Source organism: Cupressus sempervirens, chromosome 8 (assembly GCF_028749045.1).
Source record: "Cupressus sempervirens isolate cs-2001-9-10 chromosome 8, ASM2874904v1, whole genome shotgun sequence".
NCBI classification, from domain to species: Eukaryota; Viridiplantae; Streptophyta; class Pinopsida; order Cupressales; family Cupressaceae; genus Cupressus; species Cupressus sempervirens.
Window position 1 is genome coordinate 256,451,519 of NC_143125.1, and position 72,089 is coordinate 256,523,607.

The window sequence follows — 72,089 nt, forward strand, 5'->3', positions numbered from 1 at the left end:
GTGTTAACTAGTTGAACAAAAAAGGAAACTTTGAACTATCATGTGTATCTACTTCAAATTGGAACCTGAAACTAGGTGAGTTGAAATAGGACTTAAACTATCACTTGCATATTTTTCATACTTGAACACTTAGGTTTCAAACCTGAAATTATACTAAAACTTAAACATGGGCAAAACTAAAAATTGAAACATATTCTAGTCGCAAAACATGTATCTTTCATCTATGCTTTAAGGTAGTATGCCTTAGATCATCTTTGGGAGCATTATGTTGATCCTTTGTTTGGAGTGTTTAGGGAATCCATTTTAGTAATTGTTAAAAGAACGAATGTTGGATTAATGTGGTTTTTAGTTTATTATTAAACCAGAATCATATTGCTCTAAGTGTGTTGTAGTGTCCCCAGTGGAATCATATCCTCCTACAGGGGGGAAGGGTTCAATGGGACCTGCACAGTGAGTTCTTCAATATTATCATTCATGCAGGCTTCCAAGAGTAAGCCTAATTCTAGGGGGGTGGATGTAGTGCCTGCCCTAGTTTGCATTTTGCTATTGTTGTCGAACTCCTTCTTGGTGTATTTTTTATTAATTAAGTCTAATTAAAAGATTTAATTAATGATGTAATTAAATGGTAAATTAATATGATATTTTAATATTTATTTTTACTTAATTAATTGGGAAATTAATTAAATAAAAATAATTAAATTTGAAGATAAAAGTTATAAGTTTAAATTTGGAACGTGATAATATTTATTCAATTTAATAATAATATATTTAGATTTCATTTTTAAATAAATGCTAAATAATATTATTATTTAAGTTAGTAAATATTTTATCAATTAAGTTTCAAAAATAAATTTAAAAGTGGAAAAGATATTAAAATTATTAAAAGATTTTAGATCGCATGATGCATGCATGTGATTAAAATATATTAAGATAAAACAAGTGGATTTAATAAAGTGAGTGCATGAGATTTGAAATTAATAAATTAATTTAAAAAATAGTCAAGTGAATATTAAATAAAGAAATTTAATTAAATAAATTAATGTGCATTATTTTAATATTTATTCACATAGGAGTATGTGAGCTCTCGTGAGTTGTCATGTTGACAATACAAGAGTTTGCACTCTAATCATGCACATGTTGTCTACACTTAGGAGTTAACACATTATTTGAGCACATGGTGTCTACAAAATTCTAGACACCTCATCATGTTTATCTTCTTATTGTGAAAGATATGTGCTTAGTTGTCATGCTTATCTCCTAGTTCTTTCTAGAAATATTCTAGATGCATCTTAGAGGCCTTTATATAGAGGCTCTCCTAGTATGGGTCTACATCCTCATATGCTTCTACAAGAACTCCTACTCACTTGGGGGGAGGTTTTTGTTCTAGGAGGAATTGTGAATGTTGGAGAAGAAAGGAATTTTTAGAAAGGAGAAAGTTCTAAGAGGAGGAGCTTCTCTACAATTTTCTGAGACATAGCGAATTAGCATCAGTGTCTAGGTAGGCACTCATGATTATTTCGTGTATTTTACTATGCTCTTTCTCTTCCTTTCTTTATTGTGTCTGTTATGTGTGTTTGAATAATTCTCTATGAATGAATCTTTAATTTTGAAATTTTTAATTTGGGCATGCATATTGTTTCATCCAGTTATAGGTATTAAAAATGTTATTGCAATCTCCCCTAATAGAATCAAGATTTCGAAATTGATTAGAGTTTGGGTTTGAATTAAAATAGAATCTTATTATTATGCATTAGTTTTATATGATTTATTAACTAATCTAATTTAATTTAATTAAGATTAGTTAATAGTAGAAGAAGTGTTATTAATTATTAGTCAATTTAAATAAATGAATTTTTAAAAGAGGGAAAAGTAATAGAAAAGAGATATTAATAAGTGTTTAGTGGAATTAAATAATTGAATTATTAATGAGATTGATTTTACTTAAAATTAATGAAGATTATTTTAAATAAATGATTGCCTTGGAGTGTTTTAAGGAATTTTCAAATTAATTATTTAAAAGAAGATAAGTATTATTGTAGAGATTTGAATAATGGGAGATGCTCTTGGAATTAAGGGAGTTTCATTTAATTATTAGTAACATTGATTTTAGTAAAATAATGCAATGATTTTATTAAAAGTCAATGGAAATTAGTTTAATGATTGAAATAAGTCAATAATTATCTTTTGACTATTTTAGACAATTGTTTAAAATAATGGAGGGATAATTCTATGTTTTATTTGAAAAGATAAATGGGTTGACTTGGAGATTAAACAGAGAATCTTATACACTTGAAATATACTTGCAATAAAATCTGAAAACCTCATGTTTGGCTTAACCATTTGATTGCAAAAGAAAACTAAAACATGTGTTTGTTCCTCTATGATGTTTGTTATTTGAATATTCGGATGAGTATAATTATTGGGGTGAACGAAGAATACTTTTACCTAGAATATACATTGAAATGAAAATTGAAACCTCTTACTTGGCATAACCATGTATTTGCATCTTGATTATCTTTGAAAATTAAATGGAGTAATTTTGTATTCTATTTGAGCAATCGAATGAGTTAAACCATATCGAGTAAGATGTACCTCTTTAAATTTGAAAGCTCACACTGAAGTGAAAATTGGAACTTTACTATAAATTGACATTGTGTGTTCAAAGCTAAACCCAAACATGAAACTTACATTGTGGTATGTATATTGTTTGTGTTTTTGGATTTTGCGGTTGACTAGATTGTTGACCAGTCTTAGGTTGTTACCAAAGACTCGAGGGTTATTTGTTTGTGATGGCATGTTGATGTTATTTGATCTCGATCTTTCTAAACCCAACCATGGTAATGTGATGGTGTGCTCTATGAGATGTTTGTATTTATTGATTGTTATTTCTTTCTAGTCTTCTTGTGTGAACTTAAGGTGTATGTATTTGAGATACATGACTTAACCATTTTTGAGTCATTGATCAGTTGTAGTTGGATTACTTTTCAGTTGCCTTGATGGGACTGAAGTGTTTGTTTTTTATCTTGATGATGCCATGTTGTGACATGACCATTTCTGAGTCTTCGATCAATATTTTTTTGAGATATTTTTAGGTTGCTCGTGGAGAACTGATGAATATTATGGATTATCATTTAATTTCTTTTAGTTTCTTGTAAAGAATTGTTGTGAGTATTATGATTGTCTTTTGTTGCATTTTAGTTAGTTGTGGAGAGTTGATGATGTTTTCCAGTCATTTATTTAGAACTGAGATGATTTTATATGGCTCTTTGATTTGTGATTTTCATGAAACTTGGCCAAAATATGGGACACAACTATGTTTTATGTTCTTAAAAGAGGTTTTCTTGGTACACGTCTTTGGGAGTGGCTTGCAATACGGGTCAGGAGCCCAAAGTGGTCAGTACCAGGGTAACCTATTGCAATTTATCTAATAAGTGATAATATAGTAATTAATAATTTTGGGGAAACACACTAAAAGGATAAGTTAGAGATGTTTGACATACCCATGCCTTAAGTGCTTGTATAGACTAAGGATGGGAATGGGATTATTGCCTCATCTTCATGAGAGGGCTTTTTGGTTCCACATGTGCCATGTTGAGGGTTCGGGCTTCAGAGTAGTCAATCTAGGGTAACTCAACGCTTGAGGGTCCGAGGTCTAATGAGAGACTAGTCTAGTGTAACTCAAGCAGCCATGTGATGACACTCCCTAGAATGTAGCTTGAGTCTCCTCGATAGATTTTGTGTGTACCTTTGGTGGTGTACTTATTGATGAATGTGTTTATTATGGTTATTTACTTTCATTGATGATGATTGGTGATTTTTGGTTGATGTACTCTTGACATGTGGATTTTGACTTGAGCCTATCTCCTCTAATGCATTCTTTGTTGGTTTTCTTTACCTTCCTTTTGTTCTTTGATCATTATGTTGGATGTTATTTGTTAACATGATTCTTTATATTGATGATTAGCATGTGATAGATGATGCTATTTAGTTGTAGAATCATCCTATGCTTTATTTTGCATGGTTAGATTTCTTATGTATATGTTGTAGCATGTTAGATTTCTTTTTGCATATGATGTGGTATGTTTGAGGAGTGACATTCCTACTATGATAATATTGATGATCTCTTCGGTGACTTGGGATGTTATGCGCGGGGGATGGCTAGGGCCCACGATGGTCTAATGATGCTATTAATGGTTGGGAGGAACCGTGCACTTAGTTTGTTTTATAATGGATGGTTATCTATTACAATGGTTTTTATATCTTTATTTATTGGTGGATGTATCATGTATGTTAATGGTTTCATTTACCTTATTGCACTTGTATCATGGATTCGATGAGGATGATGTATCTTTATTTTTACATATGTTTAAGCTTTTAAGATTTTCATACCCTATGACATGTACAATGGATGATTGAGTATTCCAAATTTAATTGCCAAGAGGCATTTGGAACAAATGTATAATATGGACATTGGACTTTCTATTATTGTTTCATGTGGATGTCAAATCAAAAGTATTAACATTACACATAAAGTTTACCATCGAATACAAATTGGTCATAATAGTTGTCTAGCATAAGAAAACTAAGGAAGCCTAAAGGCTAAGAGAGAAACTAACTAACATAAACAAAATGAAACTAAAAGTACACTAGCAGAAGGACCAATCACTAGTTCCTCGAATTCTCTAGTAGTAGGCGAAGCTGGTCATCAACGAGGAAACTGTAAAGTGAATGGATAGTCACCACCTCTTTATCATCTGTGAAACCATTCTTTTGCATGAGGTAGAGCATAGAACCTATTGAGTGCATGACACAAATCAAGAAATTGGCTACCCTATCAAATTTATCCTTTAGGTCTGTGTTCCTTTTGATCAGATCAACAATGGAGCTTTTCAATTTTTCAAGCTCACGGTTCCCCTACATTTTTTCTTTGTTTCCACCATGGCATGTTTTTGTTGAATTTGCTCACCCCTTAGCTCCTTATTGTTGTCCTACCCTTCACCCCTGGTGATCTTCACCTAGGTGTAGCTACCTAGAATACCCATCCTAACTAGAAAAGTAAGTGTTCCTTATTCTTCAATATTCTCAAATTTTCTAGAATCCACGGTGATAGTACCAATTTTCAAAGTATCTAGAACCTTAGAGGGAAAAGGATTATCCTAACCTTCCTCCATAACATCCTCACTTTTATCCTCACTCTATTTTTCTTCCTCATCCTAGTCTCCATTGTTCCTTCTAGTGGCCATTTGTTTAGGTCTAGGGCCAAAAAAATTTCCCTGTGTCGTTAGACATAGGCATGTCAGAATTGACTAAGGGTTTTTTTCTCTCTCATCCTCCTAATTGAGTGGTTGAGCCCTTCCTAGAAGTGGTACCAATGTTATCAGCATCAAGGATTTCATTTTTTTTTTTCCATCTTAATCTTCTCAGTCAAGACAATGGGGTCCTCAACAAAATGGGCGGAGGAACTTTGGCCAATAATTTTTATGGGTGATAGGCTAAGGCTAAGAATTTAAGGGTGTTGGCCTTTGTAAAGTTCAAAAAGACAAAAAATCAAAGCTTGATGGTTGACATAATAATTTTTCCCTTGCTCACATTTCTTTCTAAGATTCCACACACAATCCTCAATGGAATGTAATAGGAGAAAAGAGAAGGAAATACAATCCTTGTTACAAAAGTGATTCAAAATAGGAGAACAATAGTAATAACAGACCTTGGGGTAAGTGCACCAAGTTGTAGTGCCAAAAGGGGGGAATAAGTGGACACATTTTTCTTGAAATCAGCAATTTCTGAACTTCAATAAGAATTTGAAGATAGTTACACTCAAATTTTTAAGATGTGACAAAAACAAAAGTCGTAGTCCTTTGAATCTAGTTTCTAAACTACTAATTTTTTTTCAAAATGGTTTAGTTTTAGGTCCTCAAAATAGGGGGCCATATAAAGTGGTGTTGTTTATTCCAAAAAAAATATAACACAGTACAAAGTGTGGTCCCCCTAAGATTTTAACTTCTTTTTTGAAATTCTTTAATCACTCTGGTCAAAAGTTACTTAACACTATGTAGTTTATCACAATTTTTTTGGGTAATTTTATAATGTGTTTTTTTTTTTAATGATTTTTTAACTAGACACATCCCAAAAATGTGAAATATTTGTGTGTTCCCCCTAGAAATAATTGAAAACTAATCTAAAATCAAATTTTTTTTTTTCAAAGTGTGTAGAATGGAGTCTAGTTTCTAAAAAACTAAGTTGTTACAAAATTTGATGAACAAGGTAAAATCTACAGCCCAATTAGTACATGGTGGTTTTTAGCAAAAAAATTAGACATACATTCAAAAGAAATTATAGATGAATGGCTTGAAATAGTACAATTTAAAAATAAAATATATGGTTATATAGCTAACACATGGACCTACAATGTCATGTAACCAGATCTTATCAATGCCCAACCATGAGAAATCTTGAAGGAGAGCACACAAGAAAAATTAATCATTTTTTGTATGTTTGTAGCAAAACACATCTCAAAGCTATTTATAAACTCCAAACCTTCGGTTGGATCTTCAAGGAAAAACCAAGCCTTAGGCTTGGTTTTAATGCAAAGCTTTGAATAGCACATACACACTATAGCACACGTGCCATTTAAAGCTTTTGAATTTGGGTCCCAATAGTGCATACAGAAGGAAGAAGAGATGCAAAGAAAAAGCAACAGAGAGGGGGGGATGGTTGTGTGTGTGTGTGTGTGTGTGTGTGTGTGTGTGTGTGTGTGTGTGTGAGAGAGAGAGAGAGAGATTAGGGGATGGGAGAGGGGAGAGAGAGAGTAGGGGATGGGAGAGAGAGGAAGTGAGAGAGAGTAGGGGTGGCATAGAGAGTACAGGATGGGAGAGAGAGGAAGTTTGAGAGAGAGATTAAGGGTGGCAAAGAGAGAGTACAGGATGGGGGAGAGAGATTGAGAGTAGGGGATGGAAGAGAGATGAAGTGTGAGAGAGTGAGTAGGGGTGGCAAAGAGAGCATGCGATGGTAGAAAGAGATTGAGAGTAGGGGATGGTAGAGAGAGATTAGGTAGTAGGAGAGGGAGCAAGAGAGGGAAAGAGAGAGGAGGATGGGAGTGTGTGTGTGAGAGAGAGTAGGGCATGGGAGAGAGTGTGAGAGAGTAGGGGTGGCAGAGAGAAAGTAGGGGATGGGAGAGAGGTGAAAGATAGAGAGAGTAGGGGGTGAGGGAGAGAAAGTAGAGAGGGAGAGAGTGAGAGAGAGATATACAATAGGCAGTGGAAGAGGGAGTGGGAGAGGGAGAGGGAGAGAGAGAGTGGGGATGGGAGTGTGTGTGTGAGATCTATAAAGTAGGAGATGAGAGAGGAGGGAGAGAGGTGGGGATGGGAGTGTGTGGTGTGTGTGAAAGAGAGAGTAGAAGATGGGAGATGGGAGAGAGAGAGAGTAGGGTATAAGAGAGAGAGAGAGTAGGCAGTGGGAGAGGGAGTGGGAGAGGGAGAGAGAGGGGGAATGGGAATTTGTGTAAGAGAGAGAGGAAGTGTGAGAGAGAGTAGGGGTGGCAGAGAGAGATTAGAGGGTGGGAGAGAGATTAAGAGTAGGGGATGGGGAGAGAAAGTGTGTGTGTACAAGATGGGAGAGAGAGATTGAGAGTAGGGGATGGAGGGGAGAGAGTACGTAGTGGGAGATGGAGTGGTAGAGGGAGAGCGAGAGGGAGGAGGATGGGAGTGCATATGTGTGAAAGAGATAGAGTAGGGAATGGGAGAGGGGGGAGAGAGTAGCTCAAGAGAGAGTAGGGGATGGGAGAGGGACTAAGCAATGGGAGAGGGAGTGGGAGAGGGAGAGAGAGGAGGGATTGAAATGTGTGTGTGTGTGTGTGTGTGTGTGTGTGTGTGTGTGTGTGTGAGAGAGAGAGAGAGAGAGAGTAGGTAGTGGGAGAGGAATGGGAGAGGGAGAGCAAGTGAGATACAGAGTAGTGTATGGGAGAGGAGAGAGAGGGGGGATGGGTGTGTGTGTGTGTGTGTGTGTGAAAGAGAGAGAATAAGAAATGGGGGAGGGGAGAGAGAGATAGAGAGAGAGTAGAGGATGGGAGATAAAGAGAGTAGGAAGTGGGAGAGGGAGTGGGAGAGGGAGAGAGAGGGGGGATGGGAGTGTGTATAAGAGAGAGAGTAGGGGATGGGAGAGAGAGAGTGAGAGTAGGGGATGAGACAAAGAGAGTAGAGAGGGAGAGAGTGAGAGAGAGAGAGAGAGATAGTAGGTGGTGGGAGAGGGAGTGGGAGGGAGAGAGGGGGGAATGGGAGTTTTTGTAAGAGAGATAGAGTAGGGGATGGGAGAGAAGAGGTGGTGGTAGAGGGAGTAGGAGAGAGAGGGGGGCAATGGGAATGTTTATAAGAGAGACAAAGTAGGGGATGGAAGAGAGTGTGAGAGTGTGAGAGAGAGCAGGGGGTGGGAGAGAGAGCTTGTATGGGATGGGAGAGAGAGAGAGTGAGAGTAGGGGATGGGAGAGAGTGTGAGAGAGAGTATGGGATGGAAGAGATAGAGAGAGACAGAGTAGGGGATGGGAGAGAGAAAGTAGAGAGGGGGAGAGAGTACTTGAGAGAGAGATAGTAGGCAGTGTGAGAGGGAGTGGGAGAGGGAGAGAGAGGGGGGATGTGAGTGTGTGTGTTTGTGAAAGAGAGAGAGTAGAGGATGGGGGAGAGTAGGTGATAGGATAGGGAGAGAGAGGGGGAATGGGAATGTAGGTAAGAGAGAGAATAGGGGATGGGGGAGACTATGAGAGTGTGAGAGAGAGTAGGAGGTGGTAGAGAGAGCTCGTACGGGATGGGAGAGAGAGAGTAGGGGATGGGAGAGAGTGTTAGAGAGAGTAGGGGATGGGAGAGAGTGTTAGAGAGAGTAGGGGATGGGAGAGAGAGTTAGAGTAAGGGATGGGAGAGAGAGAGTAGAGAGGGAGAGAGAGAACTTGAGAGAGATAGAGAGAGAGATAGTAGGTGGTGAGAGAGAGAGAGTGGGAGAGGGAGAGGGATAGGGGGGATGGGAGAGAAGAGAGAGGGTGGATAAGAGTGTGTGTTTCTGTGTGTTTCTATGAAAGAGAGAGAGTAGGGGATGAGAGAGAGAGTGAGAGTGTGAAAGAGAGTGGGGGGTGGCAGAGAGAGAGTATGAGATGGGAGGGATAGAGTGAAAGGATGGGAGAGAGTTTGAGAGAGAGTAGGGGATGGAAGAGAGTGAGAAAAAGTTGGGGATGGGAGAGAGAGAATAGAGAGGGAGAGAGAGAACTTGAGAGAGAGAGAGAGAGAGAGAGAGAGAGATAGTAGGTTGTGGGAGAGGGAGTGGGAGAGGGGGGAGAGAGGGGGGATGGGAGTGTGTGTGTGAGATCTAGTGAGTAGAGAATGGGAGAGGAGAGAGGGTGAGAGAGAGTAGGTAGTGGGAGAGGGAGAGTGAGAGAGAGAGAGTAGTGGATGGGAGAGGGGAGAGAGAGTAGGAGGAGAGAGAGAGAGGGGGGAGATGGGAGAAAGAGTAGCCTAATAAAGAGTAGGGATGGGAGTGTGTGAGACAGAGAGAGTAGGGGATGGGAGAGGAGAGAGAGAGTAGGGAATGGGAGAGGATACAAAGCGAGAGAGTAGAGGATGGGAGAGGATAGAAAGTGAGAGAGTAGGGGATGGGAGAGGGAGAGTTAGAGAGAGTAGGTGATGGGAGATGGAGTAGGAGAGAAAGAGTGAGAGAGAGAGTAGGGGATGGAGAGAAGAGAGAGACCGAGAGAGAGTAGGGGATGGGGGAGGGGAATGAGAGTAGGGAGAGAGAGGCTAGGGGATGGGGGATGGTGCAATAAGGAGAGATGTATTTTGACATAGGGCATACACACTATAGTGCATACATGCTTTATAGTGTGTACACACTATGTCAAATCACCCAAAAATGGTAAAAAGGAAAGTTTGGGTCCCATTTCATCCAATCTTTGGTTTTGGTCTATTGTGCATTCTATTGTTCTAATAGAAAACATGGGTTTCAACATAGTAAACACTATTTGAAGACTCTTTGAAGCTAGCAAACACCAAATTCAATCATTGGATACATGATTTGAAGATTTTTTGAATATTCTTTTTATAGAAAAGGTTAGTGCAATCCTTTTTAAATATTGTTTATTGATATATAGATACAAATTTGATTATAATTTGACATGTTGTTTAATATATAGTGAATTCATTGAAATTTGTATGTTTGAATGAAATGTTATTTCAAAATGGTTAGAAATTTGACAAGTTGTTTGATGTATATTGTGTATTCATTCAAATAATTGAAATTTTTATATGTATTTGAATGATTTGTAATTTACACACTATAAGTAATGCAAATGTTTGAATAATTTGACATGTAAAAATCATCATCATGCCAAGGAAGAAACCAAAAACTCAAACAAATGAAGATAGGGAGAGAGATTTGGCAATTAAAAGAGATAAAATGAAACCTCTACGTGAACAAAGAAAACTTCAAAGCAATAATGAAGAATTCACTTTTGAAGAGGATCAAAAACCACCGATACAAAGAAACAAAGAGGAAGAATTGGAAAGACAAAGAGAATGAATGAGACTATTACACTCAAGAAGATAGTTGAATTGTGAAGCTACACTATCTTCCAATGTTGGAGTCATATCGTCCTCTCATGTTGAAGAGACACTAATTTGTAGATCCGATGATGTACATACTCCATCATGTCATGTTGAAGACACAACATTAATACATCAAATATATGATATTCCATCATTTGTATTTTATTGCTAAGGCACATCATCTTTAGTTCAAGGTACGCAACACACTCAACCTTATGTTGATGTTCAAAATGTTGAGGGAATGGAAAAGATTATAATGCCTTCTAGAATTCATCTTAGGAGACCAAAATATTTGATTGATATTGATACTAACATTTTGAAATCAATGCCTGACAAGATTAGCAAGCATAATTGTCAAAGAAAAGTTAATCGTATGTGGAGATTTTTTTTGAAGAATTAAATATTATAGGTCAATAAAAATTATTTGTTGAAATGATGAGGAAGTTGAAATTTAGGCCTATCATGAAGATTCTTGGGCTAAGAACGATGGACAATTCAAATAAAAAATGCATTATGAAGAATCTAATGAGTACTTATGACAAAGTGGGTTCTAAATCACGCACCAAAGATAGTAATATCACAAGACAAGTACTTACATTGACAATAGTAAGTAGCCAAATAAAGAATGCTTGACTCATGAGAAAGACAAGAAAAATATTAAAAATTGGTAGTGGTACTCTAAGGAGAGGCATGCTAAGGCATGAGAGATTGGAAGATCCAACTAAAAATGAGTTATGGACATTTATCAGTGGACTATTGTGAAAGGATAAAGAAATTATTGAAGCTTTGAAATTATTGATCAAATATTTTTGAGAAAATAACATATGTGTTTCCCCTAATCAAAGAGATTTTGTAAGAAGGAGGATTGGTAGCCAAAATCGTGACCCACATGTGAATGTATCCTCAAATTCAAATAAGTCAAAGATTTTTTGAGATAGGTAAACCTTTTTATGTGAAGATAAATCACACAGGCACAACTTTTTGTTGTAGGGTACATATTGATTTTTCTAACGATTTTGATGTTTTTAGGCATATATGTGTGTTTTTGCATTCTAAGTTTGTTTTGCAGGATTGTGACATCAATGAGCCACCAAGATCTTCAAGGAATTTCATATCCACCATTTTATATGAAATAGGGTATGGCCAAAAATTTTACAAGACATCATGCTTGGATGGTACATGCTTATTTTGTGGTTCTTTGCAACTTTTATCAACTTGTGAACATATGGATAGTACACATGCAATTGGAAATGAAATAGTAAATTACAGAAAATTTAAGATAGTGACATATGCTATAAAAGATGAGAAATAGGGTAAACGATGTGATTTAGTCATTGAAAAGATTCCAGTGTATGAGTTCATGAAGATTTTTTGTGAAAAGATTATTTACGAGTATGCAAGGCATACACATAGAGCTCGATGGCTAGATTTGCAATTAAAGTTGTGCAAGGATATGTTTCCACTAGATACCGTTGTTTCGGTTGTAGACTTAGTAGAGAACTACACACTACAACCACAAAATGAGGTGCAAGCAAAGTATTATACTTCTCAATAGGTTTCCATATTTGTTCACATAACATTCATGCTTTCTCCTACAAGTATAGAGGATGACAGAAAGATTTTGAGGGAGTACCATTTTTACATCAGCGATGATCGATCACATTCTATGAAGTTTGTATAGGGTTGTTTTTAACTATTTTATAGATATTTGGCTAATAGGGGCATAACATATCGTCAATACATTATTTGGTGAGACAATTGCACATCTCAATTCAAGAATGCACAGATGTTCTATTGGTTGAGCAGGATGCATAGGATGTCTAGAATTCAATATATGTGGAATTTCATAGAGGCTGGTCATGGAAAGGGAGAGCATGATGGTGCAGGTGCATGCATTAAAAGAGCCTGAGCTCATGAAGAACTAAAGTACAAAGATGGAGCAATATTGACAGATGCAAAATCCATTGTCTAGTCGTGTAATGCTATAATGGTTCCAAGTAAGGAAGGTGAGTCTATGGTTAGTAAATTTTTTTGGTTAATAGATAATACTAACATTGCACCATATGAGGATTGTTGCACACTAATAGGATCCAATGAGTTGCACTCTTTTAGAAGCTGTGATGCAAGTTCATGGAGTATCCACACACAAAAAATGGCATGTTATTGTCCATCATGTGCAGAGAAAAATTGGAATGAGTGTGAGTCGACTGAATGGGTGGACAAATGGGATATATAGATTTTGGACCCAATTGACACCTACCATCCCCCACAAGCACTAAAAATGGTAGAGATGGATTTTTCTATTGGCTATGACTACTTGTCTGATCTAGTACAACTTGGTAATATATATATTTATATATCTTTTTAATTTCAATATGTAACTTTATAACTTTTACCTAAGTATTTTCTAAATTAATGACCACATTTTGTACATTTGTCACTATAGGCCATGTTTTTTTTGTTATTGCACTTGAAGATAATGAAGAAGGCACAGATTATTATTTGTGTCATTGTGTCCAAGCTAAACAAAAATTGGATCACTTGGTTATAGATGGTGAAGGTTTAGAGTACCATGTCAGTGAGGTGGTTGTAACTAGCACATGGCTTAGACAATATTCTATGAAGAACCCTAACTTATGGTTATTCAAGGATTGGCAAACAGAGAGGAAGATTCTCCATTATTCAAACCTTGTTGTTGCATCAAATGTCCACTTGATAGAATATGGTGGAAGAACACATAATAAGATTCTTTGGAAATTTCATGAGTTAGACCATGAGGCAATACTTGAGACATTAAAATGTAGAGCAGATCTTGTTGGCTCATTAGATTGAATAGGGAGAGAGGGAGAGAGAGAAAGAGTGATTGATTGCATCCAAATACAATGTTGCAACCTCTCCCCCAAGACTGTCCACATGACAAGGTGGACTATATTTCTATGATGTGTAAGTGATGAGATATGTTTAAATCATAGATTTTTTTTTTAAATTTGTTTAGAATCTAGATACATTATTTGAATTTATATTAAATTCTTTAATAAGACCCATTTTCAGATTAATCATTTGAATAAGTGAAAGTTTAGAATTTGTTGTTTAGATCAAAATGTAATGAAAGAACATAAAAACTGTTAGAATTTGAATGCTTTGTGATGTAAATTCATGATTTTGTGCATGTAACTAGAACCTTCAAACATGCAAAAGAAATGATACAATGGGAGAAGTTTCCAAGACTCATCAAGCCATTTAGTAAGCCACTTGATCATTCCTAGAAGCTCAAACAAATAATTCTTTGCATTTGGAAGATTGTTACCAATAATGATATTATGACTAACATGTATTTATCTTTTATAAAAATCAAGAGGAATCTAGTAGTTCAATTTTTGAAAGTGAGTCTTCTATTAGAGGGACATTTAGGGGCAGAAGATCTAATGGCAAATGAATGTTTAGTGGAAGAGGGCCTAGTGTGCTCAGTGTTAAGTGCTTTACTTGTAACCAAGTAGGAAATCAGTCCTTTAGATGCCCTAAAAAGAAAAAAACAATGATATTACATTTATTTGGTTCTATTCCTTCTTACAATTTGTATTGCCTTATGTGTTTTGGGTTCAAATTTGAAAACAAGACACTCTCATGTGTCCTTTCTTAAATTATTGATGTAGTGTTGTAGAAAATAATTCTTTTCAAATCAATTTCTTTCTAGAGTTGATCAATATGAAATATAGTTAGCATATTATAAAACAACTAAGAGAACCTAGATATGATTTATCCATGATCATCACGAGGTCACCATCTCAAAAGTGTTTATTGAGCTCATTTTCCTGGCTATAAGACTAATACTTCCTTATCCTTATAAATATTGGATTTGAGTGTAGTTTCAATAGTTGGTAGCTCATTAACAAGTTATTAGAATAAGGGTTGAATATCAAATAAATTCAAATATTAAAAAACAATCGGCTATGATTACTTTTTTTATTAAAATTCAAATATTTAAATGCAATTTTTCATCATTTTGATTACTTCTTGGGGGATCTTTTTGAATCTTATAAGTTGAGAAGCATTTCAAATGGATTGATTAAGACCTAGCAGAAATTTCCAATTCCTTTTGATTGTTTTAAAACTTAATCAAAGTCACTATTTTGCACATCCACATAACAGTCACAGTTTTCAATACTTTTACCTAACAGTTATACTAATCCCTTTAATGTAGAGGATCCATTTCACGGGATAAAGGGCCTTGAGACCATAAAATGGCAATGATTAACCTTGTATTATATAAATATAACATTTTATACGTAGAGAAATGGATGGAAATATCATCACAGTCTGAAATAGTGAAGAAATCAGCATGGAAATGGTGGTTAGGTACAGCGGAGGGAGTTCTAGCCACATGAAAGGAGTATTTTGTGATTTTGATTATCCTATATGACCAATGTAAAGGTTTATGATCAACCAATTTGATCTAGAAGTTTGGGTAAGGGCGATATTGGTGATACCCTAGATTTGAGGGTTTGAAAGAAGGTAATTTGGGATTTTGTGGTTCTAGTAGGTCTGGGATAGATTGCCTATGGAATTGGGGGTTTTATGCCATGAATAATGACTGTTGAAAGTTACAAGGTCTAGGAGTTTATTATACTAGGAATTTCTTTGTGAAATTATCCATTTTTGTGCTAAAAAATAGGGCATTAGTCAAAAACATGGGTGTTGGTCCAAAATTGATGTAGAGTGCAATAGTGAAAGGCTTAGTCTAAGGAAAATGCTCTCAAATCACCAAGTATGAAAATATGACTCCAAAGTGTTTCAAACACCCTTTACTAACTACAACACACCTATATCAACCTCAAGAACAACAATCCAATCCCTAACACATACTTTTCCAACTTTCATGCAAGTTCCACCAACCTATTCACAAATAGGGTTACAAGGGCTAAAGCTGAGAAATTGTTGCATTTTACATAACCACATATCTAATACCTATTCTAAGGGTGGAAATAATAATTTTTTTACAACCCCAACAATATCCCAAAAGATCAAATTACAATCTATTCCAACACTCCACTAATCTGCCTAAGTGTATGCGTGAATATGTGGCCTCTGCTAACACACACACTTCAACATGGTCTTTGTATGCGGATTCATCCCGGAATGGACATTGGATTGTTCATCTGAAAATCAGCCCTGCAAAGCGACCTATTGCCTTCTATCTAAAGGGAATTGCTTATTAGATATCCTCAGATTCGAGGTGTTCAAGCAACCAAACCCTGTAAGAACGAAGGATTTGAAATGAAATTAATCTATATGATTATGCAAATTAATCTAGAATGAGAAATGCATGTTTAATCTAAGAACATGTAAAAGAAATTATACTAGATGCATACATATTAAATCTATATGAGAATTAAACTAGAAAATGAGTATGAAAGTAGGGAGCTCAAATGATTGCACAATCTAGTAGCAATTCAATGCAAATTCTCATTCAACCTCTCCTGAAATGAAGAGATGAGGGTCTCTTAAATATACTTTCCTAAAATCCATCAACGGTTGAGATCGATTCCGATCAATGGTCAGGATTGAAGATGAGGTTTAGTCATAAAGGGAAATTCCCAAATTAAAGGGAGTTAACAGATTTAATTTGAATAGAAAAATGAGTTAACTGATTTAACTCATTTTTGATCAATAGCGAACTAGAAATTTCCCTTTTTTGAACTGAAGAGAGGTTTTGTTGAGATATTTAATTTAATAAAATGAGATATGCTCTCATAATTACTTTTTCTATTTAATTAAATAATCTTTAATTAATTAGAGACACTTTTCTTATTTAATTAAATAACTTCATTTAATTAATTAGGAATGTCTTCCCATTTAATTAAATAACTTTGTTTAATTAATTAGAAATACCTTTCCCGTTTAATTAAATAATTATATTTAATTAATCAAGATAGGCGTATTTATTAAATTAAATAAATTTAATTCCATAGTACATTAGCCTTAGGATATAATTTAATTTAATTAAAGTATAAATACTTAATAATTAAATTGCAATTAAATCAAGTAGGTTTAATGCGACTAATATGAGTATGTACTATGGGAATTAAATAACAAATATGATGAATGCAGATTAGGGTTTTTTGCATCTGACAATTAAGTCAAGTAGCGAATAGCAGAATGAGAATTACCTATTAGAATAGGACTTAGAAATTATCAAAAATAGACCAGAATTGGTATAATGGCAATGAGCCAATTTTGGGGTATTACATTTTGCCCCTCTTTGAATGAATGTGCGAGCAGCATATTCAATTCAAAGATAATCAGAAAGCATGATTTGAACATGAGATTGGTTCCAAAGGTGATGACATGGAGACCAATTGATAAGCTTTTAAGGACCATCTCTAGAACAAAGCTTAATCCTAAGGAATCCAAGCAGAGCACTTAGATACCTAAGATCGATAGCATTTAAAAGACTACCTCTATAACGAAGCATAATTTTTAAGGATCTAGATAGAACGTCTAGATACCTAAAATTGATAAGCATTTAAAAGGTTTCTTCAGAATGAAGTTTAACCTTTAAGGATCTAGATAGAACACCTAGATACCCCAGAGTGGTAAATCATTTAGAAGACTATCTCTAGAATGGAGTTTAATCTTCAAAGATCCAGATAGAACACATAGATACCTAAGATTGGTAAGCATTTAGAAGATTATCTCCAGAATGGAGTTTAATCTTCAAGGATCCAGATAGAACACCTAGATACCTAAAATTGATAAAAGATAACAAGGTCCAATCATGAGTCGTAGAATCATCCCCAGAATGAGGCTTGATCCTCAGGAGTTGGGGTTTAGACTATTCAGATACCTATCCATCAGACTTAGATCAGAAATGTTATAAGATGTAATCAAATGATTAAAAGATGAAGTAAATGACAAGGATGCCAGAAAGAAGAGGACAAGATGCCTCAAGTAATGAGATGCCCCAACTGACAAAAACATAAGATGGGAACTAGATGCCCTGAGCAATAAGTATTTAATGGTGTAATCATCCTGCCCCCTCGGGAGCGTAATCAAAAGATGACACACCAAAAATATGATTGAAAAAATATATCATGAGATATAGAAGAAATTTGAGATTTAGCATTATTTAGAAGAGATTAGAATGATCTAAAGAAGATTTAGGGTTGATTTGAAATGATTACGAAGTCACAAAGACCAATTTTGACCAAAAGTTGAGCAAATTTAGCCACAGTTGACTTGAGTTGACTATTTTCAAAAAGAATTTGTGAAAATATGGAGAATGTAAAGTTGAAAGGATTCCAAGAATCACAAAGTATCAGAAAGATTTGGGCTGCACAAGTGTTTGATCGCGTCGGTCCCCAAATTTTTAAAATGCATTTTTGAGGCTCTTAGGTGTGTCAAATTTCAAATTTGATATCGAAAATGGATCCAGAATGGTCCAATTAGCCAGGGGTGTGATTTTTGCGCAAATCTGAGCACTTTGAAAAATTTGGTCAACACCTATATAAGGGCTCGAAGGGTCATTTTCAATTCATTTGTGCTTTTGTCTTGTAGTGATTTTGAGCTCTGATAGAGACATGGCAATAAATGTGAGATATCATCATCCTGAGTGCTCCAGACTAAACAGCCAGCCAGCAAACTACGGACCACCAGTGAGTCATCAAATTCCCATCTTTGTAATTTTGTTTTCATGCATTTTGAGGTCATTTATTGCACATTTTAGCATGTTTTAGGATTGTCAATTCTTTCTTCGAGCAAGACCGATCTCTTCTCGCACGAAGATCTTCTTTCTTTACGTGAATAAATAGGATGCATTGTTTCTTCGTGTGCAGCCTGAGGATCTTTGCGTAGGACAATTTTGGTTTCGCACGAAGATGGAGATTCTTCGCCCGAGGCAATTTGTGTTTTGCACGAGAATCTCTTTTCTCACGTGGGAAGCTCTATTTTCGCGTGAGAAGCTCTTTTTTCGCACAAAGGCAAGATTCTTCATGCAAAGAAAGATTTGTTTCACAAGAAACTTAATATCTTTGTGTAAGGTTTCACAAATCTCGTGCAAAATTTTGTGACAGTTTTGTGATTTCGCACTTAGAAATTGCATTTTATTTTATTTTGATGCTTCGATTTGACTTGATATTGATCATTTGTTTGTCATATTTTGTTGTGCGTGCAGGAGGTCTTTGGAGATGTTTCATTTAGATCTCATTATCTGCCATATGGAGAGTTATTGTAGAGTCTGGATGACGCAGATCAGGCACACATTGCCTGATTGGGTTTGTCTTCTCTTTGCTAGATTCTAGCCGTGATGGTGAATCACAACCTTCTCACTCCATTGGTAGAGTGTTTCCATTCGAAGAAAAACACCTTTCATTTTCTAATGGGTGAGATGACCATCACACCAGAGGACATCTAGAGGATCTTGCAGATTCCTTTCCATGACGCTCGGGTGGTGTATGATACAGTGCCTTGATTAGGGACAGAGGCACTATCCATTGTATTTGGGAGAGAGCTACCGAGAGGTAGGGCCATCAGCTGGGATGAGCTGATGCATACCTATGGACCCACACACAGGTTGGCATCTATGCTGGGTATATTCTTGAGTTGCTTCCTATGTCCTGACAAGGGATAGCATGGGTTGGAGTGTGGATGGGGTGTTATGCTTCACAGGATGCTAGAGGCACTAGAGATCTTCAGGTGGGGTCAGTGCATGCTGGCTCACCTTTTTCATGAGATGCATGAGGTCATCTTCCATGAGAAAAAGACCATGGCAGCAAGAGTTTATGTTCTACAGATCTGGGCCTGGGAGCATCTCCCTGTATGTAGGCCAATTTTTGAGGATGCTCAGGAGCCCATGGAGCCCTATATTTGCAGATATCGAGGACATATTACCCAAGCACACTTGGGTAAGACTGAGCACTGGTGGACGCATCTTGATGACCTGGTGTCCATTGTATGGTGACCCTGAAGAGAGACAAAGGACTGGTATGACGCCCCCAGAGAGCTGCCATGGATGTTTAGTTCTCAACCTCTGGTGGGTAGGACGACATCGGTGATTGAGAGATTCATTTTTTCATGAGTGTGGCGGTAGTATGGCCGACCACAGGACATTTCACCTGAGTACTATGCCTATGCTAGGGTGCAGAGGGATATTGAGCTGGGATGGCCTCCACGGATGGATCCAAGGCGATCCATGATAGATATCCGCAGTTTAGCTACTGTTCAGTGGGACTACCTACCAGAGGTAGTAGATGCAGGGATGACGCCTGCATATCAATAATTTTTGATCAACCATCCATTCCCACGTTTTATAGATCTAGTGGGGATGGTAGGGCAAGCAGAGAGATAGGCACCCTAGTAGCAGTAGGCACAGCCACAACAACTAGTTTAGGCAGAGCAGCAGTCATGAGTCCAGCACTGGGTTCAGCAGATGCAGATTCCCCCATGTCAGATGGGATCAGACCCAGGTGCTAGGGGTAGTGGGAGTGGAAAGGGTCGACACCGCAGGCAGAGGACAGAGCAGGAGGCCCCTTAGCAGGAGGCTCCTCAGTAGCAGGTGCCACTACAGCCACAGGCACCACCATAGCAGCAGGCACCTGAGATGCTTGATGAGGATATGTCGAATCAGCCGGTAGGTGGGGTACAGGATGTGGTATGGTGGTATCGCAATTGGGTTCGTCAGGCCTCCCAATAGTTGGGAGAGTTGCAGATTGCAGTGGCAGTCTGGGATGCGCAACTGGTAGAGCGACAGTGATAGACAGATTTTTAGAGGGAGCGCACAGAGACTATAGAGTGAAGGCTAGAGCTAGCACAGGATGAGATCCACTTCCAGTCTACTTGGGCTGCATATTATTATGCTGCATACACCAGCGCCGTGCCAGATGAGACATTGCAAGTTCAGCAATTCTCTCAGTACGCGCAAGAGTCTAGAGGTGCACGACCTCTTGTCAGACTAGATATGCCACCACCGCCTCCGCCACCTACTACCCGAGCACCTGTTGCTCCGCTTGGAGGTGAGGGTTCAAGACAGAGTTAGATGCTCTATCTAAGTTTTGATTTTCATCTTTGGCTATGTATCAATTGGTGTGCTAGCACCACACATGTATCATTTTTTTTAACGATTGCGCTCAAGTAGTGCCCATTTTTGTACTGACCCATTCTTTTGATATATATATATATATATATATATATATATATATATATATATATATATATATATATATACACGATATTTTGAGCCAAGTATTCTTGTGTACATGTCATTGTCTATTATGGACAAACCAAATGCTTGTGTAGCCATGGAAGAATTTGATGTATGTGGAGTATGAACAGAATGACCATTGAATTATGTGCTAAAGAAAATGAAGTATGTAATGCAAGTCTATGTTAAATGCAACCCTAGGTCTAGTTACCAAGCCTCAATATTTAATCATCACTGGATATAAATTACAACTCATATGTTATACAATTTCCACTGACATTGCAATCATGAAAATATGAATATAACATACGTTATTGGATTTTCGAGATTAAATGTAAGCATTTGAGGCACAAGAAGCCAGAATGACTAGAACATTTGTCCCTTTTAATGTAGCAAGTTAACATAAGCATCAGAGCATAAACGCTAGGATGACCTGAATGTTGCTTGCATAATAGGCACACCAAACACATGAGAGATCTCTCTTATGCTAAGTACTCAGTATTCATTCTATCCGCAACGACCCTTGCATTTGTAAACTAAGACAAAAGTGCACTAGATATACTCGTAGTGTCCAGTACATTCACTTAGTAGGATGAGTATCAGTATGTACTATAGCATAAAGATTTTATTCCAACAAACAAGGAGAAGAACCAATGTTATTGGTGTATTCATATAAAAGGAGTTGAGGTACACACAGCCATCCAATACGAGATGGAGGTTCTTATAGTGGACACCCCTCTTATAGGAATAGATCAACTTATTGGAACTAAACCACAAATAGAAAGCAAAGAAAAGATCATGCCCCCAGTCATTACTTCTCTAGTCGAAGATGTCATCATTGAGTTTCTTGAAGGGATACGATAAAGAAAATCAAAGCAAACAAAGAAAATGCTCAACATATCCAAACAAGTATATTAGTTTTGAGTTCAATGTTTTGGGATTGATGTCAAGTGTCAATGTCCAGAACAAGTTTGAAAGAAATCTTTCTAGTAGGTCATAATAGTAGGCAGATGCAGTCAGAACGACTAGTGACTGAGGTCAAAGAGGAATCTTCATGATGAAGAACCTAAGAAGGACTGAGCGACAGTAGGTAGACATAGCCAAGATGATTGGTGACTAATGCAATAGATATCTTCCATGAAGGAATCTGGAGACATGAAATTAGCAATAGTAGGCAGACACAGCTGAAACAACTGGTGACTGTTGTAAAAGAGATTCTATGAGGAGAATCTTGAAGAGAGTGACACTAGCGATAGTAGGCAAACACAGTGAGGACCACTAGTGACTATCGTGAAAGAGATTCTATGAGGAGAATCTCAAAAAAGTGACACTTGTGACAGTAGGCAGACGCAGTGAGAACCACTGGTGATTGTCATGAAGGAGATTCTATGAGGAGAATCTTGAAAATAGTGACACTTGTGACAGTAGGCAGACACAATGAGAACCACTGGTGACTGTCATGAAGAAGATTCTATGAGGAGAATCTCGAAAATAGTGACACTAAGGGGGAATGCCCCCGAGCTATGACAAGACTTAATCCATGGATACATGAGCAGGAAGCAGGAAAGTGAAAGCGTAAAAGTGACTGTATAGAGAGCTTGAAGGTGTATTGCAAGATGGAGCATTGGGAACAAGAGGCACCTGTTTACCAGGTTTTCACCTTCTTGGCAAGATTCTCTTTTTTTTTTTTTTTTCCTCTTTCCAATTTTTTTGTATTTTCGAGATTTTTCACTTTTTTTGGTGTTACCAAGGTGCCTATTGCTAGGTTTTCACTAGGGTAACAATTTTATTTTTCAGGACTTTTTCTAATTTTTAGGTTTTTTTAGGACATTTAGATATGTACAGAGAGCTTGCTGAGATTAAATCAACTATAAAACCACTTCAGGTGGAGAGTGTTGATGGGCTCTTTAAGCACTTCTCCTTTGGTTGTGGAAAGCTGATAGGCGCCAGATCCATATACTGTAGTAATGATGTAAGGACCTAGCCAGTTTGGTTCAAACTTTCCCTTTTGCATTTGTTGTTGTTGATTCTTAGGGTTCTCTCTCAGAACGAGGTCACCCAGTTGGAAGTCACGTGGCCTGATTCTTCGATTGTAGCTTCGTGCCATTCTTTGTTGATATGCTCGTAGATGATCACATGCCACTTGTTGTCATTCATCTAGTAACACAAGCTCTTCAAGTCGAGCTATCCTATTGTCATCATCAGTGATAAGGCCTTTCATAGATAGGAATCTCGACCTCTATTGGAAGCACAACATCTACCCCATACACCAACGCAAAGGGAGTTGTGCCCGTTGGAGTTCTAATGCTTGTCCTATATGCCCACAGAGCTGGATTGATCTAGAGATGCCAATCTTTCCCTGGCTTACTGACTATGTGATGAAGAATTTTGAGGATCGCCTTATTGGATGCCTCAGCTTGGCCATTACCCTGGGAGTAATAAATAGAAGACCAATGTTGTGTAATCTTGAATTTCTTGCACAGTTCGTTAAGGTCTTTATTTTTGAATTTTCCTCCATTGTCAGTAATGATTGAGGATGCTACACCATATCTACAGATGATGTATTTTGTGCTAAAAAGTGCTACAATTTTTCCATCAGCTATTGTGAGAGGGACTGCCTGTACCCATTTAATGAAATAATCTGTAGTGGTGATAATGAACTTATGTCCATTTGAAGAAGTTGGGTGAATCTGCCCCACCAAGTTGAAGGCCCATTATTGAAATGGCCATGTTGTAGTAGATGGAATCAGCTCTCTGGCTGGAGCGTGAATGAGATTCTCGTGTAGCTGACACTGCTTGTAGGACCTAGCATACTTAACAGCTTCTTGCTCTATTTTAGGCTAGTAGTAACTAGCACGAAGGAGTTTGTGAGCTAGTGTTAGGCCATTGGAATGAGATCCGCAAATGCCTTCATGAACGTCATTTAGTGTGTGTTTGGACTCGTTAGGTTCTAAACACCTAAGGAGTGTTCTGTCGAGACCTCTCCTATACATATCATCAGCAATAATGACATAATGTGAAGCGTTACAGATTAGGTAACATTTCTCATTCTGGGTCAGACTGTATGGAATGGTTTGATTATGAAGGTAAGAATAGATGTGATGGTAGTGGGATGATTCTTGTCCTATAATAGAATAGATCATCTTGAAATCAGGTGTATCATAGGCTGGGTAGTGTAACACTTCCACCAAGAACTCATGTCGGAGATCATTTTTTGGCATTTGTAGCAGGGAGGCCAGAGTGGCCATGGCATCAGCCACTTTACTATCTACACATGGAACTTGTTGGAAGGTGATGTGTGCAAAATACTTCGTCAAGTCATTAACCATGCATTTTTAAGGAATCAGTTTCTCATCCTTTATTTGATACGCATCATTTACTTGGTTGATAATAAGCTGAGAGTCACCGAAGATGTCCAGCTGATCTACTCTCCATTCAGCTGTAATTTTCATACCATTGATCAAAGCTTCATATTCAGCAATGTTATTTGTACAAGGAAATAGAATCTTGTACACTTTGGGCAATGAGTATCTTTGTGGTGTAATGAAGAGTAATCCAGCACCTGATCCTTGTTGTGTGAAGGACCCATCGAAGAACATAACCCATGTATGGTGAGTGAGTGTTAGAACTGACTCATCTAGGAAATCAATATTTATTTGTAGAAGACTCTATATGGGTGCCTCGGCCAGCTGGTCTACAATTGCATGTCCTTTTATAGCTTTGCGTTCAACATATTGGATGTCAAACTCACTTAGTATCATGACCCATTTAGCTAATCTTCCTATGAGGGTTGCCTTACTGAGAAAGTACTTTAATGGGTCTATTTTAGCCACAAGCCGTGTAGTGTGGGAAAGCATGTAGTGTCTCAACTTCTGGGAAGCAAAGACAACTACTAAGCAAGCTTTCTCAATAATGCTGTAGTTTTTCTCATAAGAGACCAATGTTCGGCTCAAGTAATAAATAGCTCTTTCTTTGTTGTCATTGTCTTCTTGAGCCAACAGGATTCCCAAAGATGTTTCAGTGGCTGAAATGTATAAAAGCAAAGGCTTCCCATGCATAGGAGGCATCAAGATTGGTGGATTAACAAGATATTGTTTGATCTATGTTAAGCTTTGCTCACAATCCTGGCTCCAATTGAATTTCACACCCTTATGTAAGGTCTTTGTGAAGGGTTGTGATTTATCCGCCAATTGTGAAATAAACCTGCGAATAGATTGAAGCCTTCCCTGTAGTCCCCTCATCTCACTGATGTTCTGAGGTGGTGGCATATCCATTATTACTTGTACTTTTTCTGGATCTACTTCAATTCCTTTTGCAGAAACAATATATCCTAACAATTTCCCTAATGTGACACCAAATGCGCATTTCTTAGGATTGAGCCGAAGACTAAATTTTTCCATATGATCTAGGATGGGACCTAAATCTTGTAGATGAGTATTGCGTTTAGCACTTTTGACCAAGGTATCATCAACGTAGTCCTCAATGGTTCTATGCATCATGTCATGAAAAATTGTAGTAACAGCCTACTAATATGTAGCACCAACGTTCTTTAAACCAAATGGCATCACATTCCAACAAAAGGTTCCCCATGCACATGTGAAAGCCATTTTCTCTTGGTCTTCTGGCACAATTTTTATCTGATTATATCCAGAAAAGCCATCCATAAGTGAATACATCTCATAGCCAACCATCATGTCTATGATCATATCAATATTAGGGAGCGAAAAGTCATCTTTAGGACATGCCAAGTTAAGATCATGAAAGTCTGTACAAACCCTGAAAGATTTATCGTGCTTGGAAACAAGAACAATATTTGATATCCATTTTTGAAGCTTCTGCTTTGATGAGCAATGCAACATGAGGATGCATTTTATGAAGCTTCTATTTAACTGGTTTGATGCCTGGTGCTATGGACAAGTGATGCATGATAAGATCAGGATCCAATCCTGGCATGTCAGAATATGTCCAGGAAAAAAATATTTTCTTTTCCTTGAAAAAGGCAATGAATTGTTCCTTCTCTTTAGGTGACAATGACTACGCCGGATGTATCACATGAGAATGTTCTTCTGTGCCTAGGTTAATTGGTTGCATCGGCTCTATTAACACTGATGATCTCTCCTGAAAGTGACTAGGAAGGACATCAAATATCTCATCCACGGGCACCTCAGAGAGGTTTTCACCCTTGGATACGTCATTTGTTTTTACTTTTTTGGGATCCGACACTGCCACAATGTGGTTTTCACCATCGGACCTCTTGCATTTTTTCTTTTTAATTATGTGACTGAGATATTTGATGTCAGCCTCAGTCATGTTGATACTCTACTCATTGGTGGAAGACGTTATAGGTTCGATAGCATTTAGGTAACAGGCAAGAGCATAGTCATTCTAGAACGTAGGGACTTTGTTAGATGCATTGGGGTTCCAGTCTATAAGCTCGGGATGTGCAAGTGAGAGAGTAGTGACTGGTTCAATGGCATTCACAGTATAGTCATTAAGTGTGTAGATCAGAAATTTGAGACCTACAGTGACCTCATCCACAGGTGTATTCAAATGCCTTGGAGTATGAACTTTAGTAATTAATGACTCTAGGACACTAGTTGGATCAGACTCCCATGACCTAACCCTAGACGTTTCACCCACTTCAATTCAATTTTCATAGACATGCACTTGGTCAATGTCTTTATTAGTAGTAGCTTCTGAAAGATTGTCAAACTCATATTCATGAGAATCGGTACTAAATGGTGAGAGGCTATAGAACTCCCCAACAGTGATAGGGACATACTCTCCTTCAGCCTCTGGATTCTTACACAAATACTCAATATGGCATGACTGACTAGATTCTCCCTTTTCTGAATGATATTTGAGTTGCTCAGTATTGTCCTCAGAAGAATCACTAGTATCATCCATAGTGCTAAGACGTGGTACAAAGTCATCTGGCTTAGCAAATAATTTAGCAAGATCATAAGGAATAGGATGAGGGTAGGAATCCTCATCATTAGATTCTTCCTCTTGAGTACCTGACTCAGATTGTGACTCATTTTCAGATGAACTCTCAAGTACGGGTATGAATTTATTGGATCCCAAATGAAAAGGGACCTTCTTAAACCTTAGGCCAGTTGTGTCACTATTGCTTCAAGTTGATGCTTTGATAGGATCTATTAGACCATTGTTATTGCACCCAATAGGGCCAGTTCCCTTGTAACCAAAATGCTTCATAAGCTTAAGAACATGTCCTTATTTCTTAGGAGTGATTTCTCAAGCTTGTTTTGTTAGGTCTGCTGGAGCCTCTTCTTTGTAAAGCCATGCAGCAATGACTCTATTTTCACTTTCATCTTATAAGGGAACTGTAGCTTTAACAAAAGAGCCATTAAACTCGGTCTGAGATATCAACACGAATGGCTTCTTTTCTTCTAAGAGTCTCCCAAAATGTTGAGGAGACTCTGGAAGAGATGTTAATGACAGCATTGGTTCCATGTGGTACTCTCCCATACCAGTTTCTTTCAGTTTAAATGACTACTCAATTTGTTTTAGCTTATTGGTGTGACAATCGGTAGATTCGCGGTTAGCAGGAATGAAAGAATCAACAGCTTTAAGCATATTGCAGGTGTAGCTAGTAGTGGCAGGAATAGTAACTTCAGAGCCATGAAATGGGAATTTAATGCATTGGTGGTATGTGGATGGCACAGCGTGCATCTCATGTATCCATGGCCATCCCAACAAAATATTGTAGGCTAAGAGAATATCAAGCACCTGACAGATGACATCCCTTTCGACAAGACTGACACGAATTGGTAAAGTCACAAGACCCAGTGACTTTTGTTCTACTTCATCGTATGCTTTAATAGTGATCTTTCGTCGAGGATCAACAAAGTCCTCAGAATATTCCAATTGTCTAAGTAAAGTAGTAGAGACAATATTTAGGCCAACGCCATTGTCAATGAGTCCCCGACGAACACATGTCTGGTGGATCATAACCTCAATGTGTAAAGGCTGATTGTGTGGGTGATTCAATGAGTTGTCATCCTCCTCAGAGAAGGTCATAAGATGAGGTGAGGTCAAGTGACCTACCATGGATTAAAATCGCTCAAGATCAAGATCTTGAGGAATGTTTGCCTCAGTGAGGGCTTTGTCCAGAATTTTCCTGTGAGAAGGCAAAATTTTAAGCAGCTCGAAGATGGAAATCTGAGCATTAGTTCATTTTAACTAATTGAGAATACTATAACTGGTTGCAGTCAACTTCGTTGTGTGTTTTGCACCTTTACTAGATGGACCAGCAAGGGCTTTGTCCTTGTGTTGTTCAAGATTTGAAATAGGAGGTGCAGGGCCTTTGAGCACCAACTTCGCATGAGAGCGACTAACTACGTTAGCACAGTGTTGCGAAGATGCATTATCCATCTTATTGGAAGTAGGGACCCTCAAGAAAAATGGTGTCTTGGGTTTGTCATTATCTTGCTTGCCCTTTATGGTAATAACGTTGCAGTATTCAGAATCTATACGTTCAACCATGTGAATGACATTGTCATTATTGGAATATGTGTAGTTGACCTTATTGTAGGGTTCTGGTTTCGAAGTTTCACCTTTTTCATAAGTTGGGAAAGGCTCCTTGAATGCCTTGTGGTCTGATTTTTTGTTATGTCCATCTACCACAAGTTCACCAGCATCAATCATGTCCTAGACTTTATGATGCAAGATTATACAATTGTTGTTTTATTGTCCCTTGTTTTGGTGATACTCACAAAATGAGGTCTCATTCCACCATGGTGGACGTGGTTGTTGATCATAGGGATGAGGATTATCCATTGGTGAGATAAGCTTGTGTTGTAGCAATGTTTTGTAAACCACATCCAAAGGTTCTCCCAAAGGCATATACTCTCGCTTGGGTCATGTTTTTTATGAGTTTCTCGATTTGTTTCTAGATGTCTTATTGTTAGGAGGAGGCTTCTCAACATTTTTGGCCTCTTTGAGGCAATCTATGAGATTAAATGCTACTTTAGTAGGTTTGGGTGTGACATTATCAACAACCCCATAATGTACAATTTCTCGGTTCTTGTTGACATGTTTGGTTTTATCCCTGTTGGAAGTGGAACCTTGTTTGGTGTCTTTCTGAAGAGTGAGCTCACCTTTCTTGACCATAAATTCTTCGATATAGATAGCCTGTGTAATCATGTCTTCAAAGGTATGTGGACCTTATAGTTGGACTCTATACCCAAAATCAGGTAAGAGGTTATCAGTGAAAATGTCGAGCTTCTTCGTTTCTGGGATTTTACAGGAATACTTAGTGTATAGTTGTCTCCACTATTGGAGGAAAGTGAGAAAAGGTTCACCAACCTTCTATTTAAGGTTGCATAGATCTTGAATGTTTACAGGATGTTGAATATTATGAGAATATTGCTGAACAAATGAATTAGCAATTTTGTCAAACATCTTGATACTAGGAGGTAAATGTGAGAACCACTCCAAAGCCTGACCATTTAGGCTTCTAGGGAATAAATGCATGAGGTACATTTGATTTTGTATAAAATCCATAGACAAAGCACCAAGCTCCTGCAAGTGATCTTGGGGATCAATAGTACCAAAGAACTTGTCATATCTAGGTAGTTCTACGCCTCGTGGGAAAGGCGGCATGTTTATACTTTTGTCAAATGGGAATGAACAAAGAGCATCCAATGTGTATGTCTTTCTGGGTTTCTCTTTCTCTTGCATCATCCAAGCCATTTGGTCTTGCATAATTTTTAGTTGTTTTTGGAGTTTAGCGGTCTCAGTTTCTTCTTCACGTGTGATAATAGTTTCCACATCGAAATGTGTGGACAGTTTAGCCCCCTCTTGTGCAAGTTTGAGAAAGTACTTTTCTTTCTCTTCATTGAGTATAATTTCTATGACCTTCTGAAATTTTTTGTCTCTTTGACATTTTTCTATGTGTTCAGGAAGGATTTCCACCTCTTCCTATTCCTCATCAGTGTCATTTTCTTTCTCTTTCTCTTTGTCATCCCTAGATGCTTCTTGATATTGACTATGACTACCATATTCAGGTTCAGGATTAGTCATTATAGGAATGTGTTCAGTTTCTGTATGTTGTGTTTCAAAAGGGTCTATTGAGAAAGGATCATACATTGTATTTGGGAATGTAGGACCTCTACTTGTCTCAGTATCCTCTTGGTAAAAAGGATTCCTAATTTGTTGCAAATTGGAAAATGTTCGTTGAATTTGAGATGATCTGATAGGTGAGGAAGATTGTGAAGATCTCTCACTAGCCAAACTAGATGCAGATTGCGCAATGAAAGGGAAGCAACCTCTGTTGCAATTATGGCCCCTAGCACAACCATGTCTAAGGTTATTAGAATAAAATACATTTCCACTTCTAGTTGTGACAGTCATAGGCAAGGAGAAGAAGCTAGAACCTGGACAAGGACTACACTAAGACTGAGTCTTAAAAAGGACAAGATAATAGCAAGAATGTTGTTCACTAAGGCACAAATGGTCTGATTTAAAGGCTAGAACAACCAGAGATTATGACCACTATAACACAAAGTATGACAAGCATTAAGAAGAGGACCAAAATTACTTATGAGACGAGACTAGTCAAGGTATAAGACACAAGTCTTCAGTTAAGCGAAGTGTCACTATTTCAGGACTGTTTGGAAATAGAGAGCAATAAACGGACACAAAAAAGGATAGTGTGCAGGCCGCAAATAGCTAGAACAGGCCCAAATTGGCAATGTTGATACAAATTCTCGCACGAAAAACCTTTATGGGTTGCGCGAAGAAGTTTTACGGGCTGCGTGAGGATGTTTCTGTCTCGCGCGAAGGTCAATGATAGCAGTTTAATTTCCCGCAAAGATGCACAACAACAATTTAATTTTGTACGAGAAAGAAATGATTTTGCATGAGGAGAATATAATTTCACATGAGACCAAAATGATTTCACGCGAGAATGCAGACCAGTTTTAAAATAGCAATTGATTTTGACAAATTTTGATCATTCCAATAACTAGGCAAATAAATAGGCATGTAGAATAGCAAGCAAGTGATTTCAAGCACGTCTGAAAACAATGGGCAAGGGAAAAAGAAACCTTGCGCATAAACAATCAAGTGACTTAGTTTGTGCTAATCCTTAAGAGAGCTATTTGTGTATGTTTTTAAAGAGTTTTTCAATCATTGCACACATTCCTAAAAAATGAAAAAGTTTGGCTTCTCTAAGGTTTCTAGTAATAGTTTGACTCTGCAACTTTTATGACTCACAGGGGTGACCTCCAATCCCAGCGCACCAAGGTTTTGACACAATTCGAGAACTTAATCTTCAAGAGCTGCTAGGGAGATCTGACAACCCACAATGAACCACACCCATGGAGATTTCTTCCACAAGGACATTTATATAGCAGTTGTCACTACCATGGCAAAAATGGCTATTACCGCTCGAGGTTCCATCATCACAGTTTTCCCTGTAGAGGGATTGTCTACTACGGTTAACCGTCTCTAAAGGTGACTGACTCACAATAGTGTACCACAAGGGGACTTAGCTTCTAGATTCAAGGTTTTGACACCTTTTCACCTTTAGCCCAATCAAAGCAGATAGATTAATTCGACATGCTAAACTAAGATTATCTCTTAAAGATATATGATATCATCTCCTAGTGATCTATCAACCTCTCCGAAGAAAGGATGCCTTAATCAACAAGTTGAAGATGCATCTATGTGCGAGATGATCAAAGTATCCTCCCCACCTACAAGGAATCCATCTTAGAGAGGAGTTTCACTAGGAACCCACTCCCTCAAGATCCATGAATAGTGTTCATGGGGGCTTAATTACTATGTGTGTACAAATGTTAATTCCTGAAAACAAATCTATCCAAAAGAAATCAAAAAGCACAAGGTTGTACACTTAACACTTTAACTAATATGAGGTGAGTCCAAAGATGTGGAACATTTAACCCCTCACACAAGCCAAAATGAGTCCACAACTCAAAAACTAGTGAGTTCTAGAAATCACAAAAGGGTTGTCTTGTGGAGCCTTTAACGCTTATGTCCTATAGACCCCTCCCCTTTAATGTGGTGTTGAGCTTGCAACCATAGGGTGGAAAGAGGGGCCAATGGATTAGCGAGTCCAATAACCCAAGATAGCTAGTTAGATCTATCACTAATATCTAAGCCTGCTAAATGAAACTAATAGAGATCACAACCTAGTATCAAATTATGCATGTGTTGTAAAATGAGAACATGAAAGGAAATACACACACAAGCCTGACACAAGAGATGTTTGTTTTAGCTCCAAATGAAGTGTTATCAGTCAAAGAGAATTACCTGGTAATCCTCGCAACGCGCTTGGATGTTTTACCTATTTTTGGAAACTTTAGCACTCTTTTCCCATTGTCCTGCAAACCTTTGTTATGCTATTCCAAAAAAAATCAGAAAACACAGAAAAACTAGAAACCGTGAGTAGTTAGCAGAAAAACCAGAAAACATGAAAATCAATGCAAAAAAATAGGCTCTGTCAGCAGAATCAAGCGCGAAATTTCTGACAGAGCCATGCGAAGAAGTTTCACGACCTGCACGAAATTATATCATGGCCCACGCGAATAAAAAAATTCCACACGAAGTTTTGCGTGCACATGAACTTTCTTGCACGATGCGGAAAGAATCTTCGCACTAAGGTTCTGGATCCTCGTGCGAAGATTCAGAACTTGTACAGAATAGTACAGACAAAGAACAAAAAAAAAGATTAAAAAAATAGTAAGAGGCCAAAAAAATTTATTTTCGAGCCCCACAGTGGGCGCTAGAAATGTATGCATGAATATGTGGCTTCTGTTAACACACACACTTCAACATGGTCTTTGTATGTGGATTCATCCCGGAATGGACATTGGATTGTTCATCCAAAAATCAGCCCTACAAAGCGACCTGTTGCCTTCTATCTAAAGGGAATTGCTTATCAGATATCCTCAAATTCAAGGTGTTTAAGCAACCAGACCCTGTAAGAACGAAGGATTTGAAATAAAATTAATCTATATGATTATGCAGATTAATCTAGAATGAGAAATGCATGTTTAATCTAAGAACATATAAAATAAATTATACTAAATGTATGCATATTAAATCTATATGAGAATTAAACTAGAAAATGAATATGAAAGTAGGGAGCTCAAATGATTGCACAATCCAGCAGTAATCTGATGCAAATTCTCATTCAACCTCTCCTGAAATGAAGAGATGAGGGTCTCTTAAATAGACTTTCCTAAAATCCATCAACGGTTGAGATCGATTCCGATCAACGGTCAGGATTGAAGATGAGGTTCAGTCATAAAGGGAGATTCCCAAATTAAAGGGAGTTAACGGATTTAATTTGAGTAGAAAAAGGAGTTAACTGATTTAATTTGAGTAGAAAAAGGAGTTAACTGATTTAACTCATTTTTGATCAATAGTGAACTGGAAATTTGTCTTTTTTGAACTGAAGAGAGATTTTGTTGAGATATTTAATTTAATAAAATGAGATATGCTCTCATAATTACTTTTTCTATTTAATTAAATAATCTTTAATTAATTAGAGACACTTTTCTTATTTAATTAAATAAATTTGCTTAATTAATTAGAAGTAAGTACTCCATTTAATTAAATAATTTTGTTTAATTAATTAGAAATACCTTTCCCATTTAATTAAATAATTACATTTAATTAATGAAGATAGGCGTATTTATTAAATTAAATAAATTTAATTCCATAGTACATTAGCCTTAGGATATAATTTAATTTAATTAAAGTATAAATACTTAATAATTAAATTATAATTAAATCAAGTAGGTTTAATGCGACTAATATGAGTACATACTATAGGAATTAAATAAGAAATATGATGAATGTAGATTAGGGTTTTCTGCATCTGACAATTAAGTCAAGTAGCGAATAGCAAAATGCGAATTTCCTATTAGAATAGGGCTTAGAAATTATCAGAAATAGACTAGAATTGGTATAATGGCAATGAGCCAATTTTGGGGTATTACACTAAGTACACGGACCTAAATGGGTCGTTTTAGGCTTGGTTTTCAAAGAAAGATTAATGAAATGGGTCCATAGACAAGAGCTAGGTCTTCAAAAATCCAAGGGGTAATTAGGACACTACCAATCCACCTTTTATTTGGTTAGTTTCCTTCACGTACAACTCCAACAATCAAATTAATTCAATTTTAGACCAAATACATACAAATATTTGGCCTAGGGCTTGCAAGAAAAATTAACTCGCTTTATTTTTTCAACTCAAACTTATTTGATATGAAATTACACTCCTTTTTCTTCCATTTTCATTAGTTTTTGTGCCATTTTAACTATATAGTCATGATCTATACGTCCATTTGCACAAAACCCTGCCGAATGTAGGGTTTCTGGGCAATTTTGAAAGAAAATGCTATAACTTTTGATAGAGATCACCAATCAAGTTCAAACCAAGTGCATTGGATAGGTAACTCAACCAAGTTACTCATTGAACTATTGAACTACCCTTCACAATCTGTACAACATCTGAGAAAATGAAAATACAGCAATTTTGAGCCAAAAAACTAGTAAATTTTATTGAAATCAGCAAAAAATAGTACATCAACAAACCTGTTCTGCTGGAAAGATTGGATCTTACATTTATAAGCATGTTTGACCAATCAAATACCTAGGTAATATTTATAACTGGTTCAAACTCCTTCATTAGCAATATGCAACTTTTAAGGAAAAATTGCTTAGCAACTTTTGAAAGTTGCATAACAACTTTTTATTGCATTTTCATTTTTTATTGAAATTGACTACCTAGGACCCTTATTACCTTTTTAAAGGTTTTTCCACCTTTTACCTAATTACTTAATGCCCTATAGGCCTTGGGGAACCCTTATTAACCTTGTTTAAGGTGTTTCCACCTTTTACCTAATTACTTAATGCCCTATAGGCCTTGGGGACTCATGGTTTATAGAATTACTAAATGAGCCTCAAGCCTTTACAAATGGGCTTATAACATCATGAAATTATTCCTAAAACCTTATTGTCTTGCTCATGAATCCTTTAGGAAGGTGGTCTAGTGTAGGATCCTTATGGAATGCCCCATGATGACCTTGAGTGCCCTGCACCAAAAATGACTATATGAAATATTTTGATATGTTTTAGTGCTTTGAAAATTGTGTCCAAAAATGTAATTATCCTATCAAGTGCTTTGGATAAATTTTAAGTTATTTATACTTTTGTGCTACTGGAGGGCTACTAATTTGTCAATTAGGTCTCTTAAGACACCTTGGAAGAGTTAGGCATTGGGAGTTGGGTCTAGCCAAGTGGATGGTTAAATATAATTAAATACACATTATATAACTCATAAAAGTCTTATTTAACCCTTAGTTAAGGCCTTTGTATATTTGGAGTTATTTTGAGTCATATGGATTTTGTAGGTGTTTTTGGCAACTTGGATAAATTGATTGCTTGAAGATGTTTGGAAGTGGAGTTATTCTTTTGGATCCAAAGGTGTGGAGTTCAATGGGTTAAGCCTTTTGAATGATTATCCTTTGATAAAAGATTGAGTGGGTTGGGTCATTGTTTTAATTACACTTGAGGAAGATATAATGGTATTGTTTCAAAGCAAAGGGATAGTTAGTTGTTTCTACATCAAATCATTGGTTGAATTCTAAACTCTACATTACTTAAGGTGCCATCTCTACTTATAATTGAACAAACCATATCATTCACTCTCTACATAAATTGTGTTAATTCTTCATTTTTAGGTCACCAAAGAAGAGGGCTAATAAAGTCGAAGCACCAGTGATTAAGGGTAAGATGCCAAAATCATCTATGAAATGGTATTATCAATTCACATCCTCAATGTTTATTAGTGATTTTTGTTCAAGTACCATTATGTGTTAATCATCTTATGCCTAGGATTGCAGAGGATCACAATCATCAAAAATTAAGAAGGAAAACAATTCTCAATCTGATGATAATGGGGTAGTTACATATATAGTTCTCTCTAAGGATAATGTTGTTTAGTCGATGTATAAGTTGAGAGAACCAAAAAACTATTTAGCTCTACTAAAAACAAATGGAACTTTTGATATTTTATGATATAAAATGTTTATTGATGGATTCGACAAGAATTAAAAGTATACAAACAATCAATTTACTCTTCCATAAAATGTTTCCTATGATAACAACTTTTACTATATTTCTTGATTTTGTTCCAACATTTAATGTGATTGTAATATTGGTTTGTAACTGAAGGAGGACAAAGCGAAAAGAGTAAACAAGTTACATCTATGAACACACCTACAAATGGAAGTCGAAGAAAATCTAAGGGAGCTAAGGAAGTGAAAACTATAATAGATTAGGACCAAATAGGGATATCATTAGATACGGGTGCAAGGAGTTCAAATGACAAAGCTTTGGTACGAAAAATTTAAAATACCATTTTTGGTTTTAAAGTAAACTTGAGTATGCATTTGACTTATTTATCCTGAAAATGTGGAATGCATGGAGATCACATGCACGCACCAATTAGTAGACTTTGGGAGTTGGGCTTCACTTCAAAAATATATGAAGAACATGCATAGGTATTGGAAACTTCTCAGATTTCTTAACATACCCATCACCTTTAAAAATAGTTTGTACAAAGACAATACAAGGCATTTCACAAGACATTGTAGTGATCCTTCATAGCACTACCTTCCTAAGTGGCTCATCATTGAGGTTATAATTTTTTAGAATGTTAGGACTAGTTTCAAGTTGATATCAACCCATTTGTAAAGGGTTGAGACTCATTGTTGTTTCTATAAACCTTGAGTCCTTAAGACCTATAGGGCATTTAGTATCTAGGGAAATAGGTAGAAATACCTTAAATAAGGATAATTTAGGTCCTACGGTCTTTAGGATAAACTAATATTTTTAATAGGTTAATAAGTCCATTTAAATGATTTGGTAATGTTTCATCACTTAGCAATTTCAAAAATTCAAAAGTTACAAAGTTATAAATTTGAGTTTTCAAATTATAACAGTCATGGACATTTAGGAGGGAATTAGTTTCTTTATTATTTTAAGCCAAATTAAACCATCCAACCAATTTGGATTGGTTGGGGAAGTTGATAGGAGTTTATTAAATATTTCACAAATCCATTGTATGGGCAGAGAATCCATCGTACAGACTGCTACAACAAATTGAATAAAAAAATTTGATTTCTTGCAAAGTTAAAGGATCTTTTTTTGTATGATTTAAAGTTCTTATTGATTGGATTGCCTTGGAAAATGTTTTGATCATTCATATTTCATCTCTTTGAATTCTTTCATGTTCTATAAACCCTACTACAGTCACTGTTTAGTCTTTGGAAAATCTGATTTTAAGACAATTTTGTGTAGATTTAAAACTATGAATGTCATTCTATGAATGTAGATCTCTAATTCTCATAGAATGGAATCTTATTGACATACATAATATCTATTTAACATGTATAGTATCTTACTAATCTTGGAAATGCAAGTTTGATTAATTTATGTGGTGATCACCATAAAGAAGACTAAGAAGCTAACTGAATTTGGAGGATAGGCTGAAAGTTAGAGAGTTTTGGCCAAACAAGGGCACCATTTTATGATGGAATGTGTATAGAAATTTTATATACAAGGTGTTCCAACCTTTATTTTTTGTAGGAAACTTTGGGAAGTGTGACATTGAGGAAGCCCTAAATTTAAGGGTTTCAAGGGCATAATTTGGGGATTTGGTACCTACAAACCTCTTGGAATAAAATTTACATCATATTAATTTGATTTGAACCTATTTGTGACACTATGAAATTATTTGGAGCCTAGGAGTTTGAATGGTTAGCACTTCCTTTGTAAATGCAGGAGAATTAGACCTTAAAAATCTGAGAAACAGTGAAAACAATCATATACCTTCCAAAGAAACCTACCCTATCATTTTTGTATGTTAAGTTACTACATAAAGGGTACTCAAATATAGAATTTATTTTCCTGGAATTTTGGAAAAAGTTGAATAAAAATCCTTGTGAGTGTTGTTGTAGGGCTACAAGGCATGCTATTAGGCCTAGTTTGAGGAATATTGAAGTTTTGGTGTCTAAACCATTGAAGAAAGTCTAAAACCTGTTCAAGTAACTTGGATTCAATATTCCAAGTCTAGTAGATAACATCATAAGACTTGTTGGTGGATAATTTACCATTTCACTTATTGAAGGCACTTTTGGTCACTAGATTCAATTGTGCATTTGATTGAGTTTGTATTTGGGACCTTTGATCCACCATATTCCCTTGCCACCTTTGCATCATAGACCCCATCTTATGCCAAAAACCTAAAGCATGAAAGGGAAGCATGAAATTGTCAAATTTTAAATACAATGCCAAGAATGGGCAAACTTAGGCTAAAATGGCACATGTGAGGTTTAAGGAGTTAAAAGTCATTGAATGTTAATGTCATAGTCAAATGTAATGTATTTGGTTCATCAGAGTCTTTATATTAGTATAGAAATGTTGAGTTTTCAAGTTGACAACTTTTTTGCCAACTTGAGGGCATTTTCATATGTTAAGTTAGTACACTGTTGCAAACAATTACAAACAATTAAGAAGTATTTGTCAGGTTTGTGGGAGAAGATGGAGTCTATTTAGAAGTTCTTCCATGTGATTAGAAGGGATAAGGGCTCCCACTATATAGGATTATAATTTAAATTTACAACTACTTTAAGCGGTTGAAGGGCTCCCACAAAGAATTTTCTCTTTTTGCATAAAAGTTGCAAAAGTTGTCAATGACAAATTTGCAAGAATTGAGCAATTTTTGCAAATTTGCAAATTTTTTACCCAAACTTTCTCTACTTGCTACCAAAATTTCCAAAAGGCCTAAGATGGATCTAAGACACCTAATAATGACCCTAAAACAATTTATTACCTAATTTGGCCCTCAAAACCCAAAAATGCTCTATTGAGCCAAATGACCAATTTTGAGCAATTAGGAGCAATATTGCATTATGAGGATCTTCTAAGCTACCTAACCTCACATTATGACCAATTTGATCCTATTATTACTTTATTGATGTGGCTAGCATCACTACAAGCTAAAAACACAAAAGAAGCCCTAGGTCTACCCTTTAGCCTACAATGGAAATCAACAAATAAGCGAAATCTCACACAACCTTCAAATTTGCTCCAAGGGTTGAACTAATGTTATTTTGTACTCTCACAAGTGTATATCCCTCCTAGAAATCACTAAGGAAAGTTTCAAGTCTCACCACTCCAAGAAAGACACAAAGCTAATTTGAACCTAACTTGAGCAAATAGAGTCAACTCCCTCAAAATGGGCAAAATAGGGATTTTGTTGTTCTAGGCTTTACAACTTCTAGAAAAGGCTTGGAATAACTTATAATCAACCTAAATAAGGTAAATCCACTATTTTTTGCACTCCCAACAACCCTCAACTAGATTTACAAGATTAGGCCTCAACACCTATTAGGTTTCCTATTGTTGATTTTGACCAACAACTCTAAAATTCATGAAAGGACCTAAGGAATAAATTACAGATTTAAGCACCCTTTTCCTAGTTCTTACTAACTCAAAATATCCAAGGACCAACTCCACTCTAGCATATCCTAACCACAACCAAGTACACAGACCTAATTGGTTACTTTAGGCTTGGTTTTCAAGGCAAGTGGTCAAAAATGGGTGCATGGAATCTAGTGTCCACTTCTAGGTTATTCTTTAGGCTAAAAAAAAGGCATTTTATTCGAACAACCCTTTCCATCACTCTGGCCACTCAAATTTCTCTAAAACAAAGGTCAAATACATGGGAATATTTGACGTAGGGCTCATCCCCAAAAATCACCAACACAACTTCATGCTCCCAAACTACCAAAATATGATAGACTACATCCCTAACTTGCTCCATACTAGGGAAGAAGGAAATCCACTAGTAGGAACTCAAGTTAGGGTCATTTTTATGACCAAACCTTGAAATTTAGGATTTCACAGACCAGCACCCTAAAAAATTGGATAACTTTTGCAAGGTAAATGATCAAAACTCCAAACCAACACCAAAATCTTCTAAAAAGATAGCTTCAACTTCTTGGAGTCCAAAGATCATCTTACAGACCTTATATTATGTATTGTACATTAAAAAACTAGTAAATTGCAGAGGAAATCAAGAAATTTCATTGATTTTGGGAGCAAAATACAATTGAATCTTCAAACCCTCACTATCCTTGAATGATCTAAGCCTAAATAGGAAATTTATAGTAGGCTTAACCACCCCTTGATATTTTTGAACTGTTGGAAGTTACATTTCAAAAAGTTGTCAACAAAAATGGAATAGTTGCTAACCAACTTTTTAGCAATTATTCTGCTTATGACAAGTTTTACTGCAAGAATGTTTGCAAATGGACTTTACTCATTCATGCAAACCTTATTAATGTTCTAAAAACATAGACATACCTAGAAAATATAAAAATGACCAAAAATCCACTTATTGGACCAATTGATGCCCAAGGTTTATATTTGTACCATAGGGTCTTGTGTTTATTACAAGGTGGATGGTTCATCGGGAGATCCTTATTACATCATGAAAAGAAAGAGGGTTGGTGATGCAGAGCTTGTAGCGAAAAGCACCAAATGCACTTCCAATTTCCAAATAGCACCTTAACTTTCCTTAAAGGTTGCAGACTAATCCAAAGGGCTTCTAACAAAGGTATACTCTACCTTGCAAGTGGACTCAACTCTACATTCCCAACACTCAAACATAGCATTCTCAACTAGCTTAGATCAATCAAAACTTCTTAGGGATTCCCCTTCTCTAATAGGCCTAAAAAGGAAAACTCTCTCTAGATCATTTTAGAACTCAACTTTCCTAATATAAAAGGTTTCTAAGGACCTAATCTCTCAAAAATGCACAACTTTAAAGTTCTCAAACCCCCAACAACTGATTTGCATAATTGTTACCAGCATTTCTAATAGGTCTAATCCTAGCTTTCTTAGTCAAACTCAAAAAATATTTAGAGGGCCACACTATATTTTCACCTCTCTAGACACCCTTTAACCACCTCTTAGAGATTCCAAAAGATCAAACTCTAATTCTATTCCAGCACCAACTAACACCCACTTTGAGTCACAAACCTAATTGGCCAAATTAAGTTGGGTTAGAAAGGAAGTATGAGTAAATTGATTCATAGACCTAACTCCACCCCTTGTAACTCTTATTCACATCCAAATAATCCTTTTACACCCTTCACTTAGGCCAAATCAATCAGTTTGGAAGCCTCAACCTTCTTTGTTCTTCAAATCAAGACTAGACATATAGTAATGTTTAGTCTAGGGCTTGCTGGTAAAAATAGGTAACGTAAAACTATAGTTATAAATCTGTACAATATTGAAGTACCTCCTCCTAACTTTCATTCCCCAAAGTGACATTGAAATCCCATGGTGGAATTGCAAGTTATGAGACCATCTTGAAGAAACCCTCAGATTTAGGGTAAATCTGACCAACCTCTATAGAAACTAATGTAACTTCTTTTGTAGCTAAGATAAAGACTTAAAACCAAATTAAATGTAACACTAACTCAATCCTATATCCAACCATACCAAAATTTCACTCCTACCAATCCATACAAGTCATACATAATTGAAACAATAGAGAAAAAGGTAGAATTTTTAAGTTTTATTCAATGTTTGTTGTTCACTCGTTCGTACAATGGGTTTCTCCTCTTGTGGAAACCTTAAAAAGATGTCCTCCAATGGTCTCAACCACTTTTTGAGTGGTTTGGAGGACCATAAAACTCCCTTATTTTTTGACAACTTATTTTGCAAAAATTTTTGTTTAGCAACTTTTCTTGCATTTTTGCTATGTTTTGCTCTTTTGACAATTTTTGTCCCAATTGCCCACATATGCTTCTAAATCATGCCAAATGATTAATAAGGTACCTAGAACCTCCTAGGAAACTTTAAATTCCTTATTCCCACCTAAGACAACCTATATTGACAAAAAAAATGACCTTTGGTTGAAATGACATCCTGGCTTATAATGGCACCAAGGATTCATTTGACCTTACATGTGGTCTTGACTCTTCAAGCTTACATCATTTAACCTATTTTTGTGCAAATTTTTCTTGGTACACTACACTAGTTAGGTGCTCTACACCATGGTGAAGAGTTGGATCATGGTAGATAGGCATGCATGCATGGAGATAACGTATACACATTAATTACTCAAAATGAGCAAAATGAGGATTTTGTTGTTCTAGGCTTTTCCACCACCAACAAGGGCTTGGGACAACTTGGAATCAACACAAATAAGGGAAATTAACCAATGATTGTACTCCCAACAACCCACAACTCAACTTGCAATTTTAGACTTAGTAGCCTATTAGGTCTCCTAAAATTGGTCTTTATCAATAACTCTAAAACTCATCAAAGGACCTAGGGAATAAAATTCTGATTCAAGTACCCTTTTCCAATCTCTTAAAAAATCCAAAGTTTCAAAGACCAACTCCACTCCAGCATATCCCAACCAGCACCAAGTACTCAAGCCTAATTAGCCACATTACACTTGGTTTTCAAGGCAAATGGTCAAGAATGGGTGCATGAAATAAAATCTTCACTTCTAGGCTATTCTTCAAGCTCAAACAAGGGCACTTTTTTTGACACCAAGTCCTCAAACTCTTTCCATCATTCTATCCACTCTAATCTATCCAAAACAAGATCAAATACATGTAGATATTTGACCTAGGGATTCCTTCCAAAATTCACCAACTTTTCCTCCTAATCCAAAACTACAAAAATTAGATAATTAACAACCCTTAGTTGCTCCATACCAGAGAAGAGAAAAATCCACTGGTGGAATCTCAAGTTAGGGGCATTTTATTGTCCAAACCTTCAAAACAAAGGTTTCATAGACCAACAAGAAACAAAATTTGATAGCTTTTTCCAAAAAAATGATAAATTCTTCAAATAAAAGCCAAAACCTTCTAAATAGGTAACTCCAAATTTTCATTGTAGAAGATTCATCCCCCAATTAGAGGATTCCATACAACATGTGAAAAATCAGAGAAAAGTGTTGGACCAACAGGAATTTTATTAATTCTTGAAAGAAAATAAAATTGAAACCTCTATATATATCTCCCTCTTTGAATGCTTATAGCCTATATATGCTATTTACAACTGATTTAACTAACCCTTGGTCAATTCTAGCTGTTGGAAGTTGTATTTTGAAAAGTTGTCAAGAAATTTGCAAAAGTTGTTAAGCAACTTTTTTGCAATTTTGTAATTTTTACACTAAGACAACTTTTATTGCAAATATGTTTATAAATGGACTCAAATCAACACTAATCGAAAAGAACACTAAAATATTAAACTCAATCATAATAAAAGATAGATTATTATACTCAAACTCATGAAAAACACTAGCTCATTGGTCATGTTGATCATATATAAGTATTGATATCTAGTATGGTTGGATAGCTTTGTGAATCTTCTTTCTATTGCACTTGGAATGAGGTTCTAATTTTCTCTACAACTCAAGATATTCCCATTTTACTAATTGTTGTCCCCATTTTGTGCCATTACGTAGGGTTTCATCTATTTTCCCTCATATCTTGAGATTCCACCATGGGAAATTAATGAACCTTGGTGAAATCTATGTTAGGACAATGTGTTTTATTTTTCTTTTGGTTTTAGTTCAAAAGAATGAGGCTAGAGAGAAAAACTTGATGCCCTAGGCATGCAAGATTCATGTGCATGCTAGAAATTCATAGCAACATCTTCCATAACTTGCTACAAAGAAGGTTTTGAGGCTTCAAAATTGGTATGTCATGTTCCAATTTTTGGATTGAAGTTTTTCTCAAGGGGTAGGGTACTTCCTTTGTTAATGGATGCCTAATTGTCTACATTCCTAAGTGAGCCTTAAAAAGCTCAGTTGTTGTATACTTTTCTTGTGTATGTTGTATAAAACCAAAAAGGGTATCCAAATCAGTGATTCTTTCCTTTGGGTTGTGAGAAGATGTTTGTGATTTTTCATGTTCAAGTCTACAAGCCTAGTCTTGAGTTTGAGAAGCAACTAGCCAATGAAAGTTGCATAGTTTGAATCTAATGTTGGATTCATGTTAGTTTGTACCTATATAGACCCTTTCCATGCTTGGAAGTCACCCTTGGTACTTATTTGTATTTGAAGGGTTTTCTGTCAAATAAGCCTTGTGATGCTCTTAAGAGCAACTAGTGATTAGTTGTCTTTGTGATAGGTTTTCCTTGTGATTGGGGATTCTTAGGAGTGTTTGGTTTGTGATAACCATACCATCTTATCAATCACTTTTGATAGGTGTTTTGGGGCTGATTGGATTAACAATGACACTCATTGTACTTTAACCTTTAGTGAAGAGGATTCTAGGAACCTTGTCCATTCCCACTACCTATTCCATTGCATCAAAGTAGTATTAGAGCTATGTCTCTTACTAAAGAGGAAGAAATACCTTTAAGGAGGAGAAATCTAAGGCTATAGACCTTGATCCATTTGTGATGATGTAAAAAGAGAAAAAATGCATAAAATGTTGTTCTCTTGCATTTTTCTCCACATTTTTGCATAACATCAAAAAAATAAATTGAATATTAGGATACCCATTTTTCTCCTCGATATTGTATCAAAAGATGAGGTATGGTTGTTTTGGACCAAGTCTGTGTTGTTACACTATGGGCCACTTTTTAGGCATAAAAGTGAGAAATATAGGTGATTTTTCAAGGAAAAAAATATTTTTATGTTTCTTAGAAGGTTATAAAGGTCCTTAGGGTCATTAGGTTAAGTTTTAGGCATCTAGGAGTTAAGATGTCAAAATTTGCAAAAAATTGCAAAAGTTATCAAAGCAAAGTTACAAAAATGCTGACAACTTTGCAAAAGTTTGGCAATTGATAAAGGGATAAGAATTTGGAACTAAGTTATTTTACTGTTTCCAAATCTTTTCCAAGTTGTAGAATTGAAATCAAGTGAAAAATGTAAAAATTGCACTTTTTGTAAAAGTTGCATTGTTGAAAGTTGTAAAAGTTGCTCAAATTTGCAACTTAGTGGGAAAAGGGTTGTTGGATCAAACTATCTATTCCATTAGCTCTGGGTGGCCAATTAAACCCTATCCCAAATCTCATCCTATCCCATTTAGCACTTGAATGTTCTCAGGCATGCCGAACTAGAACATCCCTAAGGGTCACTAAATGCCATAGGGCTACAATCTTTGACAGGCATATCTCAGAGCTTGTAGGAGGTATAGATGTGATTCTAGTTCCTATAAGACCGTGTTGTGGAAATATACAATAACCTCTCTCTCTTTTAGATCATACACTATTTTTATTTTGCGACGCCATTTCGGGTTATGTTGAAACTTGTAGTGTTAGCTAGTACAAAGTTTCCAACAGCCAAATCTCTCTCACCTTTTGTCGTGGGATCAAACTATCTACTCTGTTAGCTTTGGATATTTAGGTAAACCCTATTCCGAACCTTGTCCCATCTTGTTCAATCCTTAAACGTTCTTGGGCATGCCAAACCGAAATGTCCCTAAGGGTCACTAAATATTATAGGGTTGCAATCTTTGATGTGTCATATCTTGGAGCTCGTGCAAGCTATGGATGTGATTCTAGTTCCTATAAGAATGTATTGTAGAGACCTACAATAACCTCTCTCAATTTTTAGAGATCATATTCCATTTTGATTTTCCAATGCCATCTCAGTTGATGTTAAAACTTGTAGTATTTGCTAGTACAAAGTTGACAACTACCAAATCTCTCTCACCTTTAGTCATGGGATCAAACTGTCTACTCCATTAACTCTAGGTGGTTGGGTAAACCCTATCCCCAACCTCAACCTATCCTATTTAGTGCTCAAACATTCTTGGCCATGCCGAACAGAAACATCCCTAAGGGTTACTAAATGCCATAGGGTTGCAATCTTTGATAGGGCATATCTCAGAGCTCATGTAAGGTATGGATCTGATTCTAGTTCCTATAGGACCATGTTGCAAAGACCTACAATAATCTCTCTTTCTTTTTAGAGATCATACCCCATTTTAATTTTTTCATGCCATCTCGGGTGATATTGAAACTTGTAGTGTTGGCTAGTACAAAGTTACCAATTGCCAAATCTCTCTCACCTTTCATCGTGGGATCGAACTGTCTACTCCATTAGCTCTAGGTGGTCAAGTAAATCCTATTTCCAACCTCCTCCCATACCATTCATTTCTCAAACATTCTCAAGAATTCCAAACCAAAATGTCCCTAAGGGTCACTAAATGCCATAGGGCTACGATCTTTGATGGACCATATCTCAGAGCTCATGCAAGGTATAGATGCGATTCTAGTTCTTATAGGACCGTGTTGCAGAGACCTAAAATAACCTCTCTAAATGTTTGGAGTTCTTACTCTATTTTGATTTTATGATGCCATCTTAGGTGATGCTAAAAATTGTAGTGTTGTCTAGTACAAAGTTTCCAACTACCAAATCTCTCTCACCTTTCCTCTTGCGATCAAACTATCTATTCCATTAGATCCAGGTGGCTAAGTAAACACTAGCTCCAACCTCTTTCATTCCCATTGAGCACTCAAATGTTCTCAAGCATGCCAAACCAAAACATCCCTAAGAAAGATAATGACACATTAAGGGGCTTACAAGAGTTCATAAGTTTTTAGTTATCTTCCCCACATTGAAAATATCATGGAGAAAACATGGTGTGATGTGTAGAAGTATAAGATTATAAAGGACTCACAACTTTTCCTCCTCATCATAACTCATGATCTTAAGGGATTATTAGAGGTAGGCTTAATATGGCACATATTCTAATGTGCCATAGGTTTATAATATTGTGTCAAAACTATCAAAGGAATGATAGAGATCACTATTTTGCATCATTATGAGGGTTTATGAAGGAATAGTCAATGCATCACTATAGAGACAACATTAATGATAATCAATGCATAAGATAAGGGCATTACGAAGGAATAAGATCAAAGGAAAATAACCAAGGCAACAATAGTGAGTGTGATGAACAACTTTTTAAACCTTTGTAGTAGTTAGATCTTTGCTTCATTAATGTTTCATTAAATCTTGAGAATCCTATTATGTACACCTTATTTTTCAAAGTGCTAGGATCAACATAAGTGTAGCATTAAAAATATTCATCCAATTTTGGGGTGGAAGTTGGGGAATTTTGTGGGAGCATGTTTGTCCAATTCTCATAAAAAAATTGATGTCATCTTTTCTGCTCACATTAGGGATAAATGTGGGTTGTATTTAGAATAGGTGAAATGCCAATATAGTCTAGATTCAAAGAACTAGGAACTAGTTGCATCATAATTGTCTCAACATGATGCCATAAAAGTATTCCTCTTCAAAGTTCTTCTCCTCCTTAATTGCAACAAGTCTGAGCCCACAAGTTGCTATGGGATGGATCATATTGTTGTTTCTAAGATAATATTTTGATATGCCCAAACATAATGAATGAACGATAATAGTTGTTTGCATTTAGATAGGGAATTAGAAGTTAAATTTCTCTATCTTGTCTTTAAGTAGTTCAAAATTGATTTCAATTGTTTCTATTGATTTTGTAGCACATTTGAATTGTGGTTAACTTTTTCAAAGGTAATTCTTACCATTTGGCAATACATATAAATACCTTACAATTCTTTAAAAAATAATGAAAAACTATTGATGACTAGACCTACCATATAAATTTTATATATTAATTTGTTAACAACAAGGAATTATTTTCTTTAATGTTTCATCCTAAGAAGTTGTTTTAGAAATCACGTATTGTTGAATTGATTGCTTTATTATTTGTTTCATTGGCAATAATGTACAAAAAGTTAGTATCAATACTAAATAGAATATACTAAATAGAATAAAACTAAAATAAATATGTGTGTGTAATTTTAATCATTTTATAATCATAAGAAAGTGTTATATATATATTTGGTTGGTCAAATTTATTTGGATTGGTTAATGGATTCATGTTGAGCTTCCAATTGTTGACTGATAGCCATTAAATGAGACCAAGCTATTTAGAATTTTTTTAGGGATAATTTTGGAGGACTTTATGACATTATTGATAGTCCCATACCCAACTCATAAATAAGGAAAAATATGGAAAAGATGACATGAGCTTGGGTTGAAGTAAAATCTCAAGAAGTGATGCGCTTAATGAGCCATAAGAAACCTACGTGTACATTCCCCAATTTATAATGAATGGTTGGATATAAAGGCTCCATACACTGGCCCAAAAATGGAAGCCAAGGATGTAACCATGCATGTATTGGCATTGTATCTATTGTTGTTATTAATTTGGGCATCACTATATGATCCAAAATGTTATGAAGTACTGAAGCATGTAGTAACTTCTCGTATGTCTCTAGAAAATGTAGCATATGTTTAGGGTCCCTTGGCTTCAAAGAAATTGTATCAGCCATTCTGAATACTATAAGATTACCTTTAATGAAGAGTTGAGTGTAAGGAGTTGAAGAAGCAAGTTCTACTTCTGTGGAACTGCCAAAATCATGAGGCTCATTCCCTTGAATAAGCCTTTGCCACAATGACATTACCTCTAAACCATGCAAAGGATGTTCAAGTGGTTCCCAACTTTGCGACACTCTTATAAACAATGATAGAGCTAAACATTATGCATAATAGATAACATCTTATCTAGTGTAGTACAAGATTGAGTAATTCTACCTATAAAATTCTATCTTCTATAAGGTACAACATTGACCAATTGTGCATATAAGGAAATATATGCATTGGAATACATGTGAGTTCCCATTACAATTGGTATTCTATGATGGTAGATATAACATATAGAATTAATGAAACCTTCATAATCCTATTAGGCTCTACATCATAACTAAACCTTGGAATCAATGTAATGTATTGTTTTTAGTTTCAGATTTGTTATATGTTTGTAATAATAATTTATGATAAATGTTTAGATGCATAACATAGAAGGCAGGCTTTAAACATGAACAAGAAGATCATAAATCAATATGACAATGACATAAATTGCAAATGATAAATTTTTGGCTTTAACACTGATAAAGTTTATTGCTGATCAATATTGTATCAAAAATTCAAACTGATTAGGTATTGAATTAAGCTTGATAAACAAATGAAAAAGAAGGAAAACTTTAAACATGAACAAGATCATAAATCGTATGACGATGACATATTGGAAATGATAAACTTATGCTTAAATAGTGATAAAGTTTATTGTTAATCAATATTCTATCAAAGTTTCAAACTAATTAGGTATTGACTTTAATGTCATACATGAACATATCTAATTTAACGTCATACAGAAACATATCTAATTTAATGTCATACATGAACAAACATATAATATAAAATGATAACCAATAATGTCATGTACATTAACAAACACATAATATATTATGATAACCAATAATGTCATACATGAACAAACATATCATATATTAACCAATAATGTCATAAGTCTGATAATGTTATGCATCAAATAAATGTCATACATCAAATATAAAATGTCATATATACATCAAATGTATATTGAATATGTCCACTAACATAAAATCCAACATATATGTCTTCTGATGCCTATACATGTACATGTATATCAACTATATCTTCTCCTTCCCATGAGGGAAAGGAAACAAATCTCTAGAGGCCCTCGGTTGTTGTGTACAGGGAGATGGTGGCAATGATGGGGTCCTCCTCACATGCTCACTTGTCCTCTTGTTGAGGCTCTTCTCTAACTCAAGATAATACAAACAAAGTAGATATGAATCAATAATTATTATACATTGAAATCAAATATATGTCCACAAAAAATTAATTATTTTCTTATCGCCATCATATAGTCAGTTTGCAAGTCCAACTCGAAGGCTTGTGGATGATCAGGTGTGACAAGACCCTACAACATTTGAATCAATATAATCACTTATAAATAACATTAGAAATTTTGATACTAACTATTATAAACAACAACTAAAACCAAGAAAATTCTTTCATACCTCTGTCAATGGATGTGAGCTAACCATAGCTGCAACCACTCCATAATTGACGGACTATCAGAGATGAGGAGGAGACTTCGATGTCAAGAGCTGCATGTCTTACAATACACGTTAAATGTAACATGAAACATGAAACAAATATAATCAAATGAATTAAATTAACATGAAACAAAATGTACCTCTATGAAGCTTGTGTCGTGTCTAGGCTCAGAGTTTGTAGTGAATGTCGATGCTCCTAAAGAGAACTGGTGCACATGCATAAATTTTTTTGTCAATCCTTCATATGATTACTTAATAAATTTATGTATTCATTTAAATGATTAAATCGATACATACCTCTAGACTCATTGAGGGGATGAAAAATGGGGCCAAGGGATCACTACTAGGCCCGCCAACACTCTGACCCTGAATTTTGAACAATGTCAATAGGGTAAAAGCACAAACCTATGTCACCTTTTATAAAGGAGAAGTGATATTAGAATTTAAAGTCTTCAACTTTAATGACATAAATGTGACATTTGTGCTTAGAATTTGAAGATGATGTAAACTAATGAAATGTGTAAAATTAGATGAATTTTATGTCTATATTTTTTTTGAAAAAAATTGAATGAAAATTTTATCTATTTTTTAATTTTTAATGTCTATTTTTTTATTTTTTTAAAATGCTAAAAATATAGAGTTTTTTTCCCATTAAACAAATATATGAAAATATTCATATTTTTCTCTGATTTTGGAATATGTTAGAGTCAACATGTATACCTAGTGCACCAAGAAAGAAAAATTAAAATTTAGCTAATATTTTTCAAGTTATAATTGGTCAAAGTCAAAGTTATCAGAAATTGATAATTTTTTTCTCCTGTCAAACTTTTTCAATCAAAGCTACATATTTTTTAAAACAAATTACATATTCTTGAAGAAGACTCTCTCCTCTAGTGCAACATTAAACAATAATAATTTTTGAACATGATTTACTATTTTTTTCTTATTTTTGAATAGAAATCTTTTTGAATCTTAAAATACCTACTTGTACTATTTTCAAATTATAACATATTATCCATAATCAAAATTAAAAAATAATTATATAATCATAATCTTGACTCTGAGACCTACAAAACTATATTTTTAGTTTTAAAAAAGACTTCAATTTAGTAAGTCAAATTGGACTTCAAAGTGAGAAGTTTGTAGAAGTTCTTATTTTTTCTTGTGTGGTTGCCACCTAGGATGCCACATAGGTAGTTCCGGCCAAAACCGTGTCGACTGTAACTGTTTCAACCGAAAGGGTTTCGGTCATAACCCCCAAGATTATAAAATTATCATCAATCACTTTTTGGCTATTCTTATGATATTTTGGGTCATTTGAAACATGGGAGTTACAGTTGGAACCGTTTCGGCCATAACCCTGCATGCCACGTCGACGGGGAAACTTGCCACATATGTACGACCGAAACTTGTTCAGCCATAACTGTTATAGCCAAAACTATTTCAGTCGTAACCCCTCTAAATATCACAAATGGTGACACAGGTTTGTGCTTTCACCCAATACATGCTAATTAATTAATCATTCACTATACATATGAAATGTGATCAAATTAGTTTATTATAATTGTAATTTACCTGTGTGTCAATACCAAATGTATCATTCAGGAACTGATTAGTCACTAGCCCATCATCCACACCATCTTCAACATGACTACCAAATGTGCATATGGATCTACATGATGTGCACATATGACCACAATCTGCAGAAGGCTCCTCCTCAACTAATGGACACATGTAATGAATGAGGGTCTACGTCAAAGCTCTAATAGTCCCTAGAGCATTGGCCTCTCCATTTTCCTTCACAACTGAAGGAATAGTCACATTCTCACCATGTGGCTTAACCATAGGTTCCCTAACTACATTAGGGTCACAGTGTGCCCCTAGCCTCTCAAATGATGACCCCCCAACTCTACCTTGAGAGTCTAATATATCAAAATAATTGGGGATCTACCCAAGGACAAACTCACAATACAATTTCCTTAAGAAATACATGGGGACTTCATGATTATTGCAAGGAGGGGCATCAGAAACCATCCACCATCTATCCCAAAAATTATTTCTAATAGCATTGTGTATACACCAATGGATGGGGAATCATTTAGTACCCTCTCTAACAATGTCTTGTTTACTAGGTTTTCTAAATAATGCACATATTCTACCCTTTGGTATATCTTGTTTCATAACATCTTGATATGATAATTTATTTGCATAATATCTTTTTTGTTCTTCCCTCTTAACCTTCCAAACATCTAACTAACCACTAACAGAAGCTGTGTAGGTCTTAATAGATTTGAGGGATGATTCCAATCGAGGTCTCATTAGATTGGTTTGTCCACATTGTTTCAACTAACCAATGAGTCCTTCTAATTCAGATTTTCCTCTTTCTATTTGATTTATTATATTTTCTTGTGTTCCAGGAGGAGGTCTTGCAATTGGTTCAAGTTGTGAAATGTATTGTTCTTCTTGTGGAGGGTTTTGGTTTTGACCTTGTTAGGGATTTGTTGGTTCATTATTGACATTTCTTGATAAGAAATCAATTGAAATCTAAATAAATAAACAATTTTTAAAAAAAACTGAAAAAAACCTACAAAATAATATAAAAAACATATCAAACAATTAAAAAAGAAAGTTAGATAACATACAACGTGATCATGATCTCAAACTTTGGTGGTGAGGAGGCATATTGGCAAGGTGAGTGGTAGAAAACTTGTTTTGTTGCAATCCATGTACAAGTTGTGGTGAGGAGAAGTAGAATAAAAAAGGTTAAAATTAATGGGTTGTGGGTATGCAGCCCATTTATAAAAAATAGGTTATTTTTAAAAGCATGTATGCACTATGGCTTAGGTTACCCAAGCCATAGCATGATCATGCTATTGAAAATTAGAAAAAGAAAATGGTGTCACTATTTTGGCACCACAACTTGGTGCACATACCCCTTGACTCTGTCCTCCATAGGAACATAGCACATTATGATATAATAGACCATTTATGCAGCCCATTTATAAAAAATAGGTTTTTTTTAAAAGCACGTATGCACTATGGCTTAGGTTACCCAAGCCATAGCATGTGCGTGCTATTGAAAATCAGAAAAAGAAAATGGTGTCACTATTTTGGCACCACAACTTGGTTCACATACCCCTTGACTCTGTCCTCCATAGGAACATAGCACATTATGATATAATAGACCATATCCCATAGTTCAGGAAGATTATCCCTCACAAAACCACTGCAGAAGTAGTCAAGGGCTTCGTTAGAGAGAAACAAGTTCCTGAGGCTTGTCTTGTCCTTAACTCTTGGTTGCTTCCTCCATGATTTCCCTTCCATAGAGAGGTCAATGGAATTAGCTATCCACTCTTCAATGATCTTGAAGGAGATCCCTCTCAATGGTAACCACCCTCTTCTTCTAGGAGTCAAAAAACTACCAAGTGACCATCTTGTCATGGCACTCGATGCTTTCCATGAACAAGATGAAACCTCTTTCCTTCAAATGAGACCACACTACTTTTTCTTCCTGAAAAACTCTCTCAATTCTTGACAGTTCAATCCTTAAATTAGCTCCATCCATGACATCATCATCATCAAGCACTACTACATTTGGACTCAAATTTTGATGGCAAGGCATTGCAATTGTGATGGCCACCCATCGCCCAAGTGACAAAAGAAAAAATTGGATCCTGTGAAATAGGTGTCAAAAATTTTTTGTCACAAATTGTGATGGCAAGGGCATCAGTAGAAATTGTGATAGAGAAAATTGTCATAATTTGGGAGAAGGGACAATATTTCATCTTAAGGATCTAGGTGGTCATCATAATTACAACATGCTTGTGATAGCTTAATTGTAGAAGCAACATTGAGCTATTGAGACAAGTTGTTGTAATTGTGATGCCCTTGCCGTACAAGTGATGGTTAGCCATCAGAATACTCCATCACAATTGTGATGACTAGTCAGATTATTAAAAAAGAAATGCTACTAGAGAATATTTTAACATATTTTGATATGTTATCATTGCAATCAGTATTCATACAATCTAATGAGTTTGTACCATGTTTGTCTAACACACATATCTACTATGGAGCCTTTATATCCAATAATTCTTTATAAGTTGGGGAATGTGCTTCATGTCTAGCATTCAAGGGATGCACTTGCATATGTAATTTTATCAACTTGAAAAATTATATTTGATCCAGCTACCTACGAACAACTAATTGTTCATTTTATTGTACCTAATGTGATGATAATTCTACAAGAATTTGTTATCAACCCAACTAATCAACAACTAGACCAATTTAACTAGGTTATGGCTTGTGCTAGTATGACCTTGATTTAAAGCTAAGAATGCTAAGGACAAAAATTTTGAGCCATACTTTATAGGATTCCTTAGATCAAATATATAATTACTCTCAGGGCCTATGAACATGCGAATACACACTTATTAGAACACTTCAGAGTAAAATCATATGATGAAGCTCGGGCTTTATGATGTCAACCCATTATTTTAGAATACCCAAAAAGAAAATCATTTGCATGGATGTGGGCATGTATGCTTGCTAGCCTTACTATATTGCTAGCCTAAAATCTATATCCTTCTCAAATCAGTCAAATACCTTTTTCTCGATGGCATACATATTCTTGAAGATGGTTGAAATAAAATACAAAATGAACCCAACCACTGAAAAAAAATACCATGTTCCAATTGTGCTCACAATGGCTACAAATGTCCCAATTGAATTTCTGATACCTGTCCAATATAGATATCAATCCATTGCCTTGAAACTTGTGGATGAAAAAGGGATCAACCATCATACCATGAAGAAATCTTGCATATTGTGGTGCTATGTCCTAATTATACAACAAAGAAAGAAGAATCCAAATATTCAGAAAGTGATTTTTCTAAGTACATAAAATCATGATATCATTATTCAATTTTCTTAAAGCTATTGAAACACGTTGAATTCAAATGAAGGAGTTCTGAATCAATGGTAGAATGATATACTTTAGTAAGCTACAAAGACCAATTGTAATATGTTTTAAAATGAAGATAGTGGTATATCAATCAAGACAAGAGACCTATGTGCATATTTAGAAGAGAACCATCTTGGCTGAGTTAGCTCAAACTAAGTGTTTTTGTTAGTGACACTACTATAATAGTTGGGTTTTGAGTAGCATTTAGATGAAGGAGTACTATTCCTAGACCCATAAAATTGATTGAATATAGAACTTTACAAAAAAAATGTAAGTAACATTGTTTGTTATTGAAAAAAAAGTTTGTGAGTGTGCCTTGTGCTCAATATTAGAAAATGTAATTAGTTCAAAATTGAAAAGAAATAAGATAAATGAGGAAAAAAACTTCTCAAGGATCAAATTTAAGTTAGAACTTGTCAAATATGATTTGGTTGTGGCTTGCATAAAATTATAGAGATTTATATGTCCATAATAGAAAAAAAGATTAATTTTTACCATGTTTTAAGAGTTCATTGACAAGGTTGTTGTAGTAGGTCACTCCAACTTTGTTAATTCCATCTTTGATTGTGTTATCTATTCTCACCAAAAACAAGGAACTTTTTTAAGAAAGGCATTGCTAACTACTAGTAGCTTTTGTTTAATGGTTTAAAAATTGGCTCACGTGGTAATATCTGTGACTAGGATATGGAAAACCTATATGCATCCAAGCCCATTTCCTTCATTAGTTTCACATCTTCTTGTAAATCACACATTCGAAGATAAAAATAGTAAATTCATTAGGAGACTAAAAACATAAAAAGAAGTAGATTGATGATTTTCCATGGATAGTCCATGGATGGTCCCTCAAAACTCCCTCGTTTTATTTCATATAAAGATTCACTAGGGTAATCAACAAATGTCCCTTACAAATCCCACTTTTTCTTACATATAAATATTCATTCAGGGGCCTTTTGAATGGTACCTTCTCTCTGATAGAACCCAATTACTTTTCTATGCCTACAATCATTTTAAAATTGTGAAAATAAATGATGTGTATCTAGAAATTGTTTTCCTTTCCCATATCACACCAAATGATGTAATTATTCATGAAAAAAGGGACCAAATAATACAAAATTAATAAGCTAGTTCATTTAGAGCCTCCTTCTACATTGCCTGAAACCAAGCAATTCACACAGTTAGTTCTCATGAAATTATAGGTTAATGTTGAGCTTTGCTTGGTTTCAAGAATAGTTTACTATTCTCTACTAATTAGGGCCAACCACATGAAGGTGGAAAATCATTTTGCCCCATTACGCCCCCCCCCCCCAACCCCCTCCACCCCTAACATATAAATTCCCCATTAGCATCTAAAATCTTTAAGAAAGGAATAATCTTTAAAGTACCTGGAAGTTGGACTACTCTCAAGGTAAGTCCATCTTCATTGCTCATGAGCACTTCATCATAATTCTTTAGTGTTCCTGTACATCTAACATGAGTACATCCAGGAATGTCCTCATCACCTCTTGCATAAAATGAATCCAATATTACAAAATGCCCCCCAAGAAATAATAGTTCAAGTGAAATAAACACATGAAAAATGAGAGAGAAAAATGGGAATCTATTGAAAACAAGATTTTTTGTTGTATGGAATCATGGAACAATCATTATATTATCAATGATGTTAAACCTGCTACTTGTTGGTGAGACAATTTCTTGTTTGGTCTGAATGCTATCATTTAGTTGATTGATGAAGAGGATTTAAAAAGGGAGAATAACAAGAGCACCTAGAGAAAGATTGAGCTATTTAGTTTATAAAAGTAGTACTAAGAAAAATTAATACATGGATCATATGTTGTATTGTTTATCTACTTAAAGCTGAAGTTGATGGATACACTAGCTAATTCTAGAACAAATAATACAAATTGTATCTACTAAGCTTGACCAAGTGAACAGTTGGTGCTGAGAAATGCTAGTGCACGTCAAGAAGAAAATTAGTTAGTGTTGAGTAAAGTGAAGTTACAATGTATGCCAATTGAACTTAGTATGTGCTAAGTAAATTTTAGTGAGTTTTGAGTGACAATAAAAGACTGTATGTGCTGAGTGAAAATTAGTGGATGCTAAACAACATAGTGTGTGTTGAGCATCAGAGGCTAGTTATTGGTGAGTGAAAGCAATATGAGCTAGATCATAGATTCATTGAATTTGAGCCAACAAAGTTGGTTTCTTGGATTGTGTGAAGCATGTGGAAGAAAATCTCAATGAGCCAGTGGCACAAAATTAAACATAAACTATTTTGAGGTGAATTCAAGGAGGATTGTAGAAGAAGTTTCTAGATAGAATAAAATGGAAAAGAGGGAAGATTCAATGAATCTAACCTAACCCTAAAATGGACAATTGTGGTTGAGTGACAAAAGACCTAAAATCTCTTTATAAGGAGATACAAGGCTTGAAGCAATAGTTGGCATGTGTGAGAAACCAAGGAAGACAAGGAGTCTAGGGTCTTGCTTCATATGGTGGGAAAATAGAAGAGTCTACAATTGGCATGAAAAGCAAGAAGGATTAAGAGGATGAATGCTTTAAGGTTGAACAAGCTATCAAAGGTGAAGTGTGAAAGCTAAGCAGAATAGAGGACTGAAATAGAGATTTATAATATGCAAGTGAGTTGTGATTTGTTATCAAATCAAGTCCTATTGTTACTTTCTAATCATTGTATTAGTTTAGGATAAATCATTTAGATTAAGATTGACCTAATGGTCATTTGTAAATCTTTCAACTAGGTGACATTCTAATGGAATTTTCTAAAGTCCTCTAACAAGGCTTACTCCTAATAGGGTGATTGAAATCCTTTAACCAGGTCACATTTAATAGTGTGTATTGTAACCTTTAATAAGGTTGGCCTTTCATAGGGCAACACTTCAAAAGAGTGAGAATTAGTCACATGTTACTGGTGGCTTTTCCCAAATTGGGTTTGCACATAAATTCTTGAGTCAAATGTGTGATTGATTGTGTGGTGTTTTATGTTTACATTTCTTCAAAGTGATTATGACCTATGACATTGACCTACTAAGTTTATGGAATTTTTTGATGCATTCTAGATACATGATAAGGATATATATGTATGAGTTTTATTAAGTGTTGAAAATTTTTATTGAGTCATTAGGACCATGGATAATTGATTCACCCACCTCTCAGTTATTCTAAAGTATTTCAAAAATTAGTATTAGAGCCTAGTTTTTTGTGACGAATAGTTTGAACACTAGTAAATTCAAAACTATTTTTCAGCATGGTGTTGGTCAAAATTTTGATAGTTAAATGTCAAAAGTCAATGTTACTAGAATTATGTTGAAATTTAAACACACTCCATGAGCGTTGATGTATTGATGAGAAGATCTATCGAATATCATGCCTATCTATGGGTATGTGCACCAAGTTGTGGTGCCAAAAAGGTGACACCCTTTTTTTTTTTTTCAATTTTCAATAGCACATATGCGCTATAGTGAGTACACACTTTTAGAAAGGCAAAATATTATAAATGGGCTGCATACCCATAGCCCATTCATTTCCACTTCTTTTTCTTACCTCTCCTCATAGCAATGCATATGCAAATTGCAAGAAATCAAACTTTTCACCACCTACCTTGCTAATATGTCTCCTTGTTGGCAAAGTTTGAGATCATGAGCATGCCATTTGTTATCTAAATTTTTTTTTGCATTGTCTGATATGTCTTTTATATTGTTTTGTAGGTTGTTTATATTGTTTTGTAGGGTTTTTACATATTTTTTTTAGATTTGTTTATTTTTTTAGATATCAATTGATTTCTTATTAGGAAATATCAATAATGAACCAGAAAATCCCCAAGAAGCTAAAAACCCTCAAGAAAATCAAAACCAAAACCCTCCACAAGAAGAACAAAAAATTTTGCAGACTGAACCAATTGCAAGACCTCCACATAGCACACAAGAAAATATAATAAATGAAATAGAAAGAGGCAAAACTTAATTAGAAGGATTCATTGGTTGGTTGAAAGAATGTGGACAAACCAATATAATGAGAGCTCAATTGGCATCATCCCTCGAATCCACTAATACCTAGATAGCTTCTGTTAGTGGTCAATTAGATGTTTGGCGAGTTAAGAGGGATGAAGAAAAAAGATTTTATGCAAATAAATTGTCATATCAAGATGTTAAAAAAAAAAAAAATACCAAAAGGTACAATATGTGCATTATTTAGAAAAACTGGTGAACAAAATACTATTAGAGAGGATACTAAATAGTTCCCCATCCATTGGTGCATACATGATGTTATTAGAAATAATTTTTGGGATAGATGATTGATGGTTTTTGATGTCCCTCCTTGCAACAATCATGAGGTCCCCATGTATTTTTTTAAAAAATTGTATTGTGATTTTTTCCTTGGGGAGATCCCATATTATTTTCATATATTAGACTCCTAGGGTAGAGGTGGGGGGTCATCATTTGAGAGGTTAGGGGCATGTCATGACCCTAAGGTAGTTAGGGCACCTGTGGTCAAGCCATAGGGTGAGCATGTGACTATTCCTTCAGTTGTAAAGGAATATGTAGAGGCAAGGGCTCTAGGGACCATTAATGCTTTGACGCAAACCCTTATCCATTACATGAGTCCATTAGTTGATGGGGAGCCTTCTGTGCATCGTAGTCACATGTGCACATCATGTAGATCCTTATGCACATTTGACACTCATGTTGGAGATGGTGTGAATGATGGGCTCAACATTTATCAATTCCTAAATGACACATTTGGCATTGGCACATAGGTAAATTGCAATTATAATTTACTAATTTGATCACATTTCATATGTATAGTGAATGATTAATTAATTAGCATCTATTGAAATTGTTCAAAATTTAGGGTTAGAGTGTTGGTGGGGCCTAGTAGCGATCCCCTAACCCCATTTTTTTCCCCATCCATGAGTCTAGAGGTATGTATCAATTTAATCATTTAAATTAATACATATATTTATTAAGTAATCATATTAAGGATTGACAAAAAAAATTATGCATGTGCATCAGTTCTCTATAGGACCATCGAACACTCCTACTCATCTCTAGTAGTCTATTGATCATGGAGTGACTATAGGTATGACTAGTTCACAACCATTAACTAAGGTATGAAAGAATTTTCTTGCTTTTAGTTGTTGTTTGTAATAATTAGTATCAAAATTTCTAATATTTTTTATTAGGAAAATAGGTTTTACAGGGATCCTGAAACCCAAAGTTTTATAGCAGAAAATAACATAAAGCTGAAAAGACAAAAAAAAAAAGCTGCCTCAAAAGGCCAGAAACAAAAAGGCCCAAAGCCTGACAAACAAAGGCCAAGAACAGAGCTTGGCGAGCATACTATTGTCCCTTCTTTTCCATTGCCTGCAAGGTTTCCGCAACATCACTTTCCTTCTGGTTGGTCTCTTCCTCCTGGATCGTGGGGAGGAAATGCATCTGGTCCCCCTGACTTTCTTGGATTCTAGTCTCTTTCTAAGGATCTTCTTGGCTGGTTTCATGCTCTGTACTCTGCTCCATGTTCCCCACAAGATTGGCAATGGTCAAATAGTCCCCTAGATTAACAATGTTTTCATTCAAGGTATGGAGGGTATCCACAATCTATTTAGTCACAATCTAGTGGATGGAATCTAGCCTTTGGACCTTCTGCTCGAGCCAGGTGATTCTGTCCTCCTAATTTTCTCTGGGGTCCTGGCTTTTGTCTTTTTCCTGGCTACACACCTGGTCTTTACTACCTCTGGCCTCGTGATCCTTGACATCCCCCCTGTTGTTGGTTTGGTTGGACCTGTCCTTCAGAGTCTCAATTTCCTAAAAAAGCCACTTAACGGAGCAAAAATTGTCAATCAGGTTGTTCTTTGCATTGTTGAGAAAGTTGAAACCCGTTTCACAAACATTTCTAGAGAGAACCAGAAGAGTCAGGTCAAGGAGCTCGTCATAGTGGGTGCTACTGTCGAGATCCCCCAACACCTGGAGTTTAGCAGGTTCTCTGACAATGCCCATACTAACCCTATCCACATTGAAATTGCTCCAGGATCTTCTCTTATTTTTCCTGATGGCCTCCCCCCCCTTTTCAACCATGATTTCTATCATCTCTTCTGGGGGTGAAATGGGGACCTCCAGTGGGAACATGGGCATAATAGGGCTGGGGGGCATATCAACAAAGTCACTGAGATGATCATGGGTTGGGGTCTGGTCTAATTTTCTTTTCTTGGGGTTATCCTGGGTTACCAAGGGGGTCACCTCCTTCTTGTCATTATCTTTCTCCTTGTCATCTTCCAACTCACTTTCCTTCTCTGCCACCGAATCCGCCTCCTCCGACTTCGTATCTAACTCATCACTAGACTCCTTAGGATGAGGGGAAGGGGGGTTAGGGGGAGGGCACCTGGGGCTCTTCCTGATTGAATTTTTGTAGGGTCTCATTACACCTAATCATCCACGAGCCTTCGAGGTGGACTTGCAGAGCGACTATTTGATGGCAGTAAGATAATAATTAATTTGGTGTGTACATATATTTGACTTCAATGTATAATAATTATTGACTCATATCTACTTTGTTTGTATCAGCTTGAGTTAGAGAAGAGCTTGAACAAGAGGACAAGTGAGTGTGTGAGGAAGATCTCATCATCGCCACCATCTCCCTCCATACAATGATAGAAGACCTCAAGAGATTTGTTTCCTTCCCCTCATGGGAAAGAGAAGATATAGTTGGCAGACATGTATATGTATAGGCATCAGTGGACATGTATGTTGGATTTTATCTTAGTGGACATATTCGATATACCTTTCATGTATAAATGACATTTTATATTTGATGTATGACATTTATTTGATGCATGACATTATTAGAATTATGATATTATTAGTTAATATATGATATATTTGTTCATGTATGACATTAAATTAGATATGTTCAAAACTAATCAGTTCAAAACTTTGATAGAATATTGATTAACAATAAACTTTTTCACTGTTTAAGCATAAGTTTATCACTTCCAATATATCATCGTCATATGATTTATGATCTTGTTCATGTTCAAAGTTTTCCTTCTATGTCATTTTCTTATCAAGTTTAATTCAAGACCTAATCAGTTTGAATTTTTGATACAATATTGATCACCAATAAACTTTATCAATGTTAAAATAGCTATTTTATCCCCTTGCTTATTTTTGGACTTAGTGTGGAGCCTTGTGTTATCTCCTAGTAGTAAGGTTCCATGTTTGGGCGGAAAGTCTTTTATCCATTGAGTATTTTTCTAGAGTTTTTAAAGAGCCTTTGATGATCTTTCTTCACACATTCCAATTTTGCATCTTTTTTTGTGTGTGACTAGATGTTGCAACATCATATTTTTGTATCAAACCTATGATATAATACTTATGTATCCATTTTGTATAGAGATCATGTTGGAGGAGAAAAATGTTAGAAGTATATGAAAACATGATATGTAATGATTACTTGCTCCTTGTAATATGTATATGTACACATGCTTAGTTGCAATAAAGAAGAATTGGTGTATCAAGATGATTGTCCTTGGTATGCTTATGTGATTTTTATATTATCTAATTGTAATACTGGATTCAATTATTTATAATGAAATTTTGTTCATATATTTATGATGGCTTTTACTTATGGGAACTTATGTATGCATTTCTAGTAGTGATGTTTGGGAACCTATAAGAACTTGGTTGTTGAGTTAATATAGAATATTAATACATTTAATCAACGAGATATATCAAAATATTTAATGTTAGAAGAATTGAAAATGAAATGTATGTGCTTCAATTTTGTGTTAAAAATAGAACAAAATTTATTCCACTTTTACCCTAATTAGTTATGTGATCTCTTAGGTTCCCTGACAGGAGGATACAAGGAAGAATTACTCTCTAGATTTCTTATATTACTAGATGGATTTGTTGTAATATCGTGGTTATTGAAATTGTGACTTGTGATGCCTTTGATTCTTTAGGTGTAGATAGACCACAAAACTTACAAGCAAGTTAAATTTACTACTAGTCTATTTTACTTTTTAAATAACTTATATACATACATACATACATACATACATACATACATACATACATACATACATACATACATACATACATACATACATACATACATACATACATACATACATACATACATACATACATACATACATACATACATACATACATACATACATACATACATACATACATACATACATACATACATACATACATACATACATACATACATATATATATATATATATATATATATATATATATATATATATATATATATATATATATATATATATATATATATATATATATATATATATATATATATATATATATATATATTTGAAATAATCATACTTCAAGAGTCAAAAAAAAAATTTCAATTCAAAACATAGATTATTACATATAGCCAAAATTTTATCATTTGCAATTTATGTCATTGTCATATTGATTTATGATCTTCTTGTTCATGTTTAAAGCCTACATTTTATGTTATGCATCTAAAAATTTGTCATAAATTATTATTACAAATATTAAAAAAAATTGAAACTGAAAATAATACATTACACAAATTCCATAGGTTAGATCCGCCATCATAGAATACCAATTGTAATGGGCACTCACATGTATTCCAATGCATATACTTCCTTATATGCACAATTGGCCAATGTTGTACCTTATAGAAGATAGAATTTTTTAGGTGGAATGATGTAGAGGTTAGGGTACAATAAGTACAATGCTGATGTCAATCCAACAGGATAGATTATATACCCAAACTTCTACACCTTGACACAACAATAACACTAAGGGATCTTCATTAATCCATACAACTTTACACTAGAAAACTTGGGTTCACACCTATGAATGGTGGATTCTCACAAATAAGGTTGATCAGCATGTTAAGGGGTTCATTCCAACACTAAAACCAAGGAACCATGGCCAACTAGAAATCCAAACATGAATTTCATAACTCTATCCTCATAATGCAACATCTAGGCTACTAGCCCTTCCAAAGATAAATTAGGCAACAAGTAGCATATTTTCCAAAAGATCTCAGGAAATAATTAACATTTGAAGTACCCTTTATTGAGTTTGTTACGTCCCCAAAAGGGCAAGTGCTGAAGCCATTTACAAGCCTTCCAAAATTGGACTGTTATACATGCCTAATTGCCTTAATTAGGTCACCTTAACAAAGGAAGTACCAAAAATCTAGTGAGAAAGACCAAACCAATGCATCCAAAAATTAAGTTAGGACAAGGGAAGGTAGATTCCAAATTTTCACTTATTGGTTCAAACCTCAAGGCATGCAAATTAGCAAATTCCATAATGCAGTAGAGTTGTCACATGGTAATGCCAACTCATTTGTGCAAATTCTATAAAGTAGATCAAATGCATAAGATAATCTTGTCAAAACTTAAGAGAAGAGGAAACAATCAAACCCCCTATAGACTTTAGTCCTTATCAATCCAAAATTATGACAAGAGGAACATCATTAACAAAACAAAAAACAAAAGGGGGTATGATTTCCTCAGTAATATTTGTGTGTTTCAATATGAACTAGAGAAAGGATATAATTGAATGGTTTAGGAGGTTTGTCTAGCATGCTAGTCAATCCTACTAAAAAATACTTTGCTTCGTCTAACAAATTTTCCTATTTGTGTATGTGTTCACCTCATAAATCAATCAATCTATCACCATGGAGATTGGATATCTATGTATATGCTAGGATAGGTCAAATGGTGTAGCAAATTGTGTTATTGATAAGTAGGCTTAGATCTTTTTTCACAAGTCAAATTGTGATAGTACTAATGGAATTCAAGTGTTTAATTTTTTAGTTAATCTCATTATCCCATGTTTTATGAGTAGTGGGACACAAGAACCCATCTCTCATGAGAGTGAATAGAACACTTAGCACTCATTGGATCTAGGTGATTCTCATAGAGTTGAGGTACATGGACTTCCTAAGATGTCACCCACCCTAGTACTACTCTTACTTGAGCACACTTAACTATAAATTTTCCTCTATGGTTAAACCTACTCTTCCTGCAATACAATTTGCAAAACCTTCACCAAGTGTTGTGCCTTATTAACCATTCATTAGAATTCCCCTTAAGCTCATTGATTGATAAGTGGGAGACATTTCTACAAGAAGTCAAATTGTGATATTGCTATCAAAATTCAACTATGTAGTATTTGAGATAAATTCATTGACCCATGTTTCATGAGTAGTGGTTTACATGAACTAATCTCTCATGATAATGAAGAGAACACGTAGCACTCATTGAATCTAATTGATGCTTAGAGAGGTCAAGTATGAATACTTCTTGGGAGGCCACCCATCCTAATTCTACTCCAACTCAAGTGCGCTTAACTAAAAAGTTTCCCCCATGGTTAAAACCACTCTTCTTGCAACTCCATTTGTAAAATCTTCATCAAGTGTTGTGCCTTATGAACCATTCATTAGTAATCCCCTCAAGCTTGTTAAATGATAAGTATCATATATATTCCACAACATGTCAAATTGTGATATTTCTATCAAGATTCAACTATGTTCTTTCTAAGTCAAATTCATTGACCCATGTTTCATGATTAGTAGTTTGCATAAACCCATCTCTCATGAGAATGAATAGAACACTCAGGACTCATTGTATTCCTACTTATCAATAAACACTCACCAATCCAAATAATACACTACACCATCCCCTAAGCTCCTAGAAGCAATAATCGGTATGCCACACACTAGCAATCATCACAGCACAAACCAAATGAATTGTAAATCCCAAATCATGTATTATTCCAAGTATTCTACCATGCTTTATTCTCCCAAACCTTAATTCTAGGTCACCAACAAGTTATAACTAAAATATAGTAACAATACCTGACATATTTCTCTATCACTAGCCTACAACTAGTCTTTACTAAAACATCTGTAACTTACTCAAATCATTAGATAAATTATTGCAATTGTAGACATAAGGTCTATACTCATCTTGCAACACATATCCAAGCTCCCATATCCATGAACATTATACACTATTTGTATTGTTCTAATCATTGAACTTAAAACTATTCACTTTGACTGGGTTAACCCAGCCACTCAGAGCTAATAGAGCAAACAATTCAATCCCACAATGAAAAGTAAGAGAGATTTGATAGTTGGCAACTTTGTACTGGCCAACACTACAAGTTTTAGCATCACCCAAGATGCCATTGCAAAATTAAAATAGAGTATAATCTCTAAAAGGTGAGAGAGGTTATTGTCGGTCTCTATAACATGGTCCTATAAGAACTAGAATCACATCCATACCTCACACAAGCTCTGAGATATGCCCCATCAAATATCACAACCCTATGGCATTTAGTGACCCTTATGGACATTTCGATTTGGCATGTCTGAGAACATTTGAGTGCCTAATAGGATGAGACAAGGTTGGGGATAGGATTTACTCGGCCACCCAGAGCTAATGAAGCAAACAGTTTGATCCCACAATGAAAGGTGAGAGAGATTTGGTAGTTGGCAACTTTGTACTATCCAACAGTACAAGTTTCAGCATCACTCAAGATGGCATTACAAAATCTAAATGGAGTATGATCTCTAAAAAGAAAGAGAGGTTATTATAGGTCTCCACAACATGGTCCTATAGCAACTAGAATCACATCCATACCTTGCTTGAGCTTTGAGATATGACATGTCAAAGATCGCAACCCTACAACATTTAGTGAGCCTTAGGGATGTTTTGATTTGGCATGCCCGAGAATGTTTGAGCATTGAACAGGATGGGATAAGGTTGCGGATATGGTTTACCTGGCCACCCAAAGCTAATAGAGAAAACCATTCAATCACATGATGAAAGATGAGAGAGATTTAGTAGTTTGCAACTTTGTACTAGCCAACACTGCAAGTTTCAACATCACCCGAGATGGCATCGCAAAATCAAAATAGAGTATGATCTCTAAAAAGTGAGAGAGGTTATTGTAGGTCTCTACAACATGGTCCTATAAGAACTATAATCACATCCATACCTCCATGAGCTCTGAGATATGCCCTGTCAAAGATCGCAACTCTATGGAATTTAGTGACCCTTAGGGACGTTCTGGTTCAACATCCTCAAAAACATTTGAGCACTGAACAAGATGAAACAAAGTTGGGAATAGGATTTACCTAGCCACCCAGAGCTAATGAAGTAGACAATTCAATCCCACAATGAAAGGTGAGAGAGATTTGGCAGTTGGCAACTTTGTACTGGCCAACACTACAAGTTTCAGCATCACTTGAGATGGCATCGCAAAATCAAAATGAAGTATGATCTCCAAAAAGTGAGAGATGTTATTGTAGGTCTCTACAACATGGTCCTATAAGAACTAGAATCACATCCATTTCTTGCACGAGCTCTGAGATATGCCCTATCAATGATCATAGCCCTATGACATTTAGTGACCCTTAGGGATGTTCCAGTTCAGCATGCCTGAGAATGTTTGAGCACTCAATAGGATGGGATGAGGTTGGGGATATGGTTTATCTAGCCACTTAGAGCTAACAAAATAAGCAGTTCGATCCCACAACCCTTTTTCCAATAAGTTGCAAATTTGAGCAACTTTTACAACTTTCAACAATGCAACTTTGCACAAAAAGTGCAATTTTTACATTTTTCTCTTGATTCCTATTCTATGACTTGGAAAATATTTGGAAATAGTAAAACAAATTATTTCTAAATGCTCAACCCTTGACCAATTCCCAAACTCCTACAAAGTTGTCAGCATTTTTCAAATTGTGCTTTGACAACTTTTGCAATTTTTTACAATTTTTGACATCTTAACTCCTAGATGCCTAAAACTTAACCTAATGACCCTAAGGACCTTTATAACCTTCTAAGAAACTCAACCACTACTAGGAATCGCCAATCACAAGGAAAACCTATCACAAAGACAACTAATCACTAGTTGCTCTTAAGGGCATCACAAGGCTTGTTTGACACAAAACCCCACAAATACAAATAATGACTAGGGGTGATTTCCAAGCATGGCAAGGGTCTGTTTAAGTCCAAACTAACATGAATCCAACATTAGATTCAAACTATGCAACTTTCATTGGCTAGTTGCTTCACAAACTCAACACTAGGCTTGTAGCCTTAAACATGGAAAACACAAACATATCCTCACAACCCAAAGAAAAGAATCACTGATTTGGATACCTTTTTTTGTTTTATACAATATAATAAAGCCTTTATATATCAAGAGAATTATGCAACAACTGATTTTTTTAAGGCTCACTTAGGAATGTAGGCAATTAGGCATCCATTAACAAAGGAAGTACTCTACCCCTTGAGAAAAACTTCAATCCATAAATTGGAACATGATGAGGATCATGTTAAATGACCACATACTAGTTTTTCAAGCCTCGAAACCTTCTCTGTAGTGATTTATGGAAGATGTTGCCATGAATTTCTAGCATGCACATGGATCTTACATGCCTAGGGCATCAAGTTTTTCTCTCCAGCCTCATTGTTTTGACCTAAAACCAAAAATAACATAAAACACATTGTCCTAAATTAGATTCCATCAAGGTTCATTAATTTCCCATGGTGGAATCTCAAGATATGAGGGAAAATAGATGAAACCCTAGGTAATGGTATAAAATGGGGACAATAGTTAGTAAAATGGGAATATCTTGAGTTGTAGAGTGAATTAGAACCTCATTCCAAGTGCAATAGAAAGAAGACTCACAAAGCTATCCAACCATACTAGATATCGATACTTATATGTGATAAACTGGACCAATGAGCTAGTGCATTTCATGAGTTAGAGTATAACAATCTATCTTTTGTTATGATTGAGTTCAATATTTTAGTGTTCTTGTTTATTAGTGTTGAAAATGATTAGTATTACTGTTGATAAGTGGTTGTGAAATTGAAGGACATCTATTTAAGGTTTCCACAAGAGGAGAAACCCATTGTATGGATGGGTGAACATCAAACATTGAATAAAACTCAAAATTTTTTCCTTTTTCTCTATTGTTTCAATATTGTATGTCTTTTATAGATCGGTAGGAGTGAAAGTTTGGTATGGTTGGATAGAGGATTGAGTTAGTGTTCCATTGCATTTTTTTTGAAGTCTTTATCTTATCTACAACAAAATTTGCATCAATTTTTGTAGAGGTTGATCAGATTTACCCTAAATCTGAGGGTTTCTTCAAGATTGCCTCCTAACTTGCAATTCCACTGTGGGATTTCAATGAAACTTTAGGGAATGCAAGTTAGGAGAGGGTACTTCAATATGGTAGTGATTCAGAACTATAGGTGTAGGTTACCTATTTTTAGCAGCAAGCCCTAGTCTAAACATTTCTATATGTCTAGTCTAGATTTGAAGAAGAAAGAAGGTTCAGGCTTCCAAATTGATTGATTTGACCCAGGTGAAGGGTGAAGGAGGATTACTTGGATGTGAAGAAGAGTTCCAAGGGGTGGAGCTTAGTTTTTGAACCAATTTACTCATACTTCCTTTGTAACCTAGTCCAATCTGGCCAATTAGGTTTCTGACTCAAAGTGGGTGCTAGTTGGTGCTGGAACAGAGTCAAAGTTTGATCTTTTGAAATCTCTAAGAGGTGGTTAAAGGGTGACTAAAGAGGTGAAAATATAGTGTGGCCCTTTGCAAAGTTTGGGAGTTTGACAGAGAAAGCTAGGATTAGCCCTATTAGAAATGCTAGTAACAATTATGCAAATCAGTTGTTGGGGGTTTGAGAACTTTAAAGTTGGGTGTTTTTGAGATATTAGGTCCATAGAAACCTTTTCTATTAGGAAAGTTGAGTTCTAAACCCATCTAGGGATTATTTACCTTTTAGGCCTATTAGAGAAGGGGAGTCTCTAAGAAGTTATGATTGATTTAAGTCAATTGAGAACCCTAGTGGTGCAGGGCATCTAAGGCTCTTAGGCATGAATTCAAGGTGTTTAGTAGGCTAGAATCATTAGGAAATAAGTTTGATCCATACTTATAATAAAAGATTCATTTGTAAGGTACAATGGCACATTGGTGTGGTTATAAGCCAAGTGACCATTTGTAACCAAGGAGTCATAATAGGTGTGATTTTGAGTATTTTTATGTTTTTAGGATTTTTTAGGTGGGTTTGAGTCATTAAGACACCTTTGGATTAAAGGTTTGTAAAAAAGTGCAAAACTGCAAGAAAGTTGCAAAATGCAAAAAGTTGCTAAAGAGAAATTTTTGAAATTTTTGTTGTCAAACTAAAAAAAGGAAGTTGTAGGATCTTCCAACCATCCAAATGGAAATTGTAACTAGTGGAAGGCACTTATTTCAGGTTTCCACATGTGGGGAAGGTCATTGTACGGACGAGTGGACAACATTTGGTGAATAAAACTCAGAATATTTACCTTTTTTACTATTTTTCAATTTTGTATGGCCTGTACAGATTGGGAGTGGCACAAGTTGCATATTCTTGGATAGAGGGTTGAGTCAGGATTCCATTGCATTTTGTTTGAAGTGTTTATCTTATCTAGGACAAAAGTTATAGTAGATTTTGTGAAGGTTACCCAAATTTACCTTAAATCTAATGGTTTTAGCAAGATGGCCTTCTAACTTGCAAAGTAGTCATGGGATTTCAATGCCACTTTGTGGAATGCAAGTTAGAAGAGGGATCTTTAAGATGGTAGAGCTTTAGGGTTGTAGGAGTAGGGCACCTATTTTTACTAGCAAGCACTAGACTAAACATAGTCTTATGTCTAGTCTAGTTTAGAAGGAAAAAGAAGGATCACACTCCCAAGTTGATTGATTTGACCTAGGTGAAGGGTGTAAAAGGAAAAATTAAAGTTTTAGAAGAGATCCAAGGGGTTGAACCAAGTCAGTGAACCCATTTTTTTATGTTTTCCTTGTAACCCAGCCTAAACTAACCATTTAGGACTATGACAAAGTGGGCATAACTTGATGCTAGAGTAGAGTTTGTGATTGAACTTTTGGAATCTATTAGTATTTTTTTAAGGGTGTTTAGTTATTTAAAATCATTGCATGGTCCTTTGTATGGTTTGGGAGTTTGACCATTGAAACTAGGAATTGTCCTAATAAGAAGTGTTGGTAACAGTTTTTGCAATTTGATTGTTTAGTGTGAGAAACTTCAAAGTTGGGGTTTTTTGATTGGTTTGAATCTATAAAAACCCATTTCCATCAGAAAAGTTGAATGTTGGAACCATTTAAGAAGTATTTTTCATTTTAAGCCTATTGGTGATAGGGAGTCCCTAAGTGTTGTGGTTGGTCCAAGTTGTTTTTGCACCCTAGGTTTGAGGGTTGGGCTTGTGAAGTGTAGTCCACTTAGATGTAGAATCTACCTGTGTTAGAGGTCTAGTGGATCAGTCATTAACCTTGGAAGAACAACTAGTTGTTTTTTGGAGGTTGAAAGAAAATTAAGGTGTTGATTGAAGTTTGGAAGGGCAGTTTGGTGCTTTTGATACATACTTTGCATCACCTAGGTTTGAGGATTGGGCATGTAGAGTGGAGTCCACTTGTAGGGTAGAATATGGTGGATCATAGGTCCAAATACAAACTCAATCAAAAGCGCAATTGAATCTAGTGACCAAAAATGCCTTCAATAAGTGAAATGGTAAATTATTCACCAAAAAGTCTTACGATGTGATCCAATAGCCCTAAAATATGAAATCCAAGGTACTTGAATAGGTTTCAAACTTTCTTCAATGGTTTAGACACCAAAACTTCAATATTCTTCAAACTAGGCATAATAGCATGCCTTGTAGCCTTGTAGCAGCACTCACAAGGATTTTTCTTCAACTTTTTCCAAAACACCAGGAAAATAAATTATACATTTGAGTACCCATTATGGAGTACCTTAAAATACCAAAAGGATAGGCTAGGTTTCTTTGCAAGTTATATGACTGTTTTTACTATTTCTTAGATTTTTAAGGCCCAATTCTCATGCATTTACAAAGGAAGTGCTAATGAGTCTCAAGCCTTTACAACTAGGCTAATATCAACATGAAATGAGTCCTACCATTCTAAAAGATTATAACCTCCATCATGAGCCACTTAGGAAGGTAGTGCTATGAAGGATCACTACAATGTCTTGTGAAATGCCTTGTATTGTCTTTGTTGAAACTATTTTTAAAGGTCACATGTATGTTAAGAAATCTAAGAAGTTTCCAATACCTATGCATGTTCTTCATATATTTTTGAAGTGAAGCCTGACTCCTAAAGTCTACTAATCAGTGCACGCATGTGATCTCCATGCATTCTACATTTTCAGAATAAATAAATCAAATACATACTCAAGTTTAGTTTTAAAAAAAAAA